The sequence below is a fragment of the Canis lupus genome, chromosome X (assembly GCF_003254725.2).
Source record: "Canis lupus dingo isolate Sandy chromosome X, ASM325472v2, whole genome shotgun sequence".
Lineage (NCBI taxonomy): Eukaryota > Metazoa > Chordata > Mammalia > Carnivora > Canidae > Canis > Canis lupus.
Genome location: NC_064281.1, coordinates 25,104,171 through 25,176,259, shown reverse-complemented (window position 1 = coordinate 25,176,259; position 72,089 = coordinate 25,104,171). Strand labels below are relative to the sequence as shown.

General features: G+C 38.6%; 2 protein-coding genes and 1 pseudogene across 2 annotated transcripts; 2 read left to right on the top strand and 1 right to left on the bottom strand.

Annotated features, from left to right (window-relative positions):
• Positions 1-48,202: 48,202 nt before the first annotated feature.
• LOC112654619 (U6 snRNA-associated Sm-like protein LSm3) lies at positions 48,203-48,630 on the top strand (annotated as a pseudogene).
• Positions 48,627-49,687, bottom strand: LOC112655339 (heat shock protein HSP 90-beta-like; the record flags this gene model as incomplete). Its single annotated transcript, XM_035712280.2, is given in 2 exon segments — positions 48,627-49,174; positions 49,177-49,687. Coding segments are annotated over 2 exon segments (1,059 nt in total), but the record flags the coding sequence as incomplete, so codon positions are not given.
• A 1-nt stretch (position 49,688) lies between these two features.
• Positions 49,689-50,496, top strand: LOC125754714 (heat shock protein HSP 90-beta-like; the record flags this gene model as incomplete). The annotated part of the gene is made up of 1 exon (XM_049107821.1): positions 49,689-50,496. A coding segment is annotated over one exon (561 nt), but the record flags the coding sequence as incomplete, so codon positions are not given.
• Positions 50,497-72,089: the final 21,593 nt, after the last annotated feature.

Here is a 72,089-nt window from a genome sequence, read left to right as displayed (position 1 = left end):
AAAAGTAGCTTTTGCCCCTCAGCATGTGTTCCTCGCCCTCAGTAAGTGTATTTTTCTTGCCTGCGATTTCTGAGAAGTGCAGTATATGCAGTTACAATCATATCGGAACATATCTCTTATACACAAAAAAAGAGACCTGAAGGTAGATTTTGTCTTAGCTGTTCAGAGCTGAGGTATGTGTAATCCTTACTACAAGCCCTTCCCTGAGCACTGAAAATGTATTTTAAGACTTTATTTGGTTAATTCTTCTGTCACAGAGAGAATTTTTATCCTACTTTGATAAATTTTTATCTAAGAAGAACACTATCTAATATCAACTAATTGTGACCATATTAACAGTCAACCAAGTACCATGTTTTCCCCTTGCTTTGTATTGACTTGCAGGTTTCTTATTGAAAAGAATCTGAACTGAGTCACGTAAGAATTACACTTAGAATGTTTTGTTTTTTGTTTTTTTTCTTTACAAAGAAAAACACATTCTTTAAATCCTGGTGACAGTAAAATAGGAGGTGCTAAGAAGGGAGACCGCTGGGTAGCCCTGGTGGCCCAGGGGTTTAGCGCTGCCTTCAGCCCAGGGCGTGATCCTGGAGACCCGGATCAAGTGCCGCATCAGGCTCCCTTCATGGAGCCTGCTCCTCCCTCTGCCTGTGTCTTGGCCTTTCTCTCTGTATCTCTCATGAATAAATAAATAAAATCTTTTTTTAAAAAAAGAAGGAATACCGCTAAATATTAAGATCTTGCTCTGCTTGGAGGATTTCTGGTTGCATATTATTGCCTATTTAGTCTAATCTGTTTCTAGGTGGACCCTAAAACAGAAACTTCAATGTAAATACTGGACTGGTAGACCATCCCATTCCTTTAATGAAAACACTCTAGGGTCTAATAAGAAGAAACTATTAGAGATGACTGTTTCTACAACCAAACATTTTTCACAACCAATGTTTTGTGGGAGATCAGACACCTACATGCTAGTAGGAGTGCTGGCTTCTTTCACAGCAAAGCTGTGATGCTTCCACAAATGGTTTTAACCAATAGTTTCTTTTTAACTTGCCTGATTTTAGAGATTTTTAACCTCAGTTTCCTCGTCTAAGAACCAAAGAAAAAGAAAACCTATTTTATGGACCATTGAGAGCACAGTATCAATGCATGTATGTACTCTTATACCAATGGTATGTCACACATAATATGTGCTCAATAACCATTAACTTTTGTCATTTTGCCTAACGTGGTTATTTTTACAAGTAATTGTTTTATTGTGACAATGAGGCCCACATAACATAATGAGACTACAAAATGTCAGCACCTTAACCCAACATGGGTCAAGGACTTTGAAGGGACTGAGATTTTACCTCACTTGTGAACTAACCGGGCAGTCTGCTGCAGTTCTGTGGATGCTGGCAAAATATAGGAGACTCCTGAATCAGAAACCAAGGACTCTGTCACAGCACAGAAGGTGGCATGAGCATGATATTTGTGTGAGTTCCCCCTGCTTCTTCCCCAGTCTCCCGAGGGCAATGTGGAGCAGTGCAGGTGGATGCAGTGTTTGCTGTGGGGTTGTATCACAGAGGAACCCTAGGCTTAGGCACTCCCAAGCTTCCAAAGGCAGTTGCGAGCAAGCCTGCCCAATCTTTGCTCTGAGGAAGGCATCATCTTTACTATTATTAACAGCCAAGGAATCTTCCCTCTTCCCCAGAGGGAGGTACCACCTCTCTTGTCTAAGATTGTTGGCCATACAAACACCCTTGAACAGAGAATCCAGAAGAAAATCCACCAATGCCTCTACTCACAAGATGTACAGAAATGTGAGGCAAACAGGAATTGTCCCCTAAAAAGAGGAACACAGAATGGGTTTAGGGAAGAAATGGGTAAAAAGGACAGATGATGAATAGTATAGAATGAAGTTTTTTTTCTTTTATATCCTTTGTAACTTTTTACTGATGCATAATATGCACACAGGGAAATGCATGTATCATAATTAGGCAATTCAGTCAACTTTCAAAACTGAGTACAACCATGTCAACATCACCCAGATCAACAAAAGACTGATTTACAGCTTCTAGAAGCTCCCTTTGCTCTCCTTCCAGTCACTAAACCACTTCCCAAGGGTAACCACTATTGAAGGGTAACCACTAGCCACAGATTAGCTGTGCCTGTTTTTGAACTTAATTTCAATGGCATCATAAAATATATACTTTTTTTTTTACAACTGGTTTCCTTCGCGACTGCTTTCTTCTACTCAACATTACAGTGGTAAGATTTATCTATCCCACTGCATGACAGTGGTAAGATTTATCTATCCCATTGCATGGGGCAGCCCAGGTGGCTCAGCAGTTTAGCATTGCCTTCAGCCCAGGACCTGATCCTGGAGACCTGGGATTGAGTCCCATGTCAAGCACCCTTCATGGAGCCTGCTTCTACCTCTGCCAGTGTCTCCTGCCTCTCTCTCTATCTCTCTGCGTCTCTCATGAATAAATAAATAAAATCTTAAAAAAATCCCACTGCATGTATCTTCCATGGTTTATTGTAATTGCTCTGTGATATTCCATTATATAACAGTACTACATTTGTGCATTCTACTGACAGGCACTTGGTCAGGTCCTGGCTTTGGAGTATAACAAATATTTCTACTCTGAATATTCTAGTACCTGTCTTTTGGTGATTACATGTTTGCATTTCTGTTGGGTATAAAAAAATTTCTGGGCTGAAAAGCAGTTCTGAAAGGGTTACAATGTGCTAATGCAAAGCCCTGCTTTAAAATAATAAGTTCTCGTGGTTCTTTATTATTTGTGTCCAAAGAGTACATCTGCAGCAGCTTGAAACAACATGTCACTCTACGTCCATGATTAAAATAAAAGAGTTTGTAGAAGCCAGTCTAAATTAGACATTCTCATCAGCCTACATATGAAGTCTTAATTAAAATACATTCACATTAAGACTCTATCACTTTAGGGTTGTTATTCACTTTTGCTGCAAAACAAGCAAGGAGGCAGAGATAGGCTTGAGGCATTTGCAGCATACATACCCAAAAGTAGAACAGACAAAACAGAAATGAAAGCTAATATGGGAAGAAAATACCTGTGACAGAAAGTCCCAGTCATGCTAGAAGAGAAGCTTAAGAAGAAAATGGTATGAATATATTCCATATACTTGGAATACTCAATTGGCTATGTAAGCAAATAAAATTGTGTGAAAATAGTGAGTTTACTGGTTTGATTCACTGAGCCAAGAGAAAATAGCAGGTAAAAGCATTAATCCACAGAAGCAATTCCCCCCCAAAAAGAAGATTCTATTTGCCAGAACAACAACAACAACAAAACACAACAGGAAGTTTAAGAGTCGTAGCCAAATCCAGCACTGTATGGAAACACAAAAGACAGATGAGAAAGTCATAAAGGGTAGAAACCAGGCCAGGTCTCTGAGGAGAACTTTAAAAAAAAAACAACCCACAAACTACACACATTACTTTATGGGACAAATGCAGGATACTAAAATTTGAGGCACAAAAGTAATGCCACTTGTACCAAAAGACATTGGAAAGTTCTGGAAAGACATTCTATAGTTATATCAGCTATGGAGAGACTCAAGTCTCCCTCACACTCCCTTATAAAAGGAAAGAAAACTGGTAAGAGTTCATGAAATATCCAGAGCAAATAGATCATACTGATGGAATTGAAAAGGGAATGCAAGCAATCTATCTATTCAGCTATTTTTTTTTTAAATTTTAAAGATTCCTCACTGCCTTACCACATTTTTGTTTCTCTTTTGAAAAGACATGGAGAAGAAATTTCTGAAAAATAGAAAAGAAAGAACTGAAGCACAATGAATTTCAATCACCATGGCCAGTGATGAGAAGAGTCTTCCCAGATGGGGGAGGCTGGTTTAAGCTTCCAAATGGGCTGCTGTGGAAGACAGAGGCAGCACACGTGATCATTCCCTGGCAGGCATGGGGACAATTACACTAGTTCCCCTTCATCCATGGCGAGGGGGTGGGGGTACCCACTGAAACCACAAATAGTACCAAACCCTGTATATACTTTTTTTTCCTTAAGCTTTAATTTATAAATTAGCACACACAGTAGATTGGCAACTACTAATAAAATAGAACAATTATAATGTAACAAGTTATGTGAATGTGCTTCTCTCAAAATATCTTAGTGTACCATACTCACCATTCTTTCTTTTGTGATGGGAGATGATACAGCAATTTCTGTGTTGTTTAATTTTTGTGGTTGGTTCTCTTGGATTCATATTGTCTGTAAGTCATCATAATTTTTTTCTTTTCTTCCCTAATATATTTTAGGTCTTCTTACATTTTAATGTTCTATTCCATTGGCTAAGCTTTCCAGAACAGTGTTGTAGAGATAATGAACATTTTTGCCTTGTGCCTACCAATAATGAGAATGTTGTCCAAGTTTCCCTGTTTACTATGATGTTTTCTATGTTTCTGGTAGGTACTCTAAGAGTTTTTATTAGGAAAAGCTTTTGAATTTTGTCATATAATTTAGCATCCAATAGAAGTAATATGATTTTTTGTTAGTCATTAATCATATTAATATTAATATAGTTCTTAATATGAATTATCCTTGTATTCTTGAGATGAATCTTTAGTTGTAATATTCTTTCACTTTAGTATATTCTGCTAAAATTTTATTTAGGACTTCCACATTCATTTTCATGAGATTTGCTTATATAGTTTTGTAAGATTTGGATATCAGAGTTGTGCTAGCCTGATAGAATGTACTGGCAAGCTTTTCATCATTTTTTATGCTCACTCACATTTAAGTAGGAAAGATACTTTCTGTTCTTGATGGGTTTGGTAGAACTGAGCCATGAAACTAGCTGGGCTTGTTAGCTTTCATATTATTTTCTTGATATCTTACAGCTATTTATCCATTCTATCTTTGTCTTCTTCAGTCAGGATTGGTCATTTCCATTTCTCTGGGAAATCACCCATTTTATCTGAAGGGAGCAGGAAGCTTAGCTGAGAATTCTCATGATTTCCAGTATAATTAAGAATTTTTCGAGGGCTGAAACACTTTGGAGCATTTTAGTGTTGGAAGGAAGTGACTTTCATTTTCTTTCTCCACTCACATTTTTCCTTTGTCGTTTTTTGACGTCCAGAAGTTTTCGAGGTTCTGCTCTACTCCTTTCTCCAGCCTCAGCTCACTCTGTAGCAATTCTTTCCTCAACTGCTTGAGATTGCCTTTACTCTTCTTTTCCACTATCAGTCATTGTTTCAGAAATTCCTCCATATTTTGGACTACTTTTGTTTTCCTTCTCCTTCTCCTCCTTCTCCTTCTCCTTCTTCTTCTTTTTTTTTTAACCAGCACCAGAAACCAGTGCTCCTCAAACTCTAAGGTGCATACAAGCACCTGAGGTATTGTTAAAATGCAGATTTTGACTAAGAGGAGCTAGGGTGGACCTGAGATTATGCATTTCTAACAACTCCCAGATGCTGTTGCTGCTGGTCCTCAGGCCACACTTTGAGTAGCTAGGTTGTAGACCACACTGACTGAGAGAACTGAAAGAAGTCTTGGAAGTTGCTTGGTGCAGTTGTCGCTAGTAAGAATTAAACAAACAGGGGTGCCTTGGGGGCTCAGTTGGCCAAGCATCTAACTGGCTCAGGTCGTGACCTCAGGGTCATGAGATGTAGCCCAGCATTGGGCTCCCTGCTCAGCACAGTCTGCTTAAGAATCTCTCTCTCTGCCCTTGCCCTCCACCCCTTCTCTCATATAAATCAATCAATCTTTTTTTAAAAAAAGAATTCAACAGATTCCTAAGGGTTAAAAAGCCACATCTCTTCGGTTGTGTGTAGTCCAGGTCTACTTAATCTATCACATTGCTTCCTAGGCCATCTTTTTGGTCCTTGTAGATAAAGTCAGTGAAATGAGAGTATACCCCATTCAGATGTAAAGCCTTTTCACTTCAACCATACAATATGCATCTCAACAAAGGGAACAATTTCACTCAGCCAGTATCTCCAAAGAAAACAGCAAGTTTGATCTTTGTGCTTCCACCCTGTCACAGTTGAAAGGTCAGCCCACCGCAGAAGAAAGTGGTCTAGTTGGTGCTGAAAAAGACCAACACTACTGTCACCATCCTCCAGTCTTGCCACCATTCTCAGGCTAAATCATGCGTCCCTTGCCCCCCACCCCCCACAACAAATCCCTGTTTCTAAACTACAGTACAGAGACTGCACCAGCACATATCTGTAAATGCTGTAGTGCCTAACAAAAGTAGGGGCCAAATATTTGTTGAAAATTTACGGGGAAATTTAAAAATGAAATTTTCCCTGTTGCCAAAAGGGAAAGAGATTTCCCTTCCCCCTTAGAGCATTTCCATGAGAAACCGAGTATTTGTGAATCCTTCCTCTAACTCTTTGATATGTATGCAAATCTTTGCAAAGGCTAGGTAAGCCTACTGCCAGCTTTGCAACTCAGGAATGTTTTTCTTAAGGGTCTGAGAACCGTCTCTTTGAAATGTAAACATGAAGGAAGATAGGGCCCCTATTTTTCTGTTGTTACCTTGAGAGTCTAGCCTAGTCGCCTTTCTCTGAGCTGTAAACTGCTTCTCATAGAGATAAGAAAAAAATTTGTTTTCTTTTGGATAAAAGCAATTAGCAAAAACATGGCTGCCTCAATTGCAGGTGAACTTTGGATGAACCATAAAAGAATTCATAGCAAGGGTGCTGTCAAGTCCTGTTACGAGAAGACAAGTTACCACTAATATAGAGAATGTGTACCAAATGAATTTTAGCTGCTTGGTTTTATAAAAAGGGTGGGATGCCTTTCACTCTATTTTTATCTGATTTCCTAGGATGCACATTGTAATCTGCTTTAATGCTTTTTCAGTAAATCTGTTTTCTTTCTTTTCTACATTTTGTGGAGAGGATTTTTGGTGTTGGCAGGATTTTACATTTTCCACAAGAAAAAAAAGAGGAAGAAACGGAAGGAGGGGAAACAAAAATAAACTAGAAGAGGAATACAGCAAAGGATGGAAGAAAGGGAGGAAGAAGGGGACATCTACATGCAAAAAAATTTTTTTTAATCTAGACACAGACCTATACCCTTCACAGAAATCACTCAAAATGGATCATAGACCTAATGTAGAATGCAAACTATAAAACTCCTAGAAGATATCACAGGAGAAAATGTAGGTGACCTTAGGTATGGTGATGATTTTTTAGATACAACACCAAAAGCATGATCTCTGAAAGAAATAATTGATGAGCTGGGCTTCATTAAAATTAACAACTTCTGCTCTGTGAAATATTATGTCAAGAGAATAAGAAGACAAGGCACAGACTGGGAAAAGTACTTATAAAAGATATGTCTAAAAAGGTTTGTTATTTAAAATATATAAAGGACTCTTAAAACTCAACAAGAAAATAAACAACCCAAATTAATAAATGGTCGAAAGACTGAACAGGCACCTCACCAAAGAAGATATACTGATGGAAAGTAACCATATAAAAAAGGTAAGCATATGAAAAGTTGTTCAATGTGAAAGGAAAGGTCATTAGGGAAATGCAAATCAAAGCAAAGAGATAGTACTATACACCTATTAGAATGACGAAAATCCAGAATACTGACAATACCCAATGCCGATGAGAATGTAAACCATCAGGAACTCTCATTCATTGCAGGTGGAAATTGTGAAATGGTGCATCCACTTTGGAAGACAATTTAACAGTTTCTTATAAAAGTAAACACACACATGTGGATGGAACTGGAGGGTATTATGCTGAGTGAAATAAGTCAATCGGAGAAAGACAATTATCATGATTTCACTCATATGTGGAATATAAGAAACAGTGCAAAGGATCATAGAGGAAGGGAGGGAAAACTGAATGGGAAGTCATCAGAGAGTGAGACAAACCATGACTCTTAACCCTAGGAAACAAACTTAGGGTTACTGGAGAGGAGGTGTGTAGGAGGATGCGGTAACTGGGTGATGGGCATTAAGGAGGGCACATGATGTGATGAGCACTGGGTGTTATACACAGCTGATAAATTACTGAACACTACATATGAAACCAATGATACTATATGTTGGCTAATTGAATTTAAATTTTAAAAACGTCAATACATTTTTACCATATGATCCAGCAATCATTCTCCTTGGTATTTCCCCAAATGAGTGGAAAACACGTCTACACCAAAACCTGCACGTGACTATTTATATGTAACTGGTAAAACTTGGAAGCCACCAAGGTGTCCTTCAGTAGGTGAATGAATAATAAACTGCAGTACATCCAAACAGTAGAATATTACTCCGTGCTAAAAAGAAATGAGCTCTGAAGCCATATAAAGACAGGGAGAAACCTAAATGCATATTTCTAAGTGAAACAAACCAATCAGACAAGGCTACATACTGTGTGATTGCAACTATACAACATTCTGGAAAAGGCCAAACTATAGAGACAGCAAAAATATCAGTGGTTACCACGGATTGGAGAAGGGATGAACAGGCAAAGCAAAGAGGATTTTTATGTCAGAGAAACTATTCTGTAAGATACTGCAACAGCAGATATATGTCATTTCATATTTGTTACAACTAGAATGTACAACACCAAGCAAGAGTGAACCCTAGTATAAACTACGAACTTTAGGAAATTATGATGTGTCAATGTAGCTTTGTAAATTGTAAATATTTTAATGTTCTGCAAAAGAATAATAAAGTTTTATGCTTTTCCTTTTCTCTCTTCTTGAGACCAAATAGGAATATAACAGCCTAATAGTCTATATATAATATTTACCTTGATTTCTTTATTAAGAGATAAAGCATGCATATTTTATGTGATTTTCAGTAAAATGCTTTAAAAAGAAATGCATTATTAGCTTAAATAACCCTTCATGTCAGAAAATATTTTGATGTTTGGAATACAAGTTCCATACAGAACTCTGTAATTTGAGGAGTTTGAGAGATAATTAGAAAGAATAACCCATAATCTCCTATGTTTCTTGAGTAGTCGATTATCAAGTTGTAAGTAGAAATATTTTTCTTATTACACAAAGTGTTAAAGTCTCAATCATATCTTTAATGTTTTCTATGAATTTATGTCTTAGGAGTAGAAAGGAAACTTTTCTCTTACTCATAAAAGACAAATGGTCATCCATACTTATGCCTTCTTTTGAAAGTACTGGGAAGAAAACACCTATTGTTCTCTTTATATCACACTTGGTCCTCCCATTAGATCAGAAATCTGATTAGAGAGATTTCAGATAAAGACCACAGCTCATATTTGGTCCTTCCTCTTGAACTCCTTAGAATGTGCATGCTCAAAAGCAAAACACACTTGTCCTCAAAGCCAAGGCATAACGATTTCTTTCATTTTTTTCTCCCATCCTTCATGCCGTGCAAGGCTTTACAATTTTAACTAACTAGATAGTTATTTATTGCCTTTCCCTGCCCTTTCCAAATGCAAACTCCCTGAAGACAAAGAATGTGTCATTCTTATTGACCATTTACCACAAACACTAGAAGACTTCTTTTTTCATACTACACAGACATAGCACACTATCTGTTGGATGCTGAATATAATCCTCTTATCCTATGCTTAGTTAATCTGCACTTTTGGCTATCCCTGAAATATTCTCTAGGTTTTCCCACTGTCATGTCTTTTTTACACTATTTCTTCATGCAAGTCTCTTACCCTTTACTTTCCACTCTTGGTCTCATTCTTTATTTTTGAGATCTTATTCCAGGTCTCTTTCCTTCTCAAATACCCTCAGTGATTCCTCTTCTGATAAACTCAACCAAATGTGACCTACTCCTGTAAACACTAATAACCCCTCTATTTCTCTGAAGGACTTTATCATATTTTGTCTTCCTTTTTATTCAACCACATGCATGCTTTCTCCCTTCCTTTTGGCTACAATTTTTCTAAGGATAAGGACTGTGTTTTAGTTATCTTTCTATCTCCAGAAACATCTGGAACCTAGTGCATACTTAATAAATAACTGTTGTACTGGCATTGCCAGCATAACTCTATTATTTAAACTTATTGAATCCATGGATTCAATATAACCGGATACCTAATCATAATTTGATTTACTTACATTACTAAACAATATGCATTGATTTTTACAAACTAATTATAAGACTTAAGTATTTAATAATTTATAAAATGTGACTTTTAGCATAGGAAATGTAGGTTCAGTTTTCCAAGTATGGAAGCTGCCTAACAATTTTGTTAGGACTACAGAGTGGCTATGTGTTCTAATTATAGGAATTATAAGATTATAAGAATCTTTACATCTGCAGGTTTACTCTTCCACATTACTGAGAGTTATAGTTAATGTGTTGTATCTTCTTTTTAATTTTAAAAACTTAAAAAAGGATGTATTATCTAAGATTAAAATGTGAGAAAACTATGAAGGAAGACTTTATTTTCTCCATTTATGAGAATTTGGACTCTATAAGGCATCTGGTAAATATAAAAATGATACTTTCAAAAAAAATAAAAATGATACTTTCAAAAGCTATAAGAATATAAAGATTCCCAATTGCCAAGAATTTTACTTTATTAGAACACATAGCACCAGATAATGTAAGAAGAGTCTTTATCCTGCTTAAAGCCTGGGACATTTTATTTAAAACTGCTCTATCAGGGGAGAAGCTGGCATCCTCCACTCACATAGGGATGTTTCACCAACACTGTAAAACTGCTCAAAGGATGGACTATGCTTGTCAAATCCTTTTGCAGTCTTATTGTTTGGTTATTTGTGACAACTATACCCAGCCATTCAATATTAAGTCAATTTAAAATGCCAAAATCAAAATGAGTATTTGTGCACCTGCCTTTCTACTTAGATATGGGGTACTTATTTCCACTCAGAAATATTCATCCAGAAAATGATCAAGATGATTTAATAATTTTAAAATTATAAAATTATATAGTAAAATTTCAATTGCATTTAGTATCTGTGCAATGTTCGAGGCTGCTCTGAGATCTAATATCCTACAAGTTGGTAAAGCAATATTTGTCTAAGCTGTCTACATGATCTTTTACTCACCTTTTCTTACTTGTAAATAGGGATCTATTTTCTCTTTTAAGGCTGGCACATATTTTGCATTTTATATTTTTGACCTTCATTAAAGGAAGTTTGTTTTCTGTATCACATAATGACATTTGTATGCTCAGCTCCTATTGTGCTGTTTGAGGCTACTTTATTCAACAAAGCTTTGTTGTTTTCCGTTTTATCTTGTCATGTCAGGAAACATACGACATACTAAAATTAAAATAATTCATAAAAGGTGGAGAGAGTTACTTAGTACAAAGGGTTGGTTTGGGTGTAGGGGAATCACAAGAGATAGGGCAATAACCTAAGGTTAGCACCACTAGGTCCTAAGAAACAAGGGAGAAGTTACTAAAACCCAGAACATGAGAAAGGTGTATAGACTAGGGTACCTGAAGAAGTTAATTTAAGAGACAGAGCCAATCCAGAGCAACACTGTAAGAAAGGATCTTGAGGAATAAATACCTTGTTCTCTCTCTTCTTCCCTTCAGCTTCCTGGGCTCCCCATAGGTCAAATCCAATCAGAAGACAGAAGGTAAAGGAGCCCCACTGATGTGATCTATAGGAGTACCATGGCAAGGAGCAGGGAAGAGAAAGGATCAGAGTATATCTAAAGATGAAAACAACAGAAATCCAATATGGCTCCTTACTACATGGTATACAGTGAACATCACATGTCCCTGACCTTTTAACCTTACTTATAGGCAAAGCCTCAATGAGATGTAACAGTATAATAATGCGTACGTGAGTACAATGTTTTTCAAAACCTGACCAACAACTTTTGTCAATGAATTGGCATAATTTTGTAATGTCTAATTATTCCCACCTGTGTTGTTACTAGGGGCTACTTAATTACCTAAGAATTTCTGTGAGGATTTTTTAGTCTTCTTTGAGTCCATAGCTGGTGGAGAATTTTGGTTTTCACATTTGTATTGGACTAACATTTTTTTTGAAGTGGGGCTCAACCAAATCTTGAATTACAAGTCAAAGTCAACAACATAGCCCGGAAATTAAAATTTTTAACACCCATCAGTTTAACTTTTTCACCTATAATATTTCCCCTGTGTAAGTTCATGCCCACAAAACTGAATAGAAGATTAACACTCACTCTTGTTGGTCACTAGAGGAACATGATGATACTCCGCAACCTGTGCAATAGTCTTACACGTTTAACACCACTTTTGACTGTGCATGCAGCCGTTCATGATTTGCTTTCTTTCCCTCATTCCCTGGAAATCTCCTTATAACCTTTTACTTCTAGCCAAAAAATAGAAGAAAGTGCCCAAGTGATTAGCATGCCAGTGTCAGTCAAGGCCCTGCTGCCAAACAGCTTCTTCATTTGAATTAATGAAAACATTGTCAGCTGTGTCAATAATGGGGTTCTCAACATCAAGAGGACACAGCCCACAGCCCATAGCTGTAAGAAAATGGCTCAATACCACTTTCAAGGGTGTATCACTGAAGAGCAACCTTCCTTAAGAAATGGACAGAATTTGTTTCCTCTTACATTTCAGGTTCCTTGGGGGCTTGAGAGTGAGTGAAGTCGTTTCTGATCGCTGTATTATAAAATAATACCCTTCACAGACAGGTGAGATGCCTTTGAGTTATTTCACTCAAGTCAATGTGATTTACACTAAATGAGCATCTAATATGTGTGGGGCTCTGTGCTAGGTGCTAGTGAAAACAAGATGAATATCTCACTGCTAAAAAGGAGAATGATGCATAAAAAGGCAAACATACAAATGACTGGTGCTTGTGGAGCTCAGAAGAGGGAAAATAGTTTTCACTGAAGACAGAGAGTTGTTTGGACTGGATACTGGGACATCAATGATTCTGGCACGATCCCACATGAAGAAGAGAGGAGAGGGGTTTCCAAGCAGAAGGAATAACTACTACAGAGATTGCAATTACTAAACCGAGTGAAGACAGTACAAACATCATAAACCCAGTAACTTTACCAGGTAATGAATTACCATGAATATATGTTGATACACTGAGAACAGAAACTATATCCCATTTCCTATAAATTCTCAGTGTCTAGCACAGAGTAGGCATTTAATAAATGCTGAAATGAATGAGTGGTTATTTACTGCCTTGTAAAAATGTTTTTGTATTTATCTTAAGATTGAAGAACACCATAAATTTTTTAAAATTATTTTTTATTGGAGTTCAATTTGCCAACATATAGCATATCACCCAGTGCTCATCCCATCAAGTGCCCCCCCCAGTGCCCGTCACCCAGTCACCCCATACCCCCGCCCACCTCCTCTTCCACTACCCCTTGTTCTTTTCCCAGAGTTAGGATTCTCTCATGTTGTCACCCTCTCTGATATTTCCCACTCATTTTCTCTCCTTTCTCCTTTATTCTCTTTCACTATTTTTTATATTCCCCAAATGAATGAGACCAAATAATGATTGTTCTTCTCTGGTTGACTTACTTCACTCAGCATAATACCCTCCAGTTCCATCCACGTTGAAGCAAATGGTGGGTATTTGTCGTTTCTAATGGCTGAGTAATGTTCCATTGTACATAGACCATAGCGTCTTTATCCGTTCATCTTTCTATGTAAATTTTTAAATTTAAATTCATTTAATTAACATAGACTGTGTTATTAGTTTCAGAGGTAGAGTTCAGCGATTCATTGGTTGCATGTAACACCCAGTGTTCATCAAATCACATGCCTTCCTTAATGCCCATCACCCAGTTACTCCATCCCCCCACCCACCTCCCCTCCAGCAATTCAGTTTGTTTCCTATGATTAAAAGTCTCTTTTGGTTTGTTCCCCCTCTGATTTCATCTTATTTTCCCCTCCCTTCCCTTATGATCCTCTGTTTTGTTTCTTAAATTCCACATGAGTAAAATCATATAATTGTCTTTCTCTGATTGACTGGTTTTGCTTAGTATAATACCCTCTATCTAGTTCCATCCATGTCATTACAAATTGTAAGATTTCATTATTTTTGATGGCTGAGTAGCAGTCCATTGTGTGTGTATGTGCACACATGAGTGTGTGTGTGTGTGTGTGTGTGTGTGTGTGTATGTACCTCACATCTTCCTTATCCATTCATCTGTTGATGGATATCTGGGCTCTTTTCATAGTTTGACTACTGTGGACATTGCTGCTACAAGCCCTGGGGTGCAGGTGCCCCTTTGGATCACTATGTATCCTTTGGGTAAATACCTAGAAGTACAATTGCTGGGTCATAGGGTAGCTCTATTTTTAACTTTTTTGTGGAAGGAACCTCCCTACTGTTTTTCAGAGTGGCTGTATAAGCTTGCATTCCCACCAGCAGTGTGAGTTCCCCTTTCTCTGCATTCTCACCAACATCTGACATTTTCTGATTTATTTTAGACATTCTGACCAGTGTAAAGTGGTATCTCATTGTGGTTTTGATTTGTATTTCCCTGATGCTGAGTGATGTTGAGCATTTTTTCATGTTTCTATGGCCACTTGTACGTCTTCTTTAAAGAAATGTCTGTTCATGTCTTCTGCCCATTTCTTGACTGTATTATTTATTATTTTGGGGTGTTGAGTTTGATAAGTTCTCTATAGATCTTCGATACTAGCCCTTTATCTGCGAAGACATTTACAAACATCTTCTCTCATTCTATAGGTTGTCTTTTGGCTTTGTTGACTGTTTCCTTTGCTGGAAGTACACTATACATTTTGAAGTGACCAGTAGACTTTTCATTCTTTACTGAGTTTGACTGTATAAGAAACATAATAATTTAGTTGATAGGAAGAAACGTAAGTGAGGATTTTTGATGTGAGAGTCTCACATCTTAAGTCTAAACATTTGGGATTAGGAAGCATCGAGTAACTTTTACATCCCTACACATTTTATATACAAACCTCTCTCTCTTATTAATACATGAGTATTCTATGGGGCCAGGTAGAGTTTACTCTGAGACTACCCTGAGTTCTCTCCACTCTGCCTGAGGCCAGCGAGGGGAGAGATTATGAGAGCCCCTTGGGAACTGTGCCTGAGCTGCACTGTCCTTGTCAGAGAGTCTGCTGTATATTTGAAGAATATACCTGATATCTCTTGACATGTGCAAACTTCCACCATGGAAACACTAGTCTGTGCACAGACAGCATTATATTAGATGACTTTGCTTCTTCCTCTTGAGAAAGATGTCTTTTGGAACCATAGATGCTGAAGCTTAAGAGAAGGGCTAAAATGCTTCTCTACCTGACACAAATCTACCTTCCAGGCTGACAGTGCCATCAATAAAACCTAAGACTTCCCTACAAAGGGAAAGAGGAGTGGTGTATACAAAAAGAATATGCTATCAGCAATGCACTAAGGAAAGCAACAAGCTTGGTATGTTTTAGAGACTGAGTAATGAGAAGGCCACAGGAGCAAAATGAAAAGAGAACTGTTGCAAGAATGTTCAATAATGCATTTGCTCAGATCCACAGATTGGAAGCTCTCAAACACTATGGTGCGAATTAAAGATATGCCAAGCAAAGGAAATTAATAATTAACAAAGTCAAGGCAATACAGGAATCATAAGATTAGTGACTTCAATTTTAAAGTAAAAAATTACAAATAAACTGTATCCATAATGTAAAGGGAGAAAGAAGTTGTAATTTCATAGCTCCTACAATGCCACCCTACTGAGCACCCAAATTCCTCCATATTGTTCTCCCACTTTCCTCCAAAAATCAAAAAGATTTTGTTGTCACTGTTTCTAAATATAAGTTTTTAACGGTAACTTTTGCATTTGAAAGTTAAAGGAAAACTCTTCATTTGGACACAGAGTAAAGTCCCTTATAATTTGAGAGCATAAAAAAGAACACAAAAGAACTCAGCTTATCTGAGAAACAATTCAACAACATGTTATGGTATGAGCAAGATGAATTTTAGGAATTATAGTACAGGTTCTTTAGGCACTAAGGCATGGAGAGTGGGAACTCCCAATGGGAATTGGAACCAAAAAGGAGGTGCATCAACTGCTCAAGACTTTGCCTGAAGCAGAACAAGAAGAAATAACTATCTTGGCTTCCTCCCTTATATTATCTCCCAATCTCTTCTCAGTGCCTTCTACTGGCTGCCCCTGCCAGAAACCAGGAGGCAAAGGGGTCCTGAGGGATCCAGTGTGCAGAACTAAGTTCCCTAGAATATAGATAAGAGGAGGAAAAGAGCAAGGGCTGAATCTGAACAAACAAGCACATGACCAGAGGAGGGAAACTACAGTGATTTTAAGACGTGTTCATAAATTCTTTGGCATTCTTGCTACCAAAAGTGGACTCTACATTCCCCTCTTCTTGAATATGGCTGGCCTTAATGACTTGCTTCTAAGGAACAGAATATAGCAACAAAGTGACTACACAAATTCATAAAATATATAGCTTTCACCTTGTTCATTCCACTTTGTCCCTCTTCTTCCTCTTCCTTCCTCTTCCCCTCCCCCTCCCATTCCCTCTCTTCCTCTCCCCCTCCCCCTCTCTCCCTCTCCTCCCCTCCCTCTCTCTCTTCATCCTTGTAACCCAAGTTCTTTGAAATGTAATCCAACAGAGTGAATTTAATACAGGGAAATAATTCCAAACAATAGTTTGCTAAAGACCTGAAAAATTAAATATAGGTTAGACTGTCTGGGGTTTAGCAACAGCCAAGCAGAGATGAGGAAAACCCAAGTAGGTATTTTGACCACAGCCCCAGGTGACATTCCAGCTGACAACTGGCACTGAGGGCTAGACAAATGAAGGAATAGACCTTTAAAATGATTCCAACTCCAGCCTTCAAGCCACCCCTGCTGATGCTACATGGAGCAGGAACATGTCCCCACTGAGTCCTGCCCAAATTGCAGGTCCACAGGCAAAATATATATTACCACTGTTTAAGCCACTAAGTATTGTGGTGGGCCATTCCACAGCAATAGATAACTCCAACAGGATCTGAGCGCAAACAAGCCAATGACTCGCACAACATCATTCTCATTTTCTCATTTCTGCTTCAGCTAACATTTGAAGGTCTCAGTCAGAGCCAACCACACTCAAATTTTATGGCCATTTCAGATATTTATTGGCCAGTGTTACTGGCAGTAAAAACAATTTTTCAACTCATTAATTCTGATTATACTTCCAAGGATGAATGGTTGTTCCTGGATTTATTTATTCCTCCATTTAGAAGCATTTCCATATGAAGGTGTTGACAGGGCTTGGTCTCCTCATATGAAATAAGACTCTGAAACTTTAATTACACACATGAAATTCAAGTTAATTTACAATTATTTTTCATTAATCTGAAATGAAGGCCAATTCAATGACTAAAGGAATACTTATCTATCTGAAGGGTACTGTTGTATAAGAGATTAATTAGATAACTGTTTGTGGCATTTATTTTGCATGCAGCCCTTTTATAGTCATGGGGGAAGGTAGTGAAAAGGGAGATGGATGAGAGGGAGAAGACATAGGGAACAGAGTTGAAGAACCAGGAAGAAGTGAAGAGGGAGGAAAAAGCAGAAAGTGAGAGCCAAGGAGAGAGAATCATGGTAGTGGAGAATAATTTGAAGACAGATCTAGTTTTGCAAGCATGCTGATTCAATGGCCCTTTCACACAAAGGAAATGTTTTGTCAACGAAAGAGAAGAAAACAAACATAATTGGTACATTTCTCAACATGTTTTTGAAGACAAAAGATTCAGGGTAGTTTGCTGGAAAACAGCAGATGGGGGGAGGGGAACAGACTACTCCATCAACAAGTCATATGACAGTGAGGTCACTTACTGTCTTTGTGGCTTAATTTCTTCATGCATAAAGTACATGGGTTATACCAGATGATTTCTAAAGTTTCTATGTTACAGCACAAAATTCTAAGACTCTACTATTCATGGGATTCTATGCTTAATTCTAGAGCAAAAGAAATGTGAGACTGAGAAAAGTGATATATAACAGTTGGCCCCAACCTGATGATTTGCCACACACCTCGCTGAGAGTTCTAGAGTAGTAATTCTGACACTGCTTCTATGCCATTTGTTTTGGTAGGTATTCACGTAAGAAGTGAAGGAAAATTGCCTTTCATGTTTTTGTCCTGAATCTTAAAAAAAAAAAAAAAGAGAAATGCAGAACTTAATTAACCCTGCCTTGCTTCTGTCCTATAACATGCTCATATATTTATCTATGAATAAAAAACTAGTGAAATTTGGGCACCTGGGTGGCTCAGTGGTTGAGCGTCTGCCTTCAGCTCAGGTTGTGATCCCGAGGTCCTGGGATCGAGTCCTGCATCAGGCTCCCTGCAGAGAGCCTGCTTCTCCCTCTGCCTATGTCTCTGCCTCTCTCTGCGTCTCTCATGAAAAAATAAATAAAATCTTTAAAAAAACTAGTGAAATTATCTCATACAGTTTGGAATTCTCTGAAAGGAGTTCCTTGTCTTGCCACAGAGATGCTGCACGGATAGAGGGAAAGAGCAGGAAGAAGTCTTATAATTCGTGTTCATTCCTCTCCATGTGAATGAATGAAAGAAAAGAAACTGGAATTGAATCACTTCCTGGCACCATTTTAATCTAGCATCCCACTGTTTCTGATAAGAAGTAATTTATCATTATCATCTTTCCTTTATAAGGATGGAGTCTTTTTTTTCCTTCAGCTGATTTTAAGTTTTTCACTTTATCTTTTGTTTTGAGCAGTTTGACTATGATGTGTCTAACTGTAGTTTTCATTCATCTTGTTTGGGATTTATTGAACTTCCTGAAATCTGTAATATTGCTATTTACTCTTCAACTTTGGCAAATTTGGAGCTATTCACTTTTCATATATTTTTCTTGCCCTGCCTGTCCTTTCTCTCATCTCCTTCTCAAGATCCAACTACATATATGTTAGTACACTTCATACTGTATCTACTCATTGATGTTCTATTTTCTCCTAATGGATGACTTCGGACCATTTTTCTACTAAGATCTGTCAAATCTGCTATTCCTTTATTCTACTGTGTCCAGTCATTTTTTAAATTTCATATATTTTGCTTTGTTTTTGTACTTCAAGGATTTTTCATTTTGTTATTTTTAGAATTTTAAACTTTCTCCTGTATTCTCCCAACCTCATCATCCATTTTTTCTACCTTTTCTTAGAAAATTATTTAACATATTATTGTTGTTTTAAAGTATTTATCTGCTAATAGCAAAACGTGTCATCTATGTGTCTGTTTCCATTGACTGTTGTTTTTATGCTTTATGTTTTATGACTGTTTAATATTTCCTGATTATGGATCACATTTTTCTGCTTAACTTTGTATTGCATGCCAAACTTTATATATAAAAGAATACAGAAGATGGATTTGTAATATTTTTCTGTTTTTATTTAGTCTTTTTCATAGAAAGGGGAACTCATCTAGTCTAGAAGGCAGGTAGGATCAGGAGCTTGTAATTCAGATTCTACCAAGAATTGACTTGAGCTAGGGTAGGATGCAACTTTGATTTGATTTTACCTCCAGCTTCAAAATAAAACAAAGAGATTAATTTTTCCTTCAGTTCTACCCTCAAGGATTTATCTCCTTGATATGATTAAGATTTGAGCTGGGGGGGGGACACTGGCTTGCCACTTTAAATTTTTATTGACCCCCACCAAGTCCCTAAAACCTGAGCACCATATACTATACAAACTCTCTCTGCTTTCTGGCCTTATCTCCACTGCAAACTCTACTACATTCTCTGCTGCTTAGTCAGCAAAATGCTTAGGGCATGAAATGGAAATTCTTAAAAGATAGGACCAAGTGATTTATTTTTCCATTTGGGGCTCTTCAAAATTCCAATCCATCATGGCCAGCCAACTATGTCACTAAAAGTTCAGATGTATTTTCTTTGTCCCTCAAAATCTCTCATCTCTCTCAGGCTTACTCCTCTGACCACTTTCACTCTTCATAGGTACTTGCTTTCAAGTACGGAAGTGTCTGTGGCTCTTTGTTCATCAATGAAGAGCTCAAGTCCCCCTGGAATTTAGTTCATCAAGATTTCTCAGCATCCACTATTATTCAATAGCCTTTATAGATGTGTACAAGTATGATTATTTTATTGTATCCACTTTGTAATAGTTTTTAACACATGGTTGTTCACATCCTTCTACATCCTGAACAGGAATAGTATACCTAAATAGATGTTTGAACTTCTAAAAGAGGCTATAGGTTGAGAAAAAAAAAGCAGTTGAAGGGTTGCAAAAATCTGAAAATAAAGTCTTTTGAGTACCAAAGTCAAAATGTATCCCGTAAAGGGTAAATTTAGGAAGAATGCATGATGATGACTAAAGAACTACTTTTCCTGCCTTGAATTTTAGGATTCCTAATGATACTGAGAAAGAGGAAAGTCAGAAGGGAAGCTAAAGAGTTTGACTCTAAGAGTGTCCCTGAACAAGGTCTAAGTCTGCTCTAACATGATCCTCTCAAAAGAATCCCAAATGGGATGATAAACTCTCTAGAACAAATGGAAACCTGAATACCAAAGAGACTTAATGCAGAGTTCTTATTGAAAATTTCCCAGATATCTGCCAAGGCCAGAAGAGTATCGCCAGCCATAGAGAAGAAATGGCAGTAAGATTTGTCTAGGCAGTTAGGACCTGAGACAGGCAATGTGAGTCTCACACAGACCTTCTAAGTTGCATTTTAAATACTCAAGAGAACATTTGACACTTGTGCATACTGTGAGGTGGGTGTGGAAATAGGAACAAGGAGAACACAGAATATATGAAGTTATGTATGTGAGAGAATGCTAGAGTTCATCAATACTCACGTGCTCCTTTACATTTCCCAGAATCTTGCAGTTAGTTTGGTCATGTGACTAGTTCTGGCAAGAGGATATTAGCTGAAGTGGTGCCAATCCCTTCAGGACCAAGTGACTTAATATTAGGTGTGCCTACCCACATTCTCCTTCTGGTAGGACATTAGATACTACATAGAAAAGTAGAAGAGGGAAGAGAACTGGATTCTTGCATCACTATTTGAAAGGGAGCTGCCTGGCAGAGTCAAGACCGGGAATAATCACAATATACATTGCATAAGCAAAATACAAATTTCTATTCTTGTAAGCCACTGAGATTTCATGTTTTATTCATTAATGAAGCAAAGCTTAGCCTAGGGTTAATCAAAATGTAGCCCATGCTAGTAAGTTCTAGTCTGCATATTGTTTGATATCTATGATGCAATTAAGTACGGACATTGAAAGTTTTTAGAACTTTTTATGGCAATTTGAAAGAAAAATTTTCTATCCATTGGATTGAATAAAAAAACAAATTTAGGTTTGCATTTTGTTTTTCTTGGCTTTACTTTTTAAAATTTTCACTCTTCTGGTAATGTATTTGTATTGTATTTTACAAAAGTACTGGTCTGTGACAGATTGAAAATAATAGAAACTGGTTCTTTACCACTGAGAGTTTGATAAATACTGGCTATTCTACCCTGACTAATATACCAAAGCAAAAATAAGAATATCTTAGAAGGATACAAAAATAAATTGAGGACTAAACATCAGAAACTTTGCTCTGAAGGAAAGATACCAGGTAGGTCCTTTGCAAATTAGATGCTTCCTACAGAGAAAGAGAAGGAAACTGTATGAATTAACTATTTTTAATCATGAAATAATTATGTAGCCAGCATTTTTTTTAAAAATCTGTGTTCTACTTTAAAAGAAAATGATACTGTAAGATAGAAAATAAGTTCAGTCGGATAAAACAAATAAAATGCCCACATCTCATCCCACCATTTGGCTTTAATATTGGAATAGTGGTAGAGACAGTGAGATAGGAGTTTCCTGAGGGGGTATTTCTTGATTAGTAAGTTATTCAAGCCTCTCTTTCTCCCCCTTCTCCCAAAAGGCACCCCTCATTGTCTGAGTGCAAGAAGGAGGACAATGATTTTCCCCTGTTCATTTTCATTACTGACGACTTCTTATAATAAGGCAATTATAACACTGTGAAATCTCCTGGGATTTTAAGCCTGTGCATCCTCAGATCCCCTTATGATTAGGCAGTTATAACACTGTGATTTCTGAGGATTTAGATGCCCATTGTTATGAAAACAGTTATAACACTGTGTAATCCACTGTGAAACTTTAAGCTGCCCATCCTCACCTACCCTCAATGATAAATGCAAGCAATCTATCAAGGAGGAGATTTTCATTGTGTTAGACTGGTGGTGGTCACCCTGGCATCACCGCTTCTAGTCCCTCCTAAAGCTGGAAATATATTTCTCAATACCAGCTTCATTCTACAGACCCAAGTTAAAGTTTACTATGAAAAGGAACTCTTGTGAAAATTAAGGAAGGTAGAAATGAAACAGAAGTTATTGCTAAATACATCACAGTCAGAGTGGCAGGCATCTAGTTCCAGACCATTCTGCAAAATCCCACTTTGTTGTAGTTGAAGTTTCTTGGACTTCCCCAGGACTGGCAGCTTCTTCACCCATTCCAATGCTTCAGGATGATGTTATAGTGACTATTCTCTGATCCTTCAGCTGCATGCTTCCAGACCTCCAGTCTCCCAATGGCTATCCTAAACCTCCTATTTCCTTAATTCTTACAGAGACTCTATTTTATTCCAAAATCAAACTGATAGAGATGTTCTCAATGTCTAAGCAATGTCTGCAAAAGACTGAAACTAGACCACTTCATTACATCACACATAAAAAGAAACTCAAAATGGATTAAAGATCTAAATGTAAGATCTGAAACCATAAAATTCCTAGAAGGAAATACAGCCAGTAATTCCTTTGACATCAATCATAAAAGCATTTTTCTAGATTGGTATCCTTTGGCAAGGGAAACAAAATCAAAATCAAACTATTGAGACTACACCAAAACAAAAACCTTTGCAAATGGGAGGAGACATTTACAAATGATATATGCAATAAAACGCTAATAAGCATAATATATAAGGAATTTATACAACACCAAGAAAACAAACAATCCAATTTAAAAATGGACATTTTTCCAAAGAAGACATACAGATGGTTAACAGCCACATGACATTCAACATCACTCATCATCAGGGAAATGCAAATCAAAACCACAATGAGATATCACCTCACACCTGTAAGAATGGCTAAAATAAAAAACACAAGAAATAACGAGTGTTGGTAAAGATGTATAAAAAAACAGTCATGTACTGTTGGTGGGATGCAAGCTGGTACAGGCACTATGGAAAACAGTATGGAAGTTCCTCAGAAAGTTAAAAATAGAACTACCATAAGACCCAGTAATTCCACTGGGTATTTATCTGAAGAAAATGAAAACACTAATTTAAAAAGATATATATATATATATATATATATATATATATATGCTTACTAAAGCATTGTTTACAGTAGGGAAGCTATGGAAGCAACTCAGGTGTCCATCAATAAATGAATGGATACTGAAGATATGTTATATCTTTAATGGAATGTTACTCTGCCATAAAAAAGGAATGAAATCTTGCCATGTGCCATGACATAGATGGATCTAGAGGGTATAATGCTAAGTGAAGTAAGTCAGTCAGAGAAACACAAACACCATATGATTTCACTCATATGCAGAATTTAAGAAACAAAGAAAAAAAAGAAACAAAAAACTAGACTCTTAAATATAGGGAAATGGTGATTGCCAGAGGGGAGGTGAGTGGAAGGATGGGTGGAATAGGTGAACGAGTACTGAGAAATGTATAGAATTGGTGGTGAATCATTATATTGTATATGTGAAACTAATATAACACCATATGTTAACTATACTTGAATTTTAAAATTTTTAAAAATTTCCAAGCATTATCAACTGTTATCGCTCTAGTTCTGAAAAATATTATGTCAACTGACCTAAAGGATTTTGGTAAAAGTCCTTGCAAAAATGCATTCTGAACACTGTGTCACTAATTATTAAGACATCACAAATGTATTCAAATTCCCATCATAGATGTTACAATAGGTCAAAACACAAGGAGGCATCCTAATATTTCTCTCCCAAATGGGAGCTTCTTTCAGATCATGGTCTTCTGACAAGAGATTACATAGTAGAGTTGAACCATATGATATCACTGATATGTGGCAGTTTTGATCTAGAGAAACAGTAATGTCTTCTGGTTTAATCTAAGGTTATGATAACCTCTTCATGCCAATGGATTTTTTTAAGTATACCATTTTTTTTCCCAGATGGGGAAAAAAATTCTCTTCATAGGATCCATATCACATAAGCAGAGAGTATTTGCAGAGGGTATGCATGAAGTTATAACTCTCTGAATTCAGATGAGAAGTCTATATATTTGAACTCAAAGCAGCAGTGCTCACAAACATAGATGACTGTACCTTTGAAATATGTATCAGTGCTCAAGAACTGATGATGCTAAGAAAAGCTATTCCTCAAAACCCCTAGGATTTCATCAGATATTTTTGTCCTAGGTCAGGGTTTCTATACCTTGGCACCATTGACATTTTGGCCCATAAAATTCTTCTTGTGAAAGGGGGGGCAGAGGCAACAGGTGGGAGTGGTCCTCTGCACCATAGATGTTTAGCAGCATCCAGGCTTCTACCCACTAGATGGCAGTAGCACCTCCCAGTTGTGACAACCAAGAGTCCCCAGACCGTGCCTAATGTTCCCTGGGGGGCAAGATCATTCCTGGTTGAGAACCACTTTCTTAGATAAAACAGAAATTTGATGTTGGCAAGAGTTTAAAGCCTCTTTACTATCAGCTTGTATTTCAACCTTCTACCTGACATTTGGTTTTCCCTGAAGATAGAATGAAATCCTCTCAACATCTCAGTAAGGAAACCAAATGGTATCAAACTGTGCAGGATATGCCAAAGAAACTATTTTAAGTGCATTGGCTGTGAAAAATCCAAGGGGAGGCCATGTTTAATTGCTGATGAGCAGCAATTTAGTGCGAGTTCATACTATATGCTAATGATGTTTCTTTTTCTTTGAAGTTAGATATCAACTTAATCACCAGGAGGTATTAGATTGGGTATCGATAAACTATACAACAAATGAGCATATAATCAACAAAATATCCCTCTTTATTTTCAAATTCACCTATAAACTAATTTCACCCTGATTCCCTGAAGCATAATTTACAGTAAGTCAAATCAAACAAAATGCCTAATACTGAATCACTGTGCTCCTAAAACAGTATAAACTTCAACTTCTCTCCTTTCCTCCTAAACTTTCTCTTATTTTAGGATGAATTTCAGACTCACTACACATAACATGTAGCACAAATGAACAGGGAGAAAAATCACCGACCAAGCAAGTGGATAGCAATATGGTCCTAAATTGACCCCCTTACATAGGGCAGTCCCCTGGCCTGGAGAAAGCAGGCCTGTAATAGCCCAGCTAATCCCCTCACTACAGCTGTTTAAAAAACAAATGTATTACTACAGCAGAACAGACTGTCAGGTGTTTATCTGGAATGTACTGAAGTCTTTACATATCACAAAGACCATATATACTGTTCTTAAAAAGACATAATCCTTATTCTAATATTTCATTTCTTAGACACATGTCTTTCTTAAATATAATGAAAATACAAAACAAAACAAAAATCTACCAAATCCAAGAGTTCAGACTACTTTACCTAGAGGATATAATCCTTCTCATCATCTCACTGTTTCGATTACCCTGAGATCTGATCACTATCATACAATGCCATTAACGTCATGAATTTAGCTCACCTGACTGGCTGATGATGCTGGAATGTCATTACGGTGATCAACAAAAGCAGTTTCCTTTACATTCAAGTAAATCTACGGAGGTTAGGCCTTCATGGATTTGGTAATTTTGTTTGCTTAGGAATTCAGCCACAGATATTTTCTTGGCCTGTTTCTTGAACCTCAATTTAATGATAATGACTTCTCTCCACATTTGCCCCCTCCTCCCAAAAAAACTTTCCTATGGAAATGTCTAGGTTGGCAGGAACTTTAGGGAGACTATATTCAACTAGAAAGCCTTTGCTATACTATGTATTATCCCAGTCTAACTAAGCCTCCAAATCAACAGTGAGAGAATAGTATTTCTAATTTATACATGGAAATATTAAGTAACTAAGTTAAAAGATTTAGCAATAACAACAAATATGCAGAAGCCTTATGAGATGGGGTGGAAGATACTATCATTCCCATTTTAAGAATGAGAAAACTTAGTTTGTGAATGTTGTAAATATGAACACAATCACATAGCTAATGGGTAGGTGATGAAACTGGGGACATACACTTAGAAATTCTGGAAATAAGTCTAGTGCTATTTCCTCCATATTAAAAAGCATAAAAATGAATGGAGAAGTACGGTACCATTATAAAATAAACAAAGACCTAGCAATTAGTGTTGATACAACTCACTTACAACAAAAGAGAAAGAAACATATCCTGTTTGGATTTCCAAGGGGCAATATCTGAAAGAAAACATCAATTTATGCTTGCTTTTATAGAAAAGAAGTAACTGCATTCATGTAAGTTTAATTCTTGTCTGACAGGGTATGAAGGTCATGAACAAGCCAAGAAGTCAAAAACACTGGAGAGTGATAAGTGAGTCATCAGGGTACATGCACACGCGCACGCACACATCATTTTCCTTTTCTATAAAGGAAATTTAAAAAAATCAGAGATATTTTACTTTGATAAAAATACTGAGAACAAAAACAATTTCTAAATAAATTTGTTGGGCAGCCCGGGTGGCTCAGCGGTTTAGCGCTGCCTTCAGCCCCGGGCATGATCCTGGAGACCCGGGCTCTCTGCATGGAGCCTGCTTCTCCCTCTGCCTGTGTCTCTGCCATTCTCTCGCTCTCTCTCGCTCTCTCTGTGTCTCCATGAATGAATGAATGAATGAATGAATAAATCATAAATAAATAAATAAATAAATAAATTTGTTGCTGCTCACTTTTGGAACAATCTAAAAATTTAAACTCCAATAAACCTATGAATCTTTAATATTGCCCTCCTCCATCAACAGAAGACAAACCCTACAGGAAATGGGGACACGAGTTAGCACACAGCCCTATAACACTCTGTGAAAATAGAAAGTACCTGTTATTGGAATGGGATCTCTTTCCAGAACACTGAATTGCTTTCAAGACCCAGACAAAACTGGTTTCTTGCTTTACTTGAGGTTTGAATGCACTCATTAATAATCCTAAAAAGCACTAAAAATATGTTAACATAAGGCCTTGTGCTACTACTCAATGACATATTCAGTTATCTGTGATCCTTGATGATGCTTGCCCCTCTCAGGAAGCTAGAAAATGGGAGCATTTGTATCTCAAAAAAAATGGATGCTACAAAAGGAGCTGAAAAAAAATTCTGATTAAAAGTACTCATGACAGAAAGATTACATAATTACGCAGAGCAAAGCTATACATGCCAAGACTACAAAAGGTATCCTAGATTAACAGGATTATGGGAAATCTCTATGGAAAGCATTGACTAAATAGGGTAGAACCCTCAGAAGGGTTAGACTTGTGTCTTACACTTCTACTGAGCACAACCTCATACTGAAAGTGGATCGTGAAGGGAAACCCTGATAGATTGCAGATCCAAGAATATGGGAACCTGGACTCCTTCCTTTCCCAGGATACTCTAGCGAGGCAGCAAGCCTAAAGTGATTTAGAAATGTCTTCACTGCGTGTCTACACAGATGGGACTGAGAGAACCTTACAGAGTAACTACATCAGGGAATGGAAAAGAACAAGAAGATTATTTCCCTGTATCCACAAATGGTGCAGGAAGAGCCAAACTGAAAGTGGCTTGTAGTTGGGAGTGGAACTTGGCTACGACTCATGGGAACCAATGAACAGATGGGAACAAGGACAGTTTGGAAGATGCCAACGTGCACAGATTACTCAGGCCAAAGCCCCTTTCCTGTGCCTTAGTGCTATATAATCTCCCTGTAATTAGACTGAAGCCGGAAGGAAAAGCAAGGATGAGAAAGAAGGTGAATGGATTAAGATAAATTTCCACTAGCCAGGAGAGACAAACAAAAGAAATAGAAATAAAGTTATTTTACCTTTTCAGCACACCTGCACATGTGGATTTGGATTTTTTTTTACCTGCCACACCAGCTCTATCACAACATTGATTAGTTGTGTGCAAACAGCAAAGCTGCAAAATAACAACCATCAGCGGCAAATACAGCCATGTCCTTATTTCTACGTCCAGAAAATAAGGTCTTTAGACTGCCATCAATTAGGGGAAGCTGAGGTGAAAAGAATCCTTAACAAAAATTTGGAAAGTTAAGAATTTTAGGGTTGTGTGTATCACCAGTGCCGAAACATGCATAATTAACTTATAAAGTCTCCATCTCTAAACTTATGTTGTAGCATATCTTAAGAAGATGTACTGTACCTGTTTGGCTTCCCAATCACAAATCCAAATTTTCACAAAGAATGAGAATTTTGCAGTAGTTGATGTGAAAAGAGACATGGAGCTTCAGAAATAGGGTTATTACAAAAGCATTTGGCAGATATGATTAACTGAAAGACTGATTTAGGTAAGCATTCATTCCAATTTGGAGTAAGATTTAGTATAGCCATATTCCAAATACTAAATTACTTTGCTGACCCCCATTCTACATCTGCTTCCTTCATAACACATGGCCAGAAAGCTCTGCTTCCTTCCATCAGAATGATTATTCAATGAAAGTCTGCACCCCATCCTCTGCTGTCATTCTGTTAAGACAGAGGTTTTGTCTGATTACTCTCACCCTAATAACTCCAATTTAAATTAGCTAATATTTGCTAAATGAGTTAATGTCTTCATGAACGATTCATCTTACCAGTTTGCTTTACAAATACAGACAGTCCCCAAACTTATGATGGTTCAACTTAACGATTTTTCAACTTCATGATGGTGCAAAAGCGATGTGCATTCAGTAGAAACCGTACTTTGAATTTTGAATCTGGACTCATCCGCAGGCTAGTGAGATTCAGTATGAATGATACTTTTTTGTGATGCTGAGCAGTAGTAGTGAGCGGCTCTTGCTTAGCCACCAATCATAAGGGTGAACAACCGATCCACTTACAACCATTCTGTTTCTCACTTTCGCTTCAGTATTCAATCAATTGCATGAAATAGTCAACACTTCATTATAAAACAGACTTTATGTTAGACAATTTCTCCCAACTGTAAGCTAACGTCAGCGTTCTGAGCACTCTAAGGCAGGCTAGGCTAAGCTGTGATGTTCAGTAGGTTAGGTGTAGTAAATGCACTTTCAACTTCTGATATTTTCAAATTATGACAGGTTTATTGGGACACAACTCCATCCTCAGTTGAGGAAGATCTGTATACTACTTGGCAAGAAATTATTCTACCTCCACTTCTTCCCCCGTTTTGTGGTCTTTTGTTTCTTTTGGGGGAAAAGATGTAGTGATACCAAACTAATTCCAAAACCTTTTTGTTTTTCTGACTCATTTCTTTTCCTCTAGGCTAAGAAGCCAGAATAATCAGAGTAAGATGAATGTCTTGTGTCCCTGTCAGTGCCAGTCATAAGTCTCTGGAAGTGTTCTCAGCTCGGATTGCTCTCTCAGGTGTCTTATTAAAATGGTGATGGCACCTATGATGGAGTTCTGAACTGTAATGGTCATCTCAAGGTTGTGGAGAAGGGTACACACGCTATAGCTTGTCTTAGAAAAGGACAAGAGTTCCACCAGGGTCCAGATCTGATATTAAAAATTACTCCTGTCTGGCTGGCTAATGAGGTAAGAATGAATCCATCCGTACTGATATACCATAACCTCTTTATGGTAGTGTATCTACAGAAATTGCTCCCAGGGTGAACTCCTTACAATAATGCAGTAAGAGAGGCTATGACAGCACCTATATAATGCTAAAAACAACCTTTGGTAAGTGAATAACATGTAGCAATACTCCAAAAAACCCAAAGATTCAGTTATCTGATTTCCTAAATGTAGTAATAACATGGAACTATCAGAGGATCTGGACCAGGTTGGTCAGTTCAGGCATAAAACAAAACAAAACAAAACCTCAATTGGCCCCTTCATTTTTCCTCCTAAATTGCCCAAATGCACAAGACGAACTGGTGTTACATGACAACGTATATTCTAAGAGGTTTGAAATTGTATTCTAAGCCTTCCTTGTCCTTTTTCTTTTAATGAAGTTGCTCAACTGTTTACTGAAATTATCAAGATGGTTAGGTATTGTAGAAATGAACAGATACATACACCTGTCCATATCAATTTCTATCTCACCTATTCAGCTATATATCTCTATGTATATCTACATATGATCTCCCCAGAAAAGATCTGTGATTTAATTACTAGTCCCATGCCTTCTTTCCAATTACCTCCAGGCTGCTAAAGATTCCATCAGGGATTTTTATGGTCCCTGTGTGGACCATTTAGGGCACACAACTGTGCCCTTTTAAATAGCTCACTTCACTGCTTTCTTGCAACATTAGCCTGAGCAAGACGAAGCTTTGAAAGGCAACTAGACAACACCATCTTCATTCCAAGTGTTAATTTGATATCTGCATAATTTAATCTCCTGCATTCTAAATACCAAACCCTGTTTCCAGAAGTTAATTGGTTTTCTTTCTTTTTTGTTTTTATTTTTTTAATTTAGATATATTAACAGATTTTGCTTGCATTTTAATTTTCTCAGTTTTGGCAAGTTCCGCATTTCAATTATAATTATTTGGGTTCACCACGGGATTTATATATTTTAAAGATTACATTAATTAGCTCTCAAGCAAAAAATAAATTTTATTCCTCATCAAGAGTATTATCAGCAAGCATATCCAAATGACTTTCAGACAGTTTCAGGGCATTAGTAATTCAGAGAACATCCAAGACCATTGTGTTTTTCATTAAAAAGCCACTGCATTGGTATTAATTTACTTAATTCATAAGACTAAAGATGATTTAGACCTAAGTAAATACATATACAGCCTTTCCCTCCCTCCTCCTCTCTCTACCACACACACACACACACACACACACACTTTTACTCAGGAGGTAACATTGACCCTTGACCCTAGCTCTATAATGGCTATAAGCCATTATTTTGATACTAAGCAGTTATTGAGATAAAAATGGGATAACTCTAATCTGCTAGCATTAAAAAAAAAAACACCTGAACTTTAACACCCTATAAAGTCCTTCTCCTGACCCAATCATCTGGGGTCTTCTGGAGTGTCTCAGGAGTACCCAGAGACATCAATGTGGCTTCCTCCACGACAAGAGGAATATTTCTCCCCCTGCGTTAACACCTGCTACTGAGACCTCCCAGAATACCTTTCCCCCCTCAGTGGCAGCTGTTCCATGAGTGCTACCACTGCCCTTCTGCTGCAAACACTGCTGGCCATGTCTTATTATATATGCCTGTGGCCTGACTGTTACACATGATAATATACCTCCAGCCCTGGAGAAACACTGGTGGCTGTGGATACCAGCAGTACTGAGGTATAAGCCCTCTGCTGGTGCAGCAGGGATCTCTCTTAACCTCAATCTCCTTATGCTCCTGATGTCCCTCTGAGATTTCTGTGAGGAAATTACTCTTTCATATGTTATCAATAGAAGCCTCTCTCTCTGCTAGGGTTCAGATGTCTGTTCACAGGAAGCAATATACACTCCGCTCTAAGCAATACCAATATCATCTTTCTCTCTAATGGTAGGAACACCTATAGAAGAAGCTTCTTTTCCCATCTCTTTCTTTCCTTATGATCTGTTGTTTCCCATTAGGCATCCCAGTGTCTCATAGTGATATACCTCTAAGGGCTTGCGCCCCAAATATCCCAGGGTCATTTCAGAATGGCAAAAGCCAAGAGACCTAAGCTCAAAGTATGACCTACTTTACAATAGAGAAGTTGTGGAATATGTAAATTGTGTGTGTGTGCACACATATGTTAACCCAACACATCAGAATGAAACACAGCTATAGTGTAGTAGTTCAAAGCATGGATTCTGGAGCCAGACCACATGGACTCCGATTCTAGCTCAGTCACTTGCTAGCTCTGTGGTCCTAAACAAGCTACTTAGCCTCATGATTCTCAACTTTTAAAGTGTGAATAATAATAGCACCCTCTTCCCAGGGTTGTAATGAGATTAGACAAGCTAATCCACATAAAGTGCTTAGAATAGTCCCTGGCACATAATAAGGGCTATGTAAGTGTTAGCTATGATGATAGTAATGCTTCTCTCTGAGTGGTGCAATTATCCATTCTGGTTCTCTAGGTGATGGGGATACAATTGTGACTAAAATAGATGATGACCTTGACCTATGGGGAGGGCATGACTATAAACAAATATATATGTGTGTTTTATATATATACGTATGTAATCTCAGGAAGTAATAAAGGCAGGAAAACAAAAGCTGAGAAAAAAATAACACTAGAGGCTAAAGGGATAATTCTGAAACATACTCAGCAGTAGTGTTATTTTGTCTTAAAAGAAACAATTATTTTTATTGCATGTTATCATTTTTTTAGATTATATGAATTTGAAAATGTAGATAACACACAGCAAAAAGGTAGTTTTAGTTTCAGCAGGTCATCCCACAGAATTACTGGTCTGGCAATCAGATTATTGTTTTGGTATATTTTAGCACAGAAAAATCAACTCCATAGAAATGTTCATGGTGTTCTTAAGAAAGTTTGGGATTTTCATACAGCATTTCATATTTATTTTCTCTTTTACCTATGTTTTCTTGACAATGTTTTTGCTTCTTTTGAAGATTCAAAGCACAGTGCTAAGACCAGAAACCACCCACTCACACACTTAAACACTGGGAAATGGGACTACCCATCCCATTCGGCTTACTGTCTCCATTAGGGGTCAGAAAATTACAGCCCATGGGCCAAATCTTGCTCCCTGCTTATTTTTCCTGCTTGTTTCGTATATAAAGTTTGGAACACAGCCATGGCCATACGTCCATAATCTCTATAACTCCTTTTGCACTATAAGAGAGTTGAGTAGTTGCAACAGAGATCATATGGCCCAAAGCCTAAAATTTTTACTAGCTGGCCCTTTACAGACCTCTTGCCTTCACCAGGACTTCTCACCCTGAGCACTACTGACATACCAGGCTAGATAATTCTTTGTTGTGAAGGTTGTCTTCTGCATTGCAGGGTGTTTAGCAGCATCCCTGGTTGGCACTACAGCCCCCAGTCCCCTCAAAACAACTGAAAATGCCTGCAAACTTTGCCAAAAGCCCCTGGGAGGTAAAACAGCCACAGGTAAGAACCACTGACATGACTTTACTATTCAGTTGTCCACATTCGTCTACCTTTATTATTCTAGAAGACTCTTGCCCAGGCAAATAATTGTATTGTTTATTACAGAACTTTCCAAAAGCCCTAACAACTCTTCAGTAGAAAACATAAATAATTTGTACCCTCACTTTGCTGTGCCCCCAATCCTAAACTAATACACCATGATCCTTACTTAATCATAGTCAAGTTTCCCCATTGAAAAATTGTCTTAAACCAAACTTAAAATTCTTTTTTTTTCAAACTTAAAATTCTTAACAAAAATTCAACCTTGTCCCTCTCCCCCTGAGACAAGAACACTGTCAAGGTGGTGATCTCCCTTAAAATAGTAAGCAGTATATGTAGATTTGTCTTATCAACAGGCTGTACGGGTGATATTTGGGGTGTCATCATTCAATATTATATAACAAGCACTAAAAATTTCAAAGCCATGTATATATAAAAAGGACTTCTGGGGATCCCTGGGTGGCTCAGTGGTTTAGCACCTGCCTTCAGCCCGGGGCATGATCTTGGAGTCCCAGGATCGAGTCCCGCATCGGGGTCCCTGCATGGAGCCTGCTTCTCTCTCTCTGCCTCTCTTTCTCTCTGTGTGTCTCTCATGAATAAATAAATAAAATCTTTAAAAAAAGGACTTCTGTTAAAATACTTGATTTCTATTCAGACAATTATAGTTGAGGCATCCTTTTTGCTTACTAAACACTGTTTTGTGTCTAAACTATTTCTTTCACATTTTAGATTTGTCATTACCTTTGGTCTCACTGCTTTTAGAAGATTTGGAATGAATTTAGAAAAAAAATACAGATGCCATACTTCCAAATAGAGTATTTTAATGTTATTGGGATTTCCCCAACTAAGTACAATTAAACATATATGGATTAAGTTATCTGCATATTGAATTGACATCCACCCTAACAAAGAGGGAATTGCTGAGATCTAGTCACGGAAATTGTCTTTCCCTTGAGTAAATAAAGAGGCATGGAATCCTTTCAGTGAAAACACAATTTGACTGAATAAAAAAAATAATGGCTCAATCTGGCCATATTGGGCTAAAATAATGGGATTTTTCATCTACCTGAAGCCAAATAATCAGCATGTTTGTGTTTTTAAGTTTTCAAACGGCTGTTGTAGATGTAGCTTTATGAAATTTATTCTTATTCACTATTCAACCCTTAAAGTCAAGAAGTTTCTGGCATATAGTAGGTGTTCAAGAAATACTGAACAAATAAAATAATAAAATAACCAATTTACTCTATATGTAAAAGGGAATATATGAAATCATATCTGAGAATCTGTCTACAGGATATAGCCCTTATCTCAGTTTCAACTGCATTAACATCTAAAATCAGGCTTTCAATGAAAAAAGCCTGTAGTGATGGGATATAGTCTCAATTTCTTACATCTCAGAATTTTTCTTAGGATGAAGGTGTCATACACCTCTGCAGAGCCATCTTAAGATATAGAAAGCCATGAAAGAACACTGATCCTATCTATCGTAAAGATTTTGTAAATCATCCATTTTTCAGCCCCTCAAAAGCTAAGGCTTCAAGACAAGATGAACATAACTTCAAAAGGTAACAAGCCTCTCTAAGGAGAAATAAGGAAACAAATTATTTTACTTTTGGCAGAGCATGGAAGGGAGAGTTGGCATTCAATAAAGCAGCTACGAAGAAAAATGAGTTTAATGAATGGTTAAATGCCTAGTATGTGTTAGTTTAGATGATAGCATGGTAGTTTAGAATCCCTGGGAATGACATACACAGGTAAGTCTGTACCCACTTGCCAAGTCTTTTCTGTGAGTTTTTCCTGGTGCTCACGAAGGAAGCTAGGGTCAGGCATGAACTCTGAGATACCGTCTCAGTGGGAGAGCCATGCAGGGCCTGCCAACATTTGAAGGTTGAGCAAAAGTACCTGGAGAAGTTCATCTGTGCTCCAGGACTTGAATGCACATGAAGTGATGAGCAGCTGCTACTTCACCACAGACATCAAAATGTGAGAAGCATGCCTATACCTAGAACTCGCTGATCTTACAAAAACTTCTGTTAATGGATAAGGGCAAGAAATTTGCTCCCATGTGGAATCCAACCATGCTTTGTTAGGAAAAGCCACCTGCCACCAGGAAAACAAAGGAAAGTGTACCACCCACTCCACTGTGGGCAAATTTGGCTGCTGCTGGGTGAGGCACAGAAAATCTGCTCTCCTGACCCTGAACTGACACTATTCAAAAGCTATCTGTTACTGGGAGAGGAACAGGAAAATGCTTGCAATGTAAGAATTTACACATAAATACAAAAATTTATTCATACAAAATTAGCAAACCAATTTACACAACATATACAGTGCATATTACATCATGACCAACTGGGTTTGGATCTTGGCCCAAGAATGTAGTTGGTTCAACATTCAAAAACCAATATATTTTATCATATTAACAGACTGAAATGTATACCATATGAAAAGTCATTTGACAAAATTCAATAATTATTCATGAAAAAATTCTCACTAATTTAAGAAAAAAATGTAACTTCCTCAACCTAATGAAGGGACTCTATAAACATACAGCAAACATCATACTTAATAGCAAATATTGAATTATTTTACCCTAATATTTAGAAACAAGTCAAGAGTGTCTGTTCTCACTTCTTCAGTTCAAAATTAGCTGTAAGTTCTACCTAGCACGATAAGGCAAAGAAAAAAAGAAAGGTACAGACTGGAAAAGAAGAAGTATAACTACCTTTAATATCATATGTCATGATTATCTATGAAGAATATCCTTAGGAATCTACAAAAAAAGTAATTAGAGTGAGTTCAGCAAAGCCATAGGATAAAAGGTCAATTTACAAAAAGCAAATGTTTTATTTATGAAAACCAAAGACTTAAAATACTACTTCCATAGCGTCAAAAATATGAAACTCTTGGGACACCTGGGTATCTCAGTCAGTTGAGTGTCTGACTCCTGATTTCAGCTCCGGTCATTATCTCAGGGTCGTAAAATGGAGCCTTCAGTTGGGCTCCACACTCGGTGCAGGATCTGCTTGAGATTCTCTCCCTCCGCCCCTTCCTCCCCCAACCCCTTGTACTCAGATGCACATAAGCACACGTGCATGTGTGTGTGCATACTTTCTTATAAATAAATAAATAAATAAATAAATAAATAAACAAATAAATAAGCAATAAATAAAATACAAAAAAGCCTCTTAGGATATATTGTACAAAATACATGAAAGACATGCATATTGAAAAGAAGTATTGCTGACAGAAATTAAAGTAGACCTAAATAAATGAAGATACATACTGTATCCATGGATCAGAAAATTCATTACTGGTAAGGAGTCAGTTCTTTCCATTTGATCTCTAAATTCAGTGTAATCCTGCCAAAATCATAGTGAGATTTTTAGAGAAACTGACCAGCAATTTTAAAATGTATATTGAAACGCATAAGACCTAGAACAAAATGTTTTATTTTATTTTTATTTTTTTAGTCAAAATGTTTTTGTAAAAGAAGACAAAATTTGAGCATGTATGCTACCTGTAAAGCTATGTATCAAAGCTGTACTGACATAAGGATAAAGAAATAAGTGGAACAGAACAGAGAGTACAGAAACAGACTCTCATAAATGGCTAGTTAATTAAAAAAAAAAAGGCTAGTTAATTTTCAACACAGATACAAAAGTTAGGCAATGGGGAGAGCAATTTTAAAAATTGTGCTTAAGGGATCCCTGGGTGGCGCAGCGGTTTGGTGCCTGCCTTTGGCCCAGGGCGCGATCTTGGGGACCCGGGATCGGGTCCCGCGTCGGGCTCCCGGTGCATGGAGCCTGCTTCTCCCTCCTCCTGTGTCTCTGCCTCTTTCTCTCTCTCTGTGTCTATCATGAATAAATAAATAAATCTTTAAAAAAATTGTGCTTAAAATGTATCATGGGTCCACAAATAAGAGCTTAAACTATAAATCTTCTATAAGAAACATAGGAGACAATCTTTGTGACCTTAGGTTATCAAATATTCCTTAGACAAGACAAAGAAATATGAACTATAAAGGGAAAAATGGTAACGGGATTTATCAAAAAAATTTTTTTAAATCTGCACTTCAAAAGTCAGCCTGGAAGAAAATATTTGCAAACATATTTCTGATAAAGGTCTTGTATCCAGAATATATATACAAAGAACCCTTGAGCGCAATAATAAAAGACAATGTGCTCAATAAAAAAAATACGCAAAATATTTGACCAAACCCTTCAGTGAAGAAGACTTATAAATGGCCAATAAGCAAATACAAAGATGCTCAACATACTTAGTCAACATGGGAATGGGAATTAAAAACACAGCGAGACACTACTACATATTTACTAGAATCACTGAAATTGTTTTAAAAAGAAAAAAAAAAGAAAACTAGTAAGTGTGGATAAGAATGTGGAAAACTTGTAACACTGCTAGTTGGAATGCAAAATGATTCAGCCACCATGATTATTTCTTATAAAGTTAAAAATATATTTATCCTAAGACTCAACAAGTACCTCAAGTACCTACTCCTAGGTACTTACCCAAGAGAAATGAAAAAAAAAAAAAACCTATGTGGAAATGTTGCTAGAAGCTTTTTTCATAATAGAATAAAAAAGTGGAAACAATACAAATTTCATCAGCTGGTAGCCCAATAAACACACTGTTTTATTTTTTTTAAGATTTTATTTATTTATTCATGAGAGACACACAGAGAGAGGCAGAGACACAGGTAGAGAGAGAAGCAGGCTCCATGCAGGGAGCCCAACGTGGGATTTGATCCCGGGTCTACAGGATCATGCCCTGAGCTAAAGGCAGATGCTCAACCACTGAGCCACCCAGGTGTCCCCAAAACACCATTTTAAATCATACAACATGGGTGCCTGGGTGGCTCAGTGGTTGAGCATCTGCCTTCTGCTCAGGGCATGATCCCATCCCATCGTGATCAAGTCCCACATCGGGTTCCCTGCAGGGAGCCTGCTTCTCCCTCTGCCTATGTCTCTGCCTCTGTCTCTGTGTCTCTTATGAATAAATAAAATATTTTTAAAAAATCATACAACACTACAGTACTAAACAATAAAAAGGAATAATCTATACTGATACATGTAAGAAGTTGGGCAGATTTCACATCACTAAGGTAAGTGGGAAAAGCCAGCCACATAAGACTACATTCTCTCTGATTCCATTTAAATGACCTTCTAATAAAGGAAAAAATACAGGGACAGCCATGGTTTCTAGAGAACTGGAGGTAGGAGGAGGCATAAGGAAACTCTGGGGAATTATGAAAATACTCTATGCTTTGACTGCAGTCATGATTATACAAGTATATACTTCAAAAGGGTAAATTTTATTATATAAAGTCATACTTGAATGAAAGCTGAAAAATGTGAGCACCCACTGAGGGTTACAAACAGCCAGCATAGTCCTACTTGACTCTGCGGGTGCAGACAGAGAAATTATGAATTCCAGGGTGGAGAGTTACTTTAAGAATTTTTTTTCCTGCCAAGGTACAAAGAACTCTTAGATAATACCACAAAATGATAACATTTTATACTGGAAGTGAATTTAAAGATTATCTAGAGTGAACACCTCATTTTACAAGTAAGGAAACTAGGAACTAAAGAAGCTGATTGACTCACCCATGAAATCCCAAATCTTAAAGCTGGAGTAGACTGGCCCTCAAAATAACCCTACAAGGTTTACCCCAAACTGTAGACAAGCAGTCTAAATAAATAAGTAATGGCAGGAGCTGATGTTACAACTTCAATCTCACTAGGAAACAAAAGGATCGCAACAGGCCTTTGAAATAATGCACTAAAATATGACTGATTCTGCAGCTTGGGGAGAGAAAACAGTTGTATTTCAAGGAAAGGTGCCCTTAACAGATCAGAGAAATAATGAACTTGAACTTTTCTCATTTCTCTTTGATATGTGTTCAATGGCTGACTCCATCTGCCAATGCATTTTGCGTAATCATTATAGTATTCTTACAATAAAAAAATGGGGAGGGCAGCCCAGGTGGCTCAGCGGTTTAACACCGCCTTCAGCCCAGGGCATGATCCTGGAGACCTGGGATCCAGTCCCACATCGGGCTCTCTGCATGGAGCCTGCTTCTCCCTCTGCCTGTGTCTCTGTCTCTCTCTCTCTCTCCTCTCTGTGTATTCTCATGAATAAATAAATAAAATCTTTGAAAAAATGGGGAAAAGTGAGGTCAATGACTAATGCACTGTCCACCTTGATGGGTCAGGAGATTCCAAACTTTTAGATTCAGACCCTTTGAAGTCTACAAGATGAACATCAGCAGATGTGAACAGAAGCTAAGATGATGCTAGCAGCTAAGATAGTATTTAATTAATCTATGTCCTCCTCTGCTCCTCCATCCTTATTCCTGCTCATTCTCCATTCCTACCACCTAGAACTACTCATTTTGAGAGATATGATCTCTTTCCCTTGCCACTAATAATTAACGTATTTTGTGCTTGTGCTTGCAATAGAACCCAATTAACCAGGGATTCAAACAATTTAGAAGGTGTGATGGTTAATTTTATTTCCCAACTTATCTAGGTTATGGTGCCCAGTTGTTAAACAGTAGCCTAGATGTTGCCGTGAAGGTATTTTTTTTTTTAATGTGACTAGTATTTACAATGAGTAGACTTTAAATAGAGTAGATTGCCCTGCATAAATTAGGTGTGGCCTCATCTAATCAGTTGATGGCCTTAAGAGCTATGTTTCCTGAAGAAGAAATTCTGCCTCAAGAATACAATATAGAAATCCTGCCTGAGTTTCCATCTGTTCGCCTGCCCTGAAAATTTCACACTTTTCAGCCCCCACAAGTTTGAGCCAATTGCTTCAAATAAATCTCAACCTCTTTCTCAAAATCTGTATCTCTGTATCTGTGTGTATGTGTTGGTGTGTGTGTGTTCTAGTTCTTTGGAGAACTAGAACCAACTAATACAGTGGGTTATTATTTTCATAAAACAAAAAGTCCAGAAGTCATCATAATTCATGCCATCAGGGACTCTAGCTTCTTCTAGCTTTCTACTCCTCTAACCTTAGCTAGCAGCTTTTATCCTTATGATCACAGTTGCAAGGTAGTAATTCCTCCATCAACATCATAACTGTAGTCCAGAAAAGAGAAAAGTTTAAGGCAGATAATATAGGTCAGTTGAGTCTATCCTTTTAAAGAATTTTCCCAGAGGTCCCATCCAGCAACTTTCACTTATATCTTATTAGCTTTTGCTATGTCACATGGTCATCCTTAGCTGCACAGGCAGCTGGGAAATGTAGTTCTTTTAGCTGGGCACCTTGTTTTCTATCCTAATAGAAAAGATGAGAATAGTTATCAGATAAGCTACCAGCAGTGTCTGCTACGTCCCTTTAGTTCTGAGGATTGGTCCTTAAACATGCTCCAGTACACTGATCTTAATTTTAGTACTATAGTGTTAGCTTCACATCCTCTTAGATACTGTTTTGGTTTTCTTCTGTTCAAGGATTATTCATCCTTTCCAAAGATTACCATCACATCATCTTCTCACTCCTTACATCTCCTCTACCCCACAAGTCATCTCATGGAAGTGACCTTTATTCGAAACGACTGGAAACATGGCCGGTAACTAGTATTTCATGTCTCCTAGAAAGCAGATACTCTTACAACAGTAAAGTTTCAGGGCTGCAACTAAAAATAATAGTTAACTTGGTTGGGAAACATATTTTCCAAAGAAAGAAGATGTCTAAGTTTAGAGGACATATGAGCAGCTAGGAAATTCATTTCCCAAAAGATCAACATGATGAGTTAGCTCAAGTCTATTAACTGCTTGAGATCACAAGAAATTAATACATAAGGCATAGTTGTTTATCTCTGGGTTATGGTACTACTGGGGCCGATTTCTGTCTGGCAGAAATAATCAGTAATTATGAAGTCAATACAAAATCAAACAAAGAAACTTTTAAAAACTGCCCTAAAGGGGCATATGTAAGAGATGTAATTAACTTTTTGAAAACTATAAATGAAAGCCCATGTGGCAGAAGATTGCTATTTAATCTATTACGTAAATTCTCTATCCTCAATATTTCAGTATCCATCATTCTCTGAATCTCATTGCCACTCCTTCACACCAGATCTTCCCCATGCCTACCAATATTCCTCATTTTGATCTTATTCCATCTCCCATACCACTACCTGTGTGATCTTCCTAAGTATGAATTTGATCATGTCATTCCAGTGCCCAAATTCTTCTATACATCCCTATAGCTTTCAAAATAAAGACAAATGCTTCAGTGTAATATACATGATGCTTTTGATCTATCTCCTACCAGCCTCTCTAGCCTTATCTCCCACTGACCATACCTTTCTCACTCTCTAAACATATAATCCATTCACTGACCAGGTATATATTGAACATGTACTGTGTGCCAACCATTCTGCTAAGTATAGGGGATGCAACAATGAGTATGAGAGGCCTGGGCCCTGCCATCCTGGGAATTATGGACTAGTAAAGAATTCAGTCAAGTCAACAGAATGTTAGAAAACAATTCTAAGGCAGACACAAGGTAGGAGGATAATCAAGAAAGGTATATTAAAAAAAAGAAAGGTATATTAGCTACTTATTGTTAGATAACAAACCACCCCCAACAGTGGGTTAAAACAGTAGTAGTAATTTAATACTATCATCTCCCATTGTTCAGTCTATGGGCTGACTCAGCTAGGTAGTTCTTCTACAGAATGGCGCATCCACCTACAGTTGTTTCAGTGCCTAAGGTTGCACATCGTCTCAAAGGTGGACCTATTCATGTGTGGTCTGTGAAGTCTTGAGAAGCCAGGAGCTGCAAGACCTAGAACCCCTTAGGCATCTCCCCCATCTATGTGTTTGCTTCAGCACAGTAGCTTCAGGGAGTCTGGACTTCTTACACAGAGGCTCAAGACTTTAAAGACATATTTTCAAGAGAAGTGGAAGAAGCCGCACCATCTTTTAGGACCTACCCCTGGAAATCACAAAGTGTCATGTTCACCATACTTTATTAACAAAGCAGTTCTCCAAAGCTCGCCCAGGTTCAGGGGAAGGGATATAGACTCTACCTTTTAATGGAAGAATGGTAAGGTTCTGGAAAGCATGTGGGTCTGGAAACATTGTTGCAGATATTTTGAAAAACACAATCTGCCACAGAAATCTTTCCAGAAGAAGCATCTTGTTTCTTCACACTCTCATGCTTTCATAAATGCTGTTCACACTTTCTCAAATGTCTTCTTCCCTCTTCTTGATTTAACTTACTAATACTCATTTGGTAAAACTTATCCCATTTCTTCTCCTTTGAGGAGAACACTTCTTTGACCACTACTCCTTATGTCATTAACTATCCATTGTCACCTCCATGCTGCTCCTTATAGCCTGTTTGCTTTACAGGCTGTGCATGATCCTAGCCTTCTTTTCACAGTATCTTATGGTAGTGATTTCTTGACTCTATCACTGAACCCAAACCTGAAAGGCATAAAAACTGCTCAATTTTCCATCCTCAGAAGCTGACTTGGTACTTGTTATACAGTAGATACTTAAGTGAATTAATGTGAAGGCAAATCAGATTATCTATGAGAATCTATAGCTATGTATAAAAATGTTTATTATATACTTTTTGCTAGAATTTTAGGTATTCTAGATAGGTAGTGGGAATAAAGAATATAAAGGAAAGAAAGGAAGGGAGGGAGGGGAACAAAGGAGGAAGGGAGGAAAGAATAAATTAACTTCTATATCAAAATTACATTCTAAGTTATGAGAAGATCATTTTGCATGGAATCTACAGCTAGGACAAATGGGCATATTTGGTAGTGTTGCCTATTTTCTAGCCAAAAGGAGAAGAAAAATAAACTTCATTGGGTCCTCTCTGTGTGTCTGGCAGTTTATTACATTCACATCAAAGATATGAGTTGGCATGACCTCTATTTTGCAGATGAGGAAACTAAGACTCAGAGTATTCAAGTAATCAACAATTATTATAGTTGTACTACCTGTAAAGGATTAAATCAGGATACAAACTCATACCTGTTTGAGTGCAAAATTCATACTTTCTTCCATAGTATCAAGTTTTCATAGCTGTTAATATCTAGTCTCAAATGAGTCTGGATCTTCATGATGCCAAATATCTACCTATTTTGTAGGTACCCTTAGAGAACTTTTAAATTTTTAAAAATTTTTTAAGAAAATATAACTTCCAGAGAGGCACAGACCGTTATAATCTCTCTCTTTTGTTTCTGTTCATTTGTCTGTTTCTTACTCTTTCTCTTAGATTTTTAGGTGCTAGAGTGGAAGACAAAATGCCTTCCACTACACAGAGTGGAGATACTGAGAAAGATTCTGTAACCTTCACTACACATGAAGGATTCAGACAATACAATTAAATGTGCAATTCCACTATTTATGTAAAGTGTTACCAGAGGCACTCTGGTTTAGTCTCATTGTCTTTCAACCATTTCTAATATCTCATACTTTTCAACTAGAATTATAGTAATAACATATAAAGATAAAGCACTATTATCTTGGTTTACTGGGTAACATTACTAGGAGAATTAAAAAATATTTTTTTAAAAAAGATTTTATTCACTTATTTGAGACAGAGAGACAGTAAGAGAGAGAGAGAGAGCACAAGCACAAGCAAGGGGAGGGGTGGAAGAAGAGGGAGAAGCAGATCCCTTGCTGAGCAGGGAGCCCAATGCAGGGCTCAGTCCCAGGACTCAGGGATCATAACTTGAGCCCAAACCAAGAGCCAGATGCTTAACCAACTGAGCCACCCAGGAGCCCCTAAAGAACACTTTTACACAGGAAACTTTAGAGAATTTATCATTAGGATATATCTACCTTAGTGTATGTGAAATTCAGTTATCATCTTCTCTCCAACTTCTACTCTTTCTAAATTCTGCTAGATGAGACTACAAAGAGTGGAATGGTTCATCATATTTTATAATGGTTATAATCAAAACACTAAATAACCAAGTTCATGTCTCTTAAATCATTAACATTGCTTGTTAACAATTTCTAAATTTAGAAGAAAATGTAGAAAAGCAAGTAACTTTTTAGTTTGCTCTTTGCTGGCTGATGCACAAGGAATTAATTTTTTTTTTCACTATTTATATAAGTCAGATCTAACTAGCCACATACAGTTGATGCAAAAGATCATATAAATTATTCCTAAGATGAAAAGTATGTTTTTAAATATGTTTTTATTATTAACTATTTAAGGTAATCTTTGTATTCATTTCTATACAGTAATAAAAGCAACTGAGAGTGAGTATATTAAACCTCTTTCATCCTTCCATACTACCATCTTTTCTGGTGGAAAGATCATACTTAGTTGGCATATTCCCATAGGAATAAATTATTTCAAGACCAAGAGTACTCATAACCCCTCAACACATTCAGTGAACTCACTTATTTGGGAAAGGACAACAAATTTATTCTAAAATTGAAAGGACATGAGGCTTGACTTTCATAAATTAGAATCATACTTAATAGCTGGTTATGTAGAAGAATTTGGTGATCATCCATTGAGAACATAAAGGATCTTTTAAAAATATGAATAACCACTCCCTACTTTTAAATTAACTACAGATATTACTGTTCTGAATTCTCCTAAATGAGGAACTAGCCATGTTTTTCTTTTTTATTCAAGTACAATTAGCACACAGTGTCATTTTAGTTTCAAGTGTATGATATAATGATTCAACAATCCTATAGTTGAATCAAGGTTCGTGCTCATCAAGGTTAGTGTATTCTTAATCCCCTTTATCTATTTCACCCATCTGCGGAACTAGCAATTCTATTTAAAAGGACACCAATGTCATTGTTTTTAAATAGTATGAAGAATTCAACCTGTCTCATGAAGAAAGCAATTGCCTAAATTTCTTTCCTATTGTGAGTTTCTATTTCTTTATTTTTCCTTAAAGACAACCATGAAATCAATGCACTAATTACCTTTCCAATACCCTTGTCTCTGAATTTTGTTCCACAAATGTAGCTCCATAAAAGACCAAAACAGCCAGTCAATGAACTGATTACTGTTGAATGCTTCATTTCCTAGTTACTTGATCATAATTCAATGTCTGTTAAAACAAAAAGAAATGTTTTTCTGGTTGAAAAACATGATTCTTGACCTCACAATTTCATATTTTCTGTTATATTTATATATTAAGCTACCTCCAGGTAACTTTGAAATTATTTAAAAACAAGCAATATTATTGAGAAACACCAATTAAGCTGAGTGTGTAGTAAAGATTTATTTGGATGTAGTCCCAGATAATGTCCTTGGCTAATGGGAGGAAGGAAAATGAAGCCTATTTCCAGTAAATATGATTCAGTCCTGTAAAGTGCCCTCAGCCAAAAATACTCCCTGAATATATAGTAACCCAAAGCCAATGTCAGTGCTCAAAATGCAAAAAAAGGTGTATGTGCATGTATGAGGGTGAGCATGTGATTGTGTGTGCCTGTCTGTCTGAAAATGCACAGAATTAAATTTTAGGTAAGATAAGGAAATTCTTTTTGGTGCCATAAACATTTAATTATCTATAGAAGATAATAACTGCTTAAAAAACTAAGAAGTATGATTCTCACATCTAAACAAACATATCTCTTTTGTTAATAACATCAAACTTTCATTCAATGTTCAAATTAGAAGCTTTTAACAATAGTTGTCTTGGGGAAGGGGGCATTATTTTCATTTAAATAATTTTTTACTATTTGAACTTTTACACAAATGTCCATGTATTACTTTTCAAGAAATTTTTAAATCTAAGTTGAAAGTATTATCTTTTGAAATTCAACATTTTACTTATTATTTTTTTTCAGTAGGCTCCATACCCAATGCAGATCCCAACATGGGGCTCAAACTCACAACTGTGAGACCATGACCTGAGCCGAGATCAAGAGTGGAATGCTCAACCAGCTGAACCACTCAGGTGCCCCTAAGATTCAACATTTTAAAACATAATTTTAAGATACATTTTTTCAGTATAATGACCATTCTTTTAAAATGGAAGGCTTGGTGGGTTCCAGGAAAAAAGTGACTAGATTGAAAGCCATCTCTATAGGATTTGACACTGGAATGGATATGCCAGGTTGCTTCAGCTTCATGATCAGTTTATTCGCTGAGAGGAAATTATGTATACACGAATTTCACATTTTAGGGTTTTCTGTAGCCCACAGAGCCAAAGTGGGATGATCTGGAATTTGGGAAGAATCAAGCAAGAAAGCTTCTCAAAATAACTCTTCCAGTGCCTGTTTTGGTTAATCTATTTTGAAGTGATTTCCAGGTTTTAAATCTTCTAATAGGATGTAAACACAAAGGAGGAGTAAGCAAGTCTGCTGTGAACTGCTGTATTTCTCTTGACAGCAACATCTCCTCTTTGCGCCCATGATCTCATCTTTCTTTTCAGTATCAGAGGGAGATGTACCCCCTTCTAGCTCTTGAGAATTTTTGGTCCCATGAATTCTTCCTTTCTGAAGTCCATCTTGCCTTCTTCATCAACAATATGTACATCAAAGGTCACAGTGATTACCTTCCTTGTTATCCAGGCCCTGGGCTGTGCCTACCCACACTGACTCTTGACCTGGTCATAATTCTTGCTGTGTTCAATGAGATAATAGTCAATATAATGCAAACAGAAACTTGGAAAGGGCTTCTTTATTGGGGTTTTCCCTCTCTTGATGCTCTTAGGAAACTCTGTGATCACTGTGATGTGAAGGAGCCCAGTCCAGTCTGCTAGACAATGACAGACACATGTGCAAAATATCCCCTCTGCCCTGCTGAAAGATATCCCACCATCAGATATGTGAGTAAGGCCATGGGCCATCAGCTGAGCACAAAATCATGAGTGAGCCCAGAAAACACTACATGCAACTCTACATGCAAAGATGTGCCATCCAGCTGAACCCAGAGAATAATGAATGGATTTGTATTGGTTAAGAAATCTTTACTTCACTGTGTAACCATTCTAGCTATTGCTCTAATTATTTTCTTCCATTTATTGTCAATTATTCTATTTGCTATCTAATATTCACTTATTACATGATAGTCACAATAATATAAACATGCTATGTAACAGGGAGTGTGTTAAACAATGCATAGAATAATAAGCAATAACAGACATGGGACTATCTTTATGGGATGATAAAAATGATAGGTAAAATTTATTAAGTGGTTTCTTTGTACCATTTGTAACACTTTGTAACACTTATGTTAATCTTATACATTAACTCATCACGACTTTATTATTGACGACATTTTACAGATAATCAATGGAAGCCTGAAGAATTGTAAGTATTTGCTTAAAATCACAATAAGTGGTGGAATTCTGCTTTCTCCAGAGCCTGTGTTCTGAACTGTTATACTTTATTCAAGGACAGTTATCAAGAAACCTGGGATTTAGTCTTAATTTTGCCAATAACTTCAGCATCAACAAGAAAGCAAGTCACCTTTCTTTATCTTCATCTGTTACCCTTTAACCATGATCCCAAATCATCAACCTGATTCCAGTCCCTTGCTATCTACACTTTGTTTAATGCCTAGTCCATCAGTATTTGCCCACCTCTATGTGGGAACTGAATTCTTGAAGGTCACCACTAGCTTCCTTGCCAAGATGAAACAATATATCAAACTCATTCATTCTGAATTCTAGCTTGACACAACTGGCCATTCCTTTATTTTTAATTATCCCTTCCACTTCCCCAATTTAAAAAATTACTTTCATCACTTTTCTACTTCTCTGATTCTTTAGTTTTGAAATGGAGCTCTCTGGAAGTCAAATAGATTTATAGACTGATTGAACTTGTGGGAAGCAAAGCTATCTATACATATGTGCATTTATGGGTGTCCATATCTTTTGTCAATTCTCAAAGGGTCTGTAACCTAAAACAGGGTTCTCATTCATTCATGTACATTTATGGGAAACATTCTATATGCTAGGACCTGTTCTGCGCACAGGTAAAAAAGCAACGATTCAAACAGATAAAGTCTTTTAGCTCAAGAAACTTAATTCTAGGGGAAAGGGCGCAGGGTTTGAAAGATGGCGGATGACGTGGACCAGCAACAAACTACCAACACCATAGAAGAGCCCCTGGATCTCATCAGGCTCAGCCTGGATGAGCGAATTTATGTGAAAATGAGAAATGACCGAGAGCTTCGAGGCAGATTACATGCATATAATCGGCATTTAAATATGATATTGGGAGATGTGGAAGAAACTGACTACTATAGAAATTGATGAAGAAACATATGAAGAGATATATAAATCAACAAAACGGAATATTCTGATGCTTTTTTGTCCGGGGAGATGGTGTTGTACTAGTTGCTCCTCCATTAAGAGTTGGCTGAAACAAAGAATTTATCGTGTATGGAATATAGGAGGTTTTGGATGATTGCCTCTTTAAATGTAGAAGACATCCAAAAGAGAAACCTGCGTTCATTTTGATATTAAGAAATGGAATCTTCATGGATTCCAAGCTTTAGGTTTTTAGAGAACGCCTCATAGAATTTCTTATAGTTCTCCTTGTCTTCTGCCAATTCAGAGAAGAGCTCAAGGCACTTCTTCACAATATTTTTGCGAATGACCTTGAAGATTTTGCTCTGCTGGAGCATTTCTCGGGAGATGTTCAGGGGCAGGTCCTCGGAGTCAACCACACCACGGATGAAGTTGAGATACTCTGGTATCAATTCATCACAGCTGTCCATGATAAACACACGGCGGACATACAGTTTGATATTGTTCTTTTTCTTCTTGTTCTCAAAGAGGTCAAAAGGAGCCCGACGAGGGATGAACAGCAATGCCCTGAATTCCAGCTGACCTTCTACAGAGAAGTGCTTGACTGCCAGGTGATCTTCCCAGTCATTAGTAAGGCTCTTGTAAAACTCTCCATATTCCTCCTGGGTGATGTCATCAGGGTTTCTGGTCCAAATGGGCTTGGTCTTGTTCAGTTCTTCTTGATCAATGTATTTTTCCTTAATCTTCTTGGTCTTTTTTTCTTGTCCTTCCCACTATCATCCTCCTCATCTGAACCCACATTTTCAATCTTGGGTTTCTCCTCATCATCTTTATCTTCTTCCTCTTTCTCCCCTTTCTCCTCCTCTGCCTCATCATCACTAATTTCCTTCTCTCGTTCCTTCTCCAAATAAAGAGTGATGGGATAACCTATGAACTGGGAGTGTTTCTTCACCACTTCTTTGACACGTCTCTCCTCTAAATATTCGGTTTGGTCTTCTTTAAGATGGAGGATCACTTTGGTACCCCGGCCAATGGGCTCACCATGGTCTGCACGTACAGTGAAAGAGCCCCCAGCAGAAGACTCCCACGCATACTGCTCATCATCATTGTGTTTTGTGATAACAACCACTTTCTCTGCCACCAGATAAGCAGAATAAAAGCCAACACCAAACTGTCCAATCATGGAGATGTCTGCACCAGCCTGAAGGGCCTCCATGAATGCTTTAGTGCCAGACTTGGCAATGGTTCCCAAGTTATTTATGAGATCAGCTTTGGAGGGCCTGGAGTTGCCTGAGGATGAAGAGGAGAAGAAGAAAATGGAGGAGAGCAAGGCCAAGTTCGAGAATCTCTGCAAACTCATGAAGGAAATCTTGGATAAGAAGGTTGAAAAGGTGACCATCTCTAACAGGCTGGTATCTTCACCCTGCTGCATCGTGACTAGCACTTATGGCTGGACTGCCAACATGGAGCGGATCATGAAAGCCCAGGCACTCCGGGACAACTCTACAATGGGCTATATGATGGCCAAAAAGCATCTGGAGATCAACCCTGACCACCCCATTGTGGAGACGCTGCGGCAGAAGGCAGAGGCAGATAAGAACGACAAGGCTGTCAAGGACCTGGTGGTGCTACTGTTTGAAACAGCTCTACTCTCCTCCGGCTTCTCACTGGAGGATCCCCAGACTCACTCCAACCGCATTTACCGCATGATCAAGCTAGGCCTGGGCATCGATGAAGATGAAGTGGCAGCGGAGGAACCCAGTGCTGCTGTTCCTGATGAGATCCCTCCACTTGAGGGTGATGAGGATGCCTCTCGCATGGAAGAAGTCGATTAATTTCTCCTTGCAGACCTTGTGCCCTCTGTATAGTGTCCCCATGGCTCCCCAGCAGCCCTGAGTGGCCCCGGTTCACCTGGTTCCCTCTGCTGATGTCTAGTGGATTTTTTTTTCTCCTCCTGTCTTTGTTAGAGGCAGGACAGAAGGGCCTTAAGCCCTAGCCCTCATGACATTTGACAAGGGGTTTGGATGTGTATTGTGGTGTTTGTTTATTTTGTTCTGAGATTAAAGTATGCAAAATAAAGAAGATACAGTTTTATACAAAAAAAAAAAAAGAAATGATCAAGGATTCTTCCACTCCTGAAATGAGTTGATTTGCAGATAACTCAAAAATTCTTAAGCTAAAGGGCATTTTAATTTTTTTCCAACTCTTTCAATAAATGTGATCACCAGGATGCAGAAAAAAAAGAAACTTAATTCTATCTGGAGCGCAGAAAATAAAAAACATACATAATTATAGGCCATATTGTCTGATAGACAAAAGTGCTGTGAAGAAAAGATAAGGCCAATTGCAGGGATAGAAAATGGATATGATTAGTATTTTACATAAGGTGGTCAAGCAGTCTTCCATGGTGAACCAGTATGTGAACGGAACACTGAATGAAAATGAGAAAGTAGGCCAAGTGCATCCTAGCAATGAGGATTTCTGCAAGGGATGTTGGGGGTAATTGCCTGACAAAGGAGCATGCCCTGTGCCTCCACACAACGCCTAGGAGTCATTCTGTCTGACCAGAGTGAATAACAGGTAAATACTGGGAAGTGAGATTAGAGTCTGGGCCAGGTGAGGGGCCAAGTTAGGCAGTCCTGGTGGGCCATGGTTACACCCTCAAGAACAGCCAGACAGTATCCTTTGCTCCTCTGAAATTCAGCACAGAAATCCTGTCAGCCTTTTTCAGTTGGATAAGATTGGGCTTTAGAGTATCACATACCTGGATAACTACTGTGACATGTTGAGTAAAATTACCGGTTCCAGTAGTAGAACCCTGAGCAAACCACTTTACCTTTCTGATTCCAATTTTCTGATCTTTACAACTGGAATTCAATTACCTAGCTGATATAATTATTACAATGTTCTAAGTTAAGATAGCACACGAAAGTACCCACCTTAGTGCTGGCATGAAGGGGGTGCTCAGTAATGATCAAGTTTCCTACCCCTTTCCATATCTCTTTACTAAGAGTATGTATACATATTCTTGACTTCAACTACTACCTCTATGAATTGATTCTTGGATGTCTCACGTTCCATCAGTCACTTGTCAATAATGTGTTTTCTTGGGCAGCCTGGGTGGCTCAGCAGTTTAGCGCCGCCTTTGGTCCAGGGTGTGATCCTGGAGACCTGGGATCGAGTCCCACGTCGGGCTCCCTGCATGGAGCCTGCTTTTCTTTCTGCCTGTGTCTCTGCACCTCTCTCTCTCTCTCTCTCTCTCTCTCTCTCTGTGTGTGTGTGTCTGTCTTTCATGAATAAACAAATAAATAATTTAAAAAATGTGTTTTCTTGTATCATTTTCCTATGTCTACCTAGATGTTCTAATAACACATTGAACTAAAAATCATCACCTTTCCCCTAAAACTTCCATCAAAATCTCAAATTGCTCCAGAGTAATGCAAGTGGATAAGAATGCATGATCTCCTGGGAACTGCTTGGTGTTGGCTTCCTGGTATGTCTGTGTCCAGCCTTTCAGATCTTCCACCTACACATTCACACAGTATTCAACCCAAGGCCCAAGAGAAGCCATAGGAAGTTTTCTAGAGCTCTTTCTCTGTATAGCTTCCCCCTTTCTGATACTCTGCCCTCAAATTCTAGCTACCTCAGCCTCCCTAAATGGCTCAACTCAAAGAAACCACCATGCTCAGCTTGGGTTTTCCCTCCAGCATCTCATCCCAGAAAGTGCTGGCAGAAAGGTGAGGCAATCCAGGAGCTCACTTCATTCATCTCCCTTCTCTTGGGGACTGCTGTAATGTCCTGGGCATTGTCCAGTGTCTGAAAGCTGCTGTTTCACATATTTTATCCAGTTTTCTGGTTGTTAGCAGCAGGAAGACAAGTATGTCTCCAGTAACTTCACAAATACAGAAGCCCGTTGCTACTAATTTAGTGGTAACCCACTGCAGTATGTACAGCAATGAAACATTTTACACATGGATTTCTTGCAGGGTTCTCAAAAGAAAAATTTTGTGTTTGGAGACAGGACCTCAGGAAGAGCAATTCATTCTAGCTTCTGACCACCCTTAGAGAGACTACATGTTGTATTCTGACAAATCTGCTTGCCTGACCCTTATGCCCATGTCTTGTTCATCCAGCACAGAGGTACTCTGGAGATGCATAGAAAGTATGCAAATAGTACGTCTCCACTTTGTTCTCCCTTCTCTTTGTTCTCTCCTTTGGGCTTATGAGTATGTTCCTGACATTATACAATGCTTTTCCACCTCTCGAAGCCCACGTTACTTATGTTTTCCATTCATTTCACTGTATTTTTATAGTATTATTATTCAAAGATGGCTATTGTTTTCTATTAAGGAGATAAAGCTTATTCAAGCCTTACCTATAACTTTGGAAAGTTTGATTTTTTTTATGATTATATTTATAAGAAAGCAAGAGAGAGAGAGAGAAAGAGAGAGAGAGACAGAGAGAGAGAGAGAGACTGCACACAAGCCAGGGAGAGAGGCAGGAGGGGCAGACTCCAGCTGAGCAGGGAGCCTGCTGCGGGGCTCAAGTCCAGGACCCTGGGATCATGATCTGAGCCGAAGGCAGATGCTTAACCGATTGAGCCACCCAGGTGCCCCAGTAAGTTTGATTTTTCAAAATCCTGTCCAACTTTACTCACCCAACTCTACCTGTATGACTAAGAATGCAACTCCAGTAAAGGGACATTTTTCAGGCTTAGAAAAGAAATCATGAATGTTTGAGCTCATGCTTTACATTCACCATGTCAACTTGCCTATATCTTTAGAATTAGAATTTATTTGCTTCAGGTTGTTGTATAGGGTCCAGTGCCTGACAAATAGGCTTTGAAAGCTTATTTCTCTTATTTTTCAGGCCTTAAATCAGGGTCTTGTGAAAATAAAAAAAAAGTGCCTACAATAGACTTAGGTGCTGATTTTCACATTGTTCATAGACTACCGATATTAGAGTCCTTTCAAATTGCAGAGTGAGACACAGTCATCATGAACAATAGCTCCAAAGAAGCCTCTTTACTGCTAATACTATTGTTAAGTGTATTGTTTTGAAAATGAAAACTTATGATTTGCACAAAGTTCTCCAATCTGCACTCATGCCACTTTTGAATTGCATAAAATAACAGAAAAATGATAGCATGAGTCTTTCATATGTGAAGTTGTTATTTTCCTTTCTGGAATGCAATATGTATGTCTTTGTATTCACACTGAAATGCTTCATTCAAAACACAGAAGCGAGTATATAATAATTCTTACCCAGGATGAGGTTTCATACAATTGAGTAATATCTCAGCTTCTCAGCATGAAGTTAATTTATGTAATTTGTTACACTTTAAGATAAAATGATGTATGCACATATCTACCATACCCACACTCTTTTTAAAAACAAAATGTTAATCTTCATCAGAACAATGTCCAATCACTTTAATTTCCTAGGGATACTTCTGCTAGCAGTGTAGTCCCATTAGTGCAGACAGGGGCTTCCTGCAGTGAAGTACAGAAAAGACAGAGTAATTGTGTCCTTTTTACCCTTAGAAATTCTCAGAGACTTAAAAAAAATTTCGGAGACTTTTTACAGACATATAAGTTAAAGAAAAGAGATAAAGACAAACTCAAAGGCCAATAAGATCCTTAATGCTTTCCCTTTTTAGTTTCTTTTTATAATCGGTAGATATCTTAGATCAAAGAAAATGATTTCTTTTTGGTTTTGCTGAAATAATTCTACATTGTTTTAGCAACTGAGCTACCCCATGCTGTGTTTCCTCTGGAAATGTGATATTTCAATAAAGAATATATTTTGTTTTTAACATTAAGCATAAAACCCTATTAAACAACTACCAAAGTACACCTCATCCAGACAAGCATAATTTCCTATTTCTCACAAGACCCTGAAGGCTAGGGACGGATCCATTTGAAAACTTCTTACAAAAATTTAAACAGCCAGTCTTTATTTTTTCATATACTTATTTAGCATTATTTAAAAATTAACAGTATTTTTTTTAAAAAAGGAAACAATTTATCTCGTCTATGAGTTCTTTCACATGTATGCCATCTTTACTATTTTGTTTTCTGTTGTTTCCTCTAACGTTCTGGAAAGATTAAAAACTAAGATATGACTACTCCAGCTTTAAAGACTCAAGAAAGCCAAACAACATGAACTTAATATTAATTGTTCACCAAAGTTTGCTTTTCAAAATCCATCTTTACTATAAGAGTGAATTTTTAAAAACGTATCAGTGGGGTTTTTGCCTCATGCCATTATTCATATTTTTACTTGGCCTGTAAGAACTCTTGAATGTTATTTCCTCACAGATTTCTTCCTGGGCTGCTGACACAACTCTATTAAAATGCTTATCACCTGACATTATTGGTAATTGAGTGACTGATCACTTTTCTGCTTAATGATGGACATCTTGAAATTCAGGACACTGTCTTACAATTACTGTAAACAAGTCCTAAATCACACATTTCACACAGTAAAACATCCCCTAGTATGTGTTAAATAAATGAGTATTACCTAATAAAATCTACACAATTATTGCTGCCTTTTGATGCATTCTACCATCTGTCTTGACACACGAAAGCAAAACACACACACACACACACACACAAAAGCAGCCCCGTTTCTTCCGAGTCTTAGAAACTCTGTTATTCTTTTGAAGTTTCCTTTGAAAAGTCCTTGCTAACATTTTTCCTATGAAGAGAGAAGTCAATGAGAAAATACGTCACCTTTCTGGAGCACCAAAATAGCGAAGGAAGAATTTAAGGATAGTTTTCTCTTTCTTTAGCCTCATACTGTAGCTTTCTATAAGTTTAGGAGGTAAGAGTGTTTATAAGACAGAAGCTAAGCATCAGGACTGATATTTAAAAATCCTTTTCTGAGAAAGATGCATCATCATTATCCATACCACAGGAGTATTAATCACATTACTTTGAGGAGCCATGAAGTCTATGTAATTATCTTGAAAGCCACTGCCTGCCATGGGGACATACATTATTGAGGGAGTGATATGCAACTAGAAGTTAGGAGACTAAGATGGTAATACTCACCCACCCACCCCCATTCTGTCTCATACCTCCCATTTTCTTCACTCTCCATCTCTTGACTCCACAGTGGGAATCAGAAATAGTCCAAATGGAAAGTCAGTTTTAAATAACAACTACAAAGAATGCACATGCTCTCAGTCCTGTCTACCAAAAATAGGACTCAGTATTTCCAATGAACTTTTAGCCATATATACTGGTCAGGGTTCTCCAGAGAATAAGAACCAATGGAATGCATAGAATGCTAATATACAGAGAGAGAAAGGGGAGACAGGGGAGTGAGGGACTGAGTGACCGTAGGGACCTAGATCATGCCATAATGGAGGCTGGCAACTCCAAATTCTGTAGGGTGGACCACCAGGCTAGAGACCCAGGGAAGAGCCAAGGTTGTAGTTCAAATCAGAAGGCAATCTGCTGGCAGGATTACTTCTTGCTCGGGCTGAAGGAGACTTTTGTTCTATTTAGGTTTCAGCTGATCCAATGAGACCCATCCACGTTACAGAGGGCAATCCGTTTTTCTCACAATCCATCCATTTAAATGTTAATTTCATCCAGAACATATCTTCATAGAAACACACAAAATAATGTTTGACCAAATATCTGCGCACCATGGCTCAGCCACACTGACACATAAAATCAACCATCACAACACATAACATTTACTGGGCCTCTGTCATCTAACTTCCCCACTGCAAGTATGCGTGGACCAGGGCATGTTGGAATCACAGGCCAAACTGCAGCTGGTCTGGGCGGGGATAAGGCATGTCTGATTGACAGGACTACACTATATTGGCATCGTGCCTCCAGCTCAGTGGTTAATAGTTCTGTTCGTTTTTTGTATTTACAAACGAAAATGTTATGTTAGCTCAGAGTCTCCTACCTCTTCCCATCTACAGTTTAAAAAAAAAATAAATAAATAGTACAAAAAAATATTGAAAGACAACAATTGTTGGACTAAATAATCTCTAAGATTTCTTAAAACTCTAAAATACTAGGAAGGAGAAGGAAAATATTAAGCTAGGGCAATTTGTCTCCAAAGCCCATGTTTGGAGATACTAGTTCTTGTGATGGCACCTGGAGGGTGAGTGTGTATAGGCAGGCAGGGCTGGAAATAAAAAGGAAGGCAGAGAATAAAAAGGTCAGTAAGGCCAAAGATTAAGGGAGCAGGATGGGGGAATGAGCAAGTGAAGCACAGGGGATTGATGAACAGTGAAACTATTCCGTAGGAGACCATGATGGCAGAAACAGGACACCATGCATTTGTCAAAACGCGTAGGACCATCCAATGCAAGCAGTGAACTCTAATGTAAATAATGGACTTCAGTTAACATTGATTTATCAATGTTAGTTCATCAATTGTAATAAGTGTGCCACAATCATGCAAGACACTCATAATAGGGGAGACTGTGGAGGGAGGGAAGAGGGAATATATGCGAACTCTGATTTTTTTGCTCATTTTTCTATCAACTGAAACTGCTCTAAAAATAGTCTATCAATTTTTTGGAACAGTAGGAACAACTTAAATGATCAGAAATAAGAACACAGTTAAAATAAGTATGATGCTAAGATAAAATATATTGCAATAACAAAAGAAATGTTTATGGAAAAAAAAACAGCCCCAGCCTAAACCTGGAGGAAAACATTCAGGAAAAGGGGGAGGCAGCATCCAAAACTAACTGTGCTATGAGGAGATCCACTCACCTGGGACAGAAAAAGGAATCTAAACAAAGAGCTAATGTGTTCTTACAATGGTCTAATGAGAGATGGGCCTGTGTCAGATGAGTGGCAATGGATTAGAAAGAAGTGAACAGATTCCAAACACTATGGAAGTGGGATGGACCAAACTCGGTAAAGAAGTAGATGTAGGGGTGCAGAGATGGAAGGGTTCCTCATCTCATTTTCTGAAGAAGTCAGAAATCAATTTTTTTTAACAGCTTAACTGTGAGTTTCCAATAAAGCACTGATGTAGGGATTTCAAATATACTTACAGAATCTCACAAAGGCAGCCTGGACTAGAGAGAAAAATGTCACGGTCCTATGGATGTAGATGGCATTTGAAAACCATGAGATGAGATGAGAATATCAACAGGAAGGGTGGGATGATGACAGGCGATACAGTAAGCCATTACTGTGCTAGGGGAGTAGAAGCTAGTAAAGGAAACTAGGAATGAATGACAGAAAAGGGGAAGACCTTGAAATTGTGGTGTCACAGAGGCTCAGAGGCTTTCAGAGAGAGAGGTCAACCATACCAAATGTCACATGGAGACCTGGTAAAACAGGTGCTGTAGTGGACTAATTATGCATCTGGACTCCAGAATTTGGTTTCTTGGTATAATATACCAATTGTACTCCTTACTAGTTATGGGTCCTGAGAAACCATTTTGTCCTCACTGTGCCTCAGATTCTACATGTGTAGATTTGATAAGAATATTACTTATTTCAGAGGGTTTTTACAAGAATTAAATGCAACACCCTAAATTGCATGGAATAGTAGGACCTGGTAAACAGTAAGCACTCAAAAAAAAACCAGTAAGCACTCAACAAATATTAAAATATTTTTTAAAATTTGGCAATAGAGAGGGTATTAGTGACATAGTAAGGACAGGGTTAGCAGAACAGAAGAGGCGGAAAGTGGGTTGGAGTGGGTTAAAGATCAATTGCTCTGTTGATAAAATTGCTCTGTTGGACAAACACAATGACAAAAAGATACATACTACCACCAGAAACCACTATTCCACTGGATATATCTACCTGTGTAATAATGATCTGTGCTTCACACTTATCACCCTATTGATCATCATGCTTGGTTTTTCACTGGTCTTCTGAACTCTAAATTCAGAAGGTTCCTCCTGGTGTTGAGCCAGTGTAGGCCTTCTAAGAACTTTAATTCAGTGACCTTCTGTCATCTGGGGCCAATGTACTACACAACCCTAAAGTATAATGAATATTTTGCTTCTTAAACATCTGTTTTCAATTCTTTATATAAACTGTAGGCCTCCTTCGGGTCATCTATTTTCAAGGTTCTCAAGATTGCCCATCAGAATTACCTGGGATAAGAAAAAAAAAGATTCTGAATCTCAGACCTACCCATCCAAAAACACCAAGAGGTAGGGCCCAGGAATCTGTAAAATAAATGTTTCTTTGGCAAACTCAATGGATGGGCAAGTAAAGGAACCACCGATTTATTGTCTATGTGACAAAAACAGCTTTCATGACCCATTTTTCTTTTTTTTCTTTTTTTAAACTCAGAGACTCCAAAGTTACCCACCGTCATTTAAACTGGCATCTTTGATATTTGGCATTTCCAAATTGCAAACATACTACGTTTTGCAGAGATACCAGTTACTCCCAATCTATGACCATGTAACAGCTGACTGCAACACACAAGCTTTAGCATGCAGAGGTCGCATGACTGGGCATGCCCACTTAGCTACAAATCCTTTCAGTGACTGCACTTCTCTGCCAGAGAGATGCTGCATCTGGTTGGCAGAGGATGGAGCCTAGGTAGCGCCCACTGTGCTCTGGCGATGTGTGTAGTGTTCACAGTGAGATTAATTTTACTTCCCCACCACTACCAATTCACAGTTCTTGTACTGTTCTTTGAATCCAGCTATACCTAGCTCCTTCTCACCAGTGGCAGGGTGGTGGGTGGTGGAAGCTGGCAGTTTGCTGAAAAACAAAGGCCAAGCTGATATCACACTTTGAAATTGGCCTCCTGCTTTTCTTTATAGAAGAAGGGAACTGCTGTAGGCTACCTTGTCCTATTCTTGCTGCCCTGGATATTTTCTCCACAGATATTTCTGACAGTTTGGGCAGGATCCCCAGCATCACAAAATGAGACTGGGAACAAGGGAACCAACCCATTTCTCCCCATTTTGTGATTGGCTTTCACTTTCATTTATGATTTATGATTGAACTATACTGCCACTGTCCCTTGCATCCTCACTTCTCCTTGCCAAGCTCAGCTTTAAGGGCCGATTTTTCTCTTCTGTCTTTGCACATTCTCCTATTTCCCAGAAATGTTCTCCTTCTTAGCTCTGGTTGTTTTGGTTTCAATACTGGCTTGGAACTTGCACCTCCATATGTTTTTTTTGGCAGGGGCTCAGCATCTGGAAATCAGCCTTTGCAGTGTCCTCTCACTGGAACAATATTCACACCTGCAACATCACACACGGCTCTAGAAAACATCTCAGGAGATCCAGGATCCATTAAGGATTGTCTACAAGAAGGTAGCTTATTCACTGGAATGTTTAAAACTAACATATCTCACCAGGCCTTAGGTAAAGTCAAATTTAGTGGTTTCCTTATGCCTCTTAGCCTCTGGGAAAAAGTAAACCCCAAAACCACTGCTTTTGAAATGATTTATTTTCTATCTTTGTTTTGAAAGTTAAGTTTAACTTTCCTAGGGCCTGTCTTCACTCAGACACTAACTCTAGCTGCCTCACTTTTAATTTGTACTTTCTGATGCCTCCTTTAAGTTGCTCCAGATTGAGTTTGATTTTAAAATGTCTTCTTGCTCCAAAATCTTGACAGGCTCATTTCTGTACTCACCTAGCAAACTCTTTCACAGCAGAATCCATTCGGGTCCCCAGAGTAATTGATGCTACCCTTTACACATGATAGGTGCTCAATAAATGTTTATGCACACATTCGCTCATTTATTTAGCAACTATTTATTGAGCTCCAACTATGGCAAGACACTGGGTTATTCAGTTTGGGTATTTCACAGTGAATAAAACCAGGTGCTTATTCTTACAGAGCTTACACTGTAGAGGAAGAGACAATCGATAAACAAAGCAGTAAATATATGTATCAAATGTGTAAGAGTTGTTGAGACAAATAAGAGAGATAGTGAATTCCAGGGCCCAAGATTGGCTATTTTTTTAAAGATTTTATTTATTCATGAGAGACACAGAGAGGCAGAGGGAGCAGCAGGCTCCATGCAAGGAGCCTGAGGTGGGACCTGATCCCGGGACTCCAGGATCATGCCCTGGGCCGAAGACAGGCACCAAACTGCTGAGCTACCCAAGGATCCCAGATTGGCTATTTTTTAAAAAGATTTTATTTCTTTATTTGAGAGAGGGAGACGCAGGGAACCCAACAAGGGCGGATTCCAGGACCCCAAGATCATGACCTGAGCAGAAGGCAGACACTTAACCGACTGAGCCATCGAGGTGCCCTAAGATTGGCTGTATTAAACAGGCTGGTCAAGGAAAACCCTCAGTAAAGAATTGGCATTAGAGCAGAAACCTGAAGAAAGGCAGAGGATGAGGCGTGCAAATTCTTGGGTAAGTTTTCCAGGTAGAAGGAAAAGTAAGAGCCAAGATGCTAATGGATGGATGGATGAATAGATTAATCAACAATGAATACTGAATAAATTATGGAAGTGAAACGCAGGGACAGATCCTCAGGTGATCCCAATGTTCATATCCCAAATAAATTTCCCCTTGAGTAGGGTGGGCAGACCGCGGAACCTGCTAACAGAATATGGCAATGGTGAGGCAATGTCGCTCCCTGATCACGTTATTATACACCTTATTATGTGTTATATATAGTTGACGACTGAGCAATGGCAGGGTAAGGGGTGCCACCCCATGCAGTCAAAAAAAAAAAAAAACCTATCACCTGCGCCCTGCCTCAACAGTACTTGCACGGAACATATGAGGGGCTCCCCTATATGCGGCCTCCCAGCACCCTCCCAACCTCTAATCCAGTCACAACTTCCAGAACCATCTTCTCAGCCACTCTAGGCCTCCCAGACCAGCCAACACCATTTTGTGAGCTTAGTCCCTTAGGGTCAAGCGACCATGACCATGCGATCCCAGGTTGGTCAGAATAATCCCCCCGCCAGGTGGAGGCCGCCCCGCACCTACCTCTCTCTGGGCTTGCGTGTCTCCCGCAGGAGGTGGCTTCGGAGGCCTGGGCCGCTCCCCGGCCGGCTGAGCAGAAGCACGAGGGCGCCCGCGTCCCCGCAGCAGTGGGCCCCACACCAAGGAACACCTGCTACAGCAGGGCGCCCCCATGTGGCTGCGCACGACCTGAACCGCGCCCTTCGGGACCAGCCCACGGCCCCTCCGCCCCGCACCCCCCCAACCCCCCCACCCCCCGGCTCCGTGACTTCCCCGTGAGCCACTTCCCGGAGCTGAGGCTGAGCCATCTCTGCGACCAAGGGCCACCGACGCACCTCGCAGGCTGGCCTGCCCCCTGCTGAGCTGGCAAAGAGCTCTGCCCAAGGCTCACGCAGCGCCGCCTGGAACCTCTCCAGCCCCTCTGGAGACGGGCCACTCTGGTCCCCCCTGGTGCCAGGGCTTCTGCCTCAGCCTCTCCCTGCAGCCACTGGGCAGCTTTTTAACCACTCCGTTTTTTTTTTTTTGTTTTGTTTTTGTTTTTGTTTTTTTTTTAGATTTTATTTATTTATTCATGAGAGACACACAGAGAGAGAGGGAGGCAGAGACACAGGCAGAGGGAGAAGCAGGCTCCATGCAGGGAGCCCGACGTGGGACTCGATCCCGGGTCTCCAGGATCACGCCCTGGGCTGAAGGTGGGCCCTTAACCGCTGAGCCACCCAGGGATCCCCCACCACTCCGGTTTTTTAAAGAAAAAAAAATCCACATACAGGTGGGCCTGTGTGTGTGTGTGCACATATATACACATGTACCTATGATGTAATCGTGGGATAGCCGTCTGTATCTATATCTACATCTATATATCTATCTTACTATCGTGCACTAGACAGACTTTTCTACTGGCCGTGAAGAAGCAAGCTCTTGGGATGTGAACTGCCTGGGGAGAGAGCCGTGTGTCAGGGAAATGTAGATGACCTCTAGGGGCTGAGGGCCACAGCCCTCTAGCCACAAGGAACTGAACTCGGCCAATAACTATATGAGCTAGGAAGAGGACCTCAAGCTCCAGATGGGAACACAGTCTGAACAAAACCTCAGGATTGCAGCCTTGGAAGACCCTGACTAGAGGATCCAGCGAAGTTGTGCCCAGATTTCTGACTCACAGAAACTTTGATATAAGAAATGTTTGTTGTTAAGCTACTAAGTTCTTACTAATATTCTATGCAGCATAGAAAACTAAGACAGCTGAATTAAGTAACCACTACACAATCTCATGTTACTAAATTGTCTAATTCATCCTCTAGCCCAAACTTAGGAGTAACTAATGCCATAGTTTCAGTATGGTTAGTTTTATGCCTTCCTTCTTCCCCACACCTAGACCTGCCTAACCCTTCTGTCCATATATATATATATATATATATATATATATATATATGATATCTCTCATCGTTATTAGTTGTTGTTTTAATCCTGACTTTATTCTCAATTTTCATAACTGGAACTCTTCTTTATTTTCAGGACACCTTGCACCCTGCAAATCATAAATAAATTATGTTATGAGTCTCTGAACCAGTATCCTTTCCTATGCCATAACCATCTAGGCATGGCTTTCTGCCTTGGTTATCCCTGCCCTATCTTTCCAAAGATTATAATATCAGTCCAGATCCCAGCCAAGGGTTTGGAGTCCTATTTTCTATTAGTGGACTTCCTGGATAGGCATCACCTACCTTTAGAAGAGTTCTGCTTGTGACCTGTTCTGTAATTCCCCACTAGAGTGTTTACTTCATCCCTTAAGATATCCTCAACAGGGTAACATTAGACCATCTGAATTCCACTGCCTAGCTTCAAATTCAAGCTTGGTCTAAGAGTTTATGCTTGTCCCATTCCTTTTTTTTTAAATAATAAATTTATTTTTTATTGGTGTTCAATTTACCAACATACAGAATAACACCCAGTGCTCATCCCGTCAAGTGCCCCACTCAGTGCCCGTCACCCATTCACCCCCACCCCCCGCCCTCCTCCCCTTCCACCACCCCTAGTTCGTTTCCCAGAGTTAGGAGTCTTTATGTTCTGTCTCCCTTTATGATATTTCCCATTCCTGTAAATCAAACTAGTTTTATTTTTTGAATATTTTATTTATTTATTCATGAGACACACAGAGAGAGAGAGGCAGAGACACAGGCAGAGGGAGAAGCAAGCTCCCTCCAGGGAGCCTTATGCGGTACTCTGTCCTAGGACCCCGGGATCACGTCCTGAGCCAAAGGCAGACCCTCAACCACTGAGTCACCCAGGTGCCCCAAATCAACCTAGTTTTAAATTCTGAATTTTTTCCTTTGTTTCCTCCTGCTGGAAGTAGTAGGACAGTTTGGATCAGGTACCAATATGTGACTTTCAGGGTTCTAATTGTTCATACATGGATGCTCTTCAGCCTCTCACTCAGTTCCCCTAGGCATCATAGTCTTCCATGCCCACCCACTCCTTCCTGCTTGCTGACTTGCTCACTTCCTCACTCACTCTCTTCTTCCCTCCCTTTCTCTTTGGCCCCCACCCTGACCCATTACATCTATTCAGCGAGAGCTCAAAGAATCCCTCTGCTCTTTGCCAGCCCCCACATCTACAGTGACCACTCAGTTAGGTGGTGCAGAACGTCTACCCCTACACCTGCATCTAAAACCATCACTGTGTCTCCTCTCATAGTCATATCCAGAGGTCAGCGGGGTTTGATTTCATCCTAATGCGATGAGCGTAAAGCAAGAATCCATCCTCATTTAATGGCAGTTTAGTTCCAGGAAGACAGACACAGCCCTTGATCCACAATGATTTACCAAGAAGAGTGCTTTTCACTTCAGCATCTACAGGAAAAGACAATCCTCTAGCCAGCGTGGCAGGTTGATTTATTGCAAATTCCATGTGACGGGGTGACCTACAGAGCAACAGCATTGTGCGCATTGAGCTTGTGCTGTTGGAGATTCTAAGGGAAAGAATGAAAAGTGCTTTTTACTCCACTAGGGGGCCAGTCAGGCTTTCAGCTTCTTAAGGTCTGGGGTTCCCTCTCCCCTACTGGAGACTAATCAGCTTTTGGTTTCAGGGCTCCGAAGGAGATGTTTTCATGTGGGTGGCAACAGACGTCTATCTTAAAACAGACTGCTGCACTGAGATGGATGTAATTAAACACTATTGTCTAAAAAGCATTCAGAACAAATCATTGTGCTTAAAATGTGTTTGTGGTTTTTTTTTTTTAAATAAAACAGTATGACATGTAACTCCACAATAGGAACATAGGGAAAACCATGGAGGGTTTCAGATACTGAAGGGTAGGGATAGAAGGCAGCCAAAGTGCCCCCTCATATGCCAGGTGGTGGTGAGGACTATGTTAGTAAGGGCAGAGCGTAACTCACAGCCCAGGGAGCAGGCAAGGTGGATCACTTCCAAGCTTAACCAGGAGACAATTAAGAAAGACATGGCCTCATAGCATGATCTTGCTCACCTGAGAAGGGATGTGGGCCAGGGTCTCCAAGACTGGAGAAAAATGGACACACAAATGGGGTTAGCTTTCTGCAGCTACAAATCCTAACAATGTGAAATAGCAGTGAAGACATGAAGCCATGGGCTATCCTCCCCATGGGGAGCCTGATGCGAGACTCAGTCCCAGGACCCTGGGATCACAACCTAAGCCAAAGGCAGACGCTCAACCACTGAGCCACCCAGGCATCCCGCCATGGGCTATCTGGATAAGAATGAGAAACATGGGAGACTGTCTTCTTGGGGCTATTTATGCCCCTCAGAGCTGTGAGACTGTCATCCTGACTCTGCATCATTTCACCCTTCTGTGTTGGCCCAGAAACAGAAATCCCAGAAATACATGTTCAGAATCCCCTTGCCAAGCAGTTCTCCCGCTCAGACGATACCACAGAAAAGGTCTTCTTTGTAGGAGATTGGGGAAACATAATACAAGGACAAGCCATTATTTCTTCTCTAGAAGTTGTAGGGTTCCTTGCTGGGCTAAAGCAGGCAGGGCTTTGTCAACCACTGCGCATCCTCCAGGAATCTCCCTAGTGGCCCCTGCAGAACCGCAAGCGATCAGTGGCAGTCCCTCTGATCTGTGCATTTTCTACTTCCCTGTTGGCAGCTCTGCTAAGATTGTGGGAGCCTCCATTTCCCTGTATTAAATCCCTTTCAGGGACGCCTGGGTGGCTTAGTGGCTGGGCACCTGCCTTCAGCTCAGGGCGTGATCCCAGAGTCCCGGGATCGAGTCCTGCCTCAGGCTCCCTGCACAGAGCCTGCTTCTCCCTCTGCCTGTGTCTCTGCCTCTCTCTGTGTGTGTCTCTCATGAATAAATAAACAAAATCTTTTTTGTAAAATCTCTTTCAGCTAAAAATATCTATAATGATTTCTACCTTCCTGTCTGAACTATGACTAATAAAAGAGGTAAAGGGATATTCCCCCAAGTGAGTGATATTAAACTTACAGGTGAGATTGGCAGTTGACTTTAGGCAATTTAGGGAAAATAAATGAATGTAACATTATTCACGCTTCATATGCTTTGGAGTAATTCACACTTGTTGCAGAATCAAAGTGATATTGGTAGGAAATTTAGTAAGGTAACTGAAAGATATAGGTGATAGTCAACCACGCAAATTCTAATATTTAACATCTTTTAAAATGTCTCCCTATTATGCAATGAACAGCAATAACTTTTGTGCCCCAGGTGGAATTTCAGGGCTGCCTGGGGACAACGAATGGCATAAACAACAACAACAACAACAACAAAATTAAATGGAGTGTACTATCATCTTAGTTGCAACCATGTAGTGATTTAAAGAAAGAATTTAAATGTAGAGAATCGTTAGAGATATAATTAGTCTTTGTAGCAACCAATAAATCTTCAGGTTATTCATCTTTTGACACATATCATTTTTTCAGTCCTTTTCAACTGAAATAGCATCCAGCCTAGCTCTCAGAATACAAAGTGGATACTTTCAGAAACAATTGTTCCATTGTATTTAAAATGAGCATTCCCTGTGATACACCATTTTAGCTTTCCTTATTAGATTTTGCCTCCGCAAGAGCAAATTGAAAAGTGTGGAGAAGTGGACTCAGGCATGTTTTCTTTTTTCAACCACAAGGAACATGTAAAAATCCCAAGAGGATCTCGACTTGTTAAAAAGAAGTGAATGTTTTGGTAAAGCTACTTAATGGATTTGTTTTAAAAATGATGAATAACGTGAAAAAAATATGTAATGCATATTGGGATATATCCTTGTAGTACAAAATTTTGTAGCACAAAAATATACCATTAAAACCTGTATAAGTGAAAAAAAATGGCACTGTCCACTTAAATCCTTCCAATTCTCCTGCTAAGAAAGACAAATATTTTCTGGTATACTAGGCCCCTGTGAGCTTTCAGTTTGTCGAACATAATCTCGTTGAAATCAGCAACCTGCACTGTGGCTACAGCTGCTGGGAGAGATTTTTCCCAAGGGAAGCATGTTATCCCCACCAGAGGAAGTATATGTCATGGTAGACTAGCCATTAGGGATGCTCTTTGTGAACTAGAAAGCCAAAGAAAAACTGATCTTCCAAATTAGCCTTTTAGCCAGTAAAATACAATGACTTGACCTAACATGTTACCCAAGTATTTATTGTCTTTTGTCCAAGTCCTGAGTATATGACACTGTACTGAATTAAAGTCAATAAATAGTTCCAGAATTAAATGGATACTTGAATAAATAAGAATATCATCACATTGATGAATATGTTGAGCTATTTTGGAAATACACAGAAGCGTTTTAAACTTTAGAAATTGAAGGAATTGTAGACGTTATTCAGTATCATTAGGTAGACCACAAAATTACAGTGGTGAATGTTAGGTCAGAAGGCACATCTGGACAACAAGTGTCAACTGGCACTGTTCCAGGCAAACCACGATGTATGGTCTTCCTGAGCATCCAGCTCACCTTCACCAAGTCCGTTGCTAAAATGCCAAATGTGAAGATAAGAGAAAACAGATTCACTTCTAACACGATTTTATGTGTTAAAAGATAACTGACCTGAAATAGATGCTATAGGATGTATTATTTGGGTCAATTGGGAAGCAGACTTTGTTTTTGTTTTTTTTTTTTTTTTTTTTTTTTAGATTTTATTTATTTATTTATTTATTTATTTATTTATTTATTTGAGACACACAGAGAGAGGCAGAGACATAGGCAGAGGGAGAAGTAGAATCTGTGTGGAGCCTGTTGTGGGACTCAATCCGGGGACTCCAGGATCATGACCTGAGCCAAAGGCAGATGATCAACCACTGAACCACCCAGGTGTTCCAGGAAGCAGACTTTGAAATGCAGTCAGGAGTTCAAGGGCTTTATTTGTAGGAGAAAGAAGATAATGCCAGTGAACAATGAAGGGAGGATGAGCAGGAGAGCTTTCAAACTGCATTTTGGATCTGACACCTGAGAAAAGAAAAGAGAGGAAACAGAATTGGGGAGAAGTGACCATGATGCAGCTCTGACAAATTCTCAGCCAACCCAACAGGAACTCTGGAGCAAAGTTTGCCCAGTAAAGGAGAAAGGGCAAGCCTGAGAGCTCCTGAATGGGGCCTCTAGGAATTGCGCACCTCAGATCAAAAGCTAAGGCAAATAGGGAAACTGCACTCTGCAGATGAATGGTGAGCAATGGCCAATGTGACCGGACACCTCCAATGGCTGTCTCGCAGCAGGTCAAGCCCAGTCTTGGACAAATGAAGACACCGAAGTTCAAAGGGATCTGTATGGCACATGACAGGGGACTAGAAGCTCACTTTCTTGACTTTAGGACTACCGAATCACCACACTGATATATATATATATATATATATATATATATATATATATATATATATATATATTACATTTTTCAAAGAAACTTTGGGGTACTAAGACTTTCTGAGACCCCAAAATATTAAAACAATACTTGATCACATAGCAAGCTAGAGACAGAGCTGAGGGCAGACTCTGGTCTTCCTAACTCCAAAGCCCATCATTCTACCACAAAGCACACAAAGTGGGAAGAAAACTGATGTGCAAAAATAAAGGCCTTTTAAGGATAATGTCTAGACCTTAAATTGAGATAGATGCTGCTCGTTTCTTCTCACTCCTTCAGTTCAGTCTAGTCTAGGAGAGGAGTGGTTAAAACACTTTTTTGGATTGGTGGAGAGTAGAATTGCAAAAACTTGGTATCCAAATATAATTTCTCATACAAAATGGTCTCTACCATAAAAGAGGAGATAATGTCCACCCAGTCTGCCTTGTAGTCCTATAAACTAATGAAGATCTCTCTAAGGGGTCTGGTTTTGGTGACTCCTCAAACACCACACATCCACCAGTATGGGTTTTTTCAGAGTTTCTGGAATGTGGGCAGGATGATTTCTCGAGGCTAATTCTGCGTGTGTGAGAAAAGTAGTGGAGAATCTAAGAACTGAATGTAATTCTCTTGTTCAAACTCCGCAGAGCTTGTAGCTTGCTCACATGAGTGGGATCGCAAGGGAACATCAGTAATAAATATAGGGCAAGTAATATATGTGTAAGGAAGATGTACACTCGTGTGTGAGTGTGTGTTTGTACAAAGTTTCTTATAGATTGGAAATAGGTTCATCTTCAATGCAAACTCCAACTTCTACTGATAAATAGTGACTTCCTAGGGTTCAGTAGTGAGTAGAACCATGAGGCCAAATTCAGGTTTGGTAGGAAACTACACTTGATTAGTCATGTCTACATAGGGACAGGAGGTGGGGTGACAGCATACCTGCCATATATTAGCACCTGTTGAATGTTACTAGACTAAGAAGAATAAGTTCTTCAAAACAGGCACAGTTCATGTAAGGCAAATTTACTTTCCTTCAGAATGTTTCTGATAGTTTTAGTTTGGTCCAGACTGAGTGGAAGGGCCTCTGAACACTACTCCCAATTTAACAAGAAAAATTGGCTTTTATTTATTCTAAGTCATGGGCCCTACTAAAAATTTCACTTGGAAATTTAAAGAGGGAATTCCATTGCTTTACGATTAAAATACGAAGAAAGATTGTGAAAATGCCGCAACTAGAAGATCCTATGTCTCTTCTGGCTCTAAAACATTAAAATATTCAGCAGTCTATCTGTGAAGCCTAGGAGAAGTGCCCCTGCTTTTTCCACCTGACCCATTCAATATGAGAAACTAATTTTGGAATTTGAGGCAGTCACAGAAGTATTACAGCAGGCAAAGAGCTGCTGACTCTTTGAGTAGGGTCAGATCTGGGAAGAGAGAGAAAAAGATTGAAGGTATATTTGGAACAAGAGACTGTGCTGAATGTGGCCGCTGCTGCAGGAACTGTGAGATCATTGAGCAGAACTGCTGAGCTGAACTATACAATTCATTTCCCGCCCTTATTTTGCAGGGGCCGATATCTGAATATTGAATTTGGGGAGTCTGAATAGAAGACATTTTATACCGATGTGATTTAACACAAAGGTTTGATATACAATTATAAAAAAAGCTGAGGTGACTGCTCTATTCATTTATCAACAGCAAGCTTCTCAGCATAGTGCCTCGCAGACAGTAGGCAATAAATATTTCTAAGTGAACGAGAGAATAAAGGATGACCACATTCACTGTCATCCAGTACATCTGAATAGAAATCACATTCATTTTTTATGGATCAGCTATTTCCCTTGAAATGGTGCTTCAGTTTGGGAGCGGTATACACATTAGAAAGGTAAAAAGATATTAGATTAGTTTCGATTTGACTGGATGAGATTAGAGGCAGAAAATGTAGGTTGATGTTTCAAGTAAGAAATATTAGTGGGCTCATGTTTTTACTCCTACCTTCTTTTCGGTTTTGATTCCTGAGTTTGAACATGTGATATGCTGGGGCCAATGAGATGTTATCAGAGGCTTGGGAAAGCACTCGTGTGTCTTGTCTGTGCCATTGTCCTAGTCTTCTGCGGTTACCCAGAGAACACGCTCAGGCTCATGAGCTGTAAGATAAAAGACACTGGCATAGAGCAATGCCTCTGCAGTCATTCTAGCAAAGGCTGTTCTAGATCATCAACTGTCAGCCAACCCCTAGACATGTGAGTGAGCCCAGCCAAGATCATTAGAGCTACCATGCCAATCACCCAGCTGTATCAGCCACGAATGCTTGGTTTTACAGGCTGCTAGGGTTCAGCCGTTGCTGGTTATACAGCACTGGTGTGGCAGTAGACTACTAACACATTCCAGATTCAAGATTACTACTTGTGATATCTTAAGCAAGCCTTTTACCTTTATGAGCCTTAGATTATCTAGCTTTAAAATAGAAATAATATCTTCTCCTCTTACCTCTTCAAGTTTGTGTCATATAATATATATTATTGAAGTTCAATTTGCCAACATATAACACCCAGTGCTTCGACGTGGATGGAACTGGAGGGTATTATGCTGAGTGAAGTAAGTCAATCGGAGAAGGACAGTCATTATATGGTTTCACTCATATGGGGAATATAAGAAATAGTGAAAAGGATTATAGGGGAAAGGAGGGAAAATGAGTGATAAAAAGTTTGTGTTGTTTAGATCAAATTAGAGAATGTGATAATAAAAGTGGAAGTTCTTTTCAAAAAGGTAAAATGTGCTCTACATTTAGTCTATCATCACTTATCTTATTAATAGTAGCAATTGTGTAATCCTACTACACAAGGAATGTTCTCCCTCTCCATCCAGGAATGTTCAGAAGCTTCTCTTAATACGTTGTGCACATTCAGGACATTTCTGTCTCTCTTATCTGACAGGTGACAAATTGTATAAGTATACTCTTTTAGCAGAAGCAAACCTCAGCTGTGGAATCTTCCCAGCTTCTGAGAGTCAATGATGTTTTACCATATGTAAAAATTGCTGCCCATGTTAAACTGTGAATGGTGACTTGCTCATCAGGCATTAGGACTGCACTGAATCCATTGTGACTAGAAGTTGTTTTTTTCATAAAGGGCCAATACGTTTGAATGTTAAAGGGTCACTAATCCCAATCAGAGCTTCTGATTCACCTGAGAATACTCTATCCCTGATTTAATAAGATTTCATCACAAAATGAAGAATATTAATGTTTCCATTAGTCTTTTAACACTTTCCTGAATAAAAGTGCCATTTTAATTAGATTTTAAACTAGTGGAATATATTAAAATATTTCTTTAAAAACCTCAGGATCTCCATTACTACCTCCGCATAATTCCTCGAGGATTCAGGGTTTGGGATCCAGAGGCCTAGATGCAATTTTTCACTATTCCCTTTTGGGATTATACAGGACTGTTCTCCTATACAATAAGAGTAAAATAAAATCACTGAATTTTAGACATACAGGGAATTTCAGAGCTCACCCAGCACATAAAGAGATTAAGATTCCAATTTGAGGAGGGACATTGGAAAGTTGACAGAATTAGTGAGAGAACTAGTCAGAATTATAACTCTGGCCCTTTATTACTTTGCAGTGTCTAATGCCACTCTCGGAGGCACCAGAGCTGGGCCTTGAGCCTCTTCCTAAAGTTTCTGTCAGCTGTTATCTGATATCCTGCCACTTTGGAAATTCACTTGCTAAATTCTAAGGTCTAATTCCTGAAAAAATAAAAACAAAGACAATATTGGTATGTGTCCACGAACGACTTACCACTTTAGACTCAGCTGTCATCTACCTGCAGGAGGAATAAAAGCTCTGACTTCTGTAATTCTAAACAATCCTAATTTTCCAGCTTAGATATTCTTTTCTTTACAAAGGCTCGTTTTCCTTCCCTATTTCTGGTAA